The sequence below is a fragment of the Peromyscus californicus genome, unplaced genomic scaffold, assembly GCF_007827085.1.
Source record: "Peromyscus californicus insignis strain IS unplaced genomic scaffold, ASM782708v3 Scaffold_6__1_contigs__length_162567912, whole genome shotgun sequence".
NCBI classification, from domain to species: domain Eukaryota; kingdom Metazoa; phylum Chordata; class Mammalia; order Rodentia; family Cricetidae; genus Peromyscus; species Peromyscus californicus.
This window is the reverse complement of record NW_026294584.1, coordinates 84546477-84618565: the sequence shown is the minus strand read 5'-3', so window position 1 is coordinate 84618565 and position 72089 is coordinate 84546477. Positions and strand designations below refer to the sequence as shown.

The following is a 72089-nucleotide window of genomic DNA, read 5'->3' as shown; positions in this document are numbered from 1 at the left end:
TGTGTGTGTGTGTGTGTGTGTGTGTGTGTGTGTGTGTGTGTGTATACCTTACTGAGAATAATTCAATTCATAAGGAAATTTTATTATTGAAATTAGAGATGCTGAAATTAGTTTTACCTGAAGGTTTTACATTTTGGTCATAAAATTTTAAGTCTTTCTGTTACAGTCAATTTAGTTTACCCATGCCCACTTTGCTTAAATTTACATCTCTCAATCATTCTACTGCCTACTTTAATTTTTTCACTTTGTTCCCATCCACCATCTCCATTTTGGAGCAATCTTTACATTTCTATACAAAGTCCTTGCTTTTAACCTTTTAATTTATCAAAAATACATTTCATAATTGTAACTTTCATATTTTCTCCTTTGTTTCAGATTCCTTTTTTCTGAGTCTGCTTGCCTTATTAGAAAATTTAGTGAACACTCATATATATATATATATATATATATATATATATATATATATATATATATATATGTAATTTATTTTTACTTTATGCATATGGGTGTTTTGCCTGCATGTTTGTCTGAGCAGCACTTACATTCAATGGTCATGGTCAACAGAAAAGGGCATCAGATCCCCTGGAAATGTAGTAATGGATAGTGAGCCAACAAGCAGGTATTGAGGATTGAATCCTTGTCCTCAGGAAGAGCAAGCAGTGCTCTTAAATACTGATCCATCTCTCCAGCCCAAGCTAATAAGATTTTAAATGAAAATTCAGGAAGCTCTCTCAAAACGCAAGACACAAAGCAAACATATATGGTGTCTTAAATATCCAACTGTTATAATACAAGTGAAACATTAGCAACGTTTTTTTCACAAGAAAATTAAGTTTATTATTTATTAAAGATATGTTATTATAGTAGATATTTTGCAATTGATTTTTGTTTAAAAATTTAGTCTTTATTTGAGTTTATGGGGCATCCAAATCTGCATATAGTTTTTGTCTGTATTTCTTGTGATAGAAAAGTCTAGATGATAATAATTATCATTTAGAGGAAAAGATTGCATTCTACATTAGAACCCATTATCTTTTAAAACAGTTAATCCCCTAAACAATAGGAAGCTATTGGAAAATCTTTTATAATGAGGATTGAGAAGATCAAGGAAATAATACCTGGGCCATAAATTTCTAACTATTTAAATATCTTTTTTATTTATTATTTTTAAAAATTTTAGCATTTTAATTTAAAATGGATTCATCACTTTCCTCTTTCCTTTCTTCTCTCTAATTCCTTCAATGACCCACTGCCTCATTCTCAAATGAACAGCCTATTTTCACAGATTATTATTTTTGCATAATAATATATATGTGTATATATATATATTTATATATATATATGTGTGTGTGTGTGTGTGTGTGCACAAAATATAGAATTACACCTTGCTGAGTTCTCTTCTGTTATTTGTGCATCTATGGCTTCACACTAAGCATAAGGAATATAACATGTATAGTGAATGCAGGGTCATGCACTGAACAGCTGCCATGCATACCCACAGCATAGAATATGTGTAGAACTGGCTAAACACAGGGCTTTCCACCTCATCGTCTTTAGACTACCAGTGGTCTGACTAGGGTTGCAGCTTATGCATGGAAGTCAGCATGATTGTCTTGGGCTAGAACATTAATACACTTGGTTTCAACTGTCCTGAGAAGACCAGGTTTCAGGAGAACACACACCTGGGTCTCTCATGTCACTGAGCTGGAATAACCCAGAAGCATTTTAAATTACAATTAAATTACAATTCTAGCCATCATTTTTGGAAGCTTACATGATAAAGGATGTTAAATCCCAGTTTTTGTTTCTGTTCAATTTGCCCCTTGTCTTCTAGGAGTTTTATATCTTTTCACTATGCTGTTTTCAAAGAAAGCGTTATATTTGAAGGATTTAGTGTAATACAGCAGACAAAGCCTTACACTTCAAGGGTAGGTTTAGTACGAATTTTCACTACTTACCTCTTTGATAGGTGGAAACATTAACAACATTAATATTTTTTATGACAGAGGACATCTTCTATGAGATGAAACTCTAAAGGTATAATGCAATGTTTATCAAAAATTTATTCAGATGATTTACCAAAAGGTGTGCCATTTTTTATTTATAATTAAGTAGAAATCTTTTCTTCTGGCATATACAACCAAAGAACCCTCTTAACACATAGATTATGTACCATGATATATGCTTTTACCTTGTAATTAAGCAGTGACTTTTTTTTTAGATCTGGAACACAAAATCGAAGCATTTTCTAGTAAGTCACTGCACACACAGTAGTCTGCATTATACACAGCAGACACAGTGTTCCCCAGCTCTCATCCACATACCATAAAGTCTAGAGACTACATATCTTCCTGCTTTCCTGCTTTCTTGTCTCACTAAACAATCTCTTGAGCTTTCATTCTCTTTTATGTCAGAATAGATTAGCCACAATGATCAAAGTTGTTGACAGAAAAACAACTTCACCCTCAAAATCTGTATGCCTTTGGTCTTACATTAGGAATATCATGTGAAAAATGAACTTGACAAAATTAGTTGAGTCAAACTTTGTCATATATGGAGATGAGACTGAAAATTCATAGTGAGCAGAAAGTCCACATGAATCAGAGGGATGAAAACCATAATCAGGGAGGAGCTGAGGCAACAAAAGGGCACTTTGGAGTCCGAAGAATGGGGCATGGTCAGGGAATGCAAGACTATCTAGGAACTGGAAAGTTGTGAATCAATTATTTCGGCTGGAATTCAGTAGGAATTCAGCTAGTCTGACTGTGATTTTAGCTCAGTGAGAATTCTGATCCCAGGAACTGAGATGATTAATGTGGGTTATTGGAAGTTATGAGGTTATGGATTATAGTTGAAGCACTAAAATGTGGATCATACTAGCTAGGTCTCCAAAGAAATGGTGGTTCTCTTCTGTTCTCAGAAGAGTGCATCTTCTTATCATTTGTTGTATTGTAACAAAAACCACTGAATGATTTACTCTGAGAAAGCTCTAATAGCTGTGTTTACCTTAGGTGCGCATTCTCTAGGTACCCTGATGAGCTCCACATATCAGAGACAGTTCTTACAGAATCTTAGTAGTGGACAAGAGGTTTTCCTTTAGTTCAATCATTTCCTATTGGAAGACAGGTAAGGTTTACAAAACAGAATATGACAGGAAATGCTTGAGTTAGAGGGAAGAAAAGGACTAGAATGAAGCAAGGTTCAGCACTAACCACTGTCTGTAGTTTGAAACAAAGGGAGTCAGTGTAAGCTTGAGAAGCATGGGGGAGGGTGGACTTTTTATGAATAGGACTCTAGGACAGCATGCTCTGGGTGCAGAGGTAGTGGGAAAATGTGTCATTCACTTCTCTCTAGATCTGTCCATCTTCCTGTTTTGTATGCTGTGTGTGTTTCTCTTGGACTGGATTATCATATAAAAATGATATGTTTAAGGTCTGAAAGGTCTTCCTCAGCATCAGTGAACATTATATTCTTTGCAAATCAACTGTGTGTTCCAATGACCAGTACCTTCTCTATGATGTGGAGACTAAGGGTATCCGTGATCTACAATGACACAAGACTTTTGAAATTACAAATGATCACACATACAGTGTTCTGTTTTACATATCTTTTGATATTTTATTGTTAAGATACCACAGAATATATTACTAGCCATGATTATTTTCAAGGTCATAAGTATTCATTTTGTAATTACCATGTGTTCCATGTTTTCACTATTTAGTTTCACACACTTTTTCTATCATGTAAAAATGTTCTATTTCTTTACATTTAGCATTAGAAAGTTGAAAACAGATACAAAAGCAGATTTATATATAAAAAAGAGAGTTTGTCTTTCACCTGATCCCCAGTTTTATTTGTTTCCAAGGGCTGTTGTAGAAATTTCCAATAACTAGTGGTCTGACACAGGAAGTTCTAACATCTCACAATCTTAAATGTCAGAACTCTAGAATGAGCTTCAGTCAGTCATCTTCAGACTGTGTGGTGTTGTGGATCCTTCCAGAGGCTTTAGAGGAGACTCTACCCCTGACTTCGTTCTAGGTTTCATGAACTGAAGCTCTTGTTGTCTGTGACTATATCGGTGCACCGCTGTGCTCTGTGTTGACCCAGCCTCATCCCCTTGTGTCTGTGTTTAATCTCATAATGAGAACCCTTTTTATTTCATTTGAGGCCCCTGTAATCAATGTAGGGAAATCACTCCCCATAAATGTCTCTAGTTTACATCTTCAAAGCCCCCTAAGGTATTTTCATAGCTTCCAGGGAATATGATTATGATGCCAAAGGTTAATACTCAGGGTAATCAACCATAGAAGAAACCTTTCTCCTTTCCAACATCTCCACCCACAGTTACATGTATTACAAAGCTTTCTATGTTTATACTTTACAAATAATGTTGAACTGAGAGGAAATGTGTAGGAATTGTAAGGATTTACATAAAGACTTGCTCTGTCAGCATTCTCCTGCAGAGGGAATAACACAGCCAGCAGTGGCCCAAACCACCTGTAGAGAAGCTCAGTCTATAGAAGAGTCATGGCCTAGTCTCTGCAACTTTTCATTATCCAGTATACAGCAGTCCTCAAGATGGTTATTTTATTGTGTAATTTTATTATTTACTTGTCAAAGGAAAGTTAAATAGTTAATATATTACTTTATTTCATTTTTAAGGTTTGTTTTTATGCACATGGGTGATGTTCTGTCTAGAGACAGAGAGCTATGTGAGCTATGCACTCTAGAGAAGCTATATTTTCTATGATATAAAAGCATGCATTTTCATGAACATAAGGGCACAGTAATCAACTGATAGTTGCCATCTAGACTCTGATTTCCAGCATATATTTCCCCTATATAAATATCTCTACTAGTATATTTTCCATTATACATCACACCTGATTCTGAGACTCAGGTACCTAATACGTATTAGTGCTCTTCTTAAGGTATCGCAGAAAATGGCAATGTCTGCACAACTGGCACTGAGGAAGTAGACTTGAGGGAAAAGTCAGGGTTCTTTCCTTAAACCACCCAGTGACATTCAAAGTCTACCTGCATCTAAGAAATGCTATCAGCAAGTGGAGGCATGAGCAGGAAGAGCCACTGTGTCAGCCAGGCCTCAGTTTATGCTTTTTTGAGTGGTTGAATTGTATCAATGTGTTTAAATGGATGTTACCGGTACTAACTGCTCAGTTCCAAAAAACTGAATCAGAGGCTGAATTGAATTATAAATGCTTGGCCAATAGCTCAGGCTTGTTACTAGCTAACTTTTACCCTTAAATTAACCCTTATTTCCATTACCTCATTTTTTACATGCCCTGCTTGTTCAGTGGCTGGCTGGCATCGCTCTTGACTCCCCTATCTCCATCCTCCTTTCCCCCATCATTCTCAGTTTGGTTTTCCCACCTAACTTCCTGCCCAGCTATCAGCCTGTCAGCATTTTATTAACCAATGAGAGTGATGTATATTAATGGTGTAGAAAAGGATGGTTCCACAGCAACTGTGTAAGGAGTATTGCCAGTAGTAACCACTACATCCTCAGACTTCAGGCTGATGATGGTGAGGGAAACATCTATATCAGTTCCTTTGCTGCAGACCCTGGATGGAAGTCCTGATTGCAAATTGAATGTGTTGGGACCTTAGGAGTCTCCCCTTGTTTCTGCAGGTACCAGTATAATGTATTTCTAATCCCTTGACTTACCTGGCAATTGAGGATGACTTCATCTCCTAGAGATGCAGACAAGCAGGATAGAGACTGAGTCAACTAGGTATCCATGTGATACCTAAGATTACGAGATTAAAAACAAATATCCAAATGATTAATAATATGACAGGATGTTTCTTAAAGACCAAGCAGCCCTGACCACTTATTTCAGGAAATTCACAACATTGTCCTCCTTGCTGGGGATCCAGAACTTCAGCAGACCTATACATTGGGCATGTAACCTCATTCACATAATGCATCTATATTGGGACTTAACTCCTGCACAGCTTGAGAACAGCTTACTGAAGAAGCTGTCAGGGTAGAGGGCTCTGCTCTGGGCACATGTAAATCATCAGGGGTGGGGAGGAACTGAATAACTGCAAAAGTGGTTCGTCTCTTTACCCTGTAAAGGATCACTCTCTTCAGTTATCCTTATTCTTACCAGCACAGTGTAGATTTCACTGCTGAGAACATGTTTCTCTATGGTGGTAAACGTTGGCATATCTGGTTTGTAAGTGCAGCCAGCTGTTTTGATCTCTTCCAGGTTCAAGATATTTCCTTTTCCACATGCAAAATCTTACAATCTACAAATGAGTTTGCAAATCCATTATATTTTGTACAGTTTAATATTCCTAAGACTGTGGCAGGTTCCTCCTGGCTGCAGTTCACACATGTCTTTAATGTGAAGCTGAAATACAAAGCTAAGTCCTGGGAAGTGTGGTTTCTAAGGAAGGACAGAATCTGATGTTCCTAGTCCAACATTTATAAGTAATCCATTTTATCCACTTAAAGTTTCTTCCATGCCTTTTGTCTTAGTATGGGTCTTGTCCCTTTCTTCTTGAAACATGTGCTCTGTTGTGCAAGCTTTCACTTAATCACATGAATCCGTGTCAGGTGGCATCCAGGTATCACAGCTGCTATGAGTCCCTAAGTGCGGCAGCCATGTCTTCTCTAGAGGACAGCTTCTCACAGCTCTCCTCCTGCTGCCAGCCATCTGGCTCTTCCATTAATTCAGTCCCCTCCACTGTAATGAATAGATCGTATCCTGCAGATACTACCATCACTAGATCTCACTCAGTTCTCAAGCTCTCGATGATTGTCTTGAGGGGAGTATATAAATGAGTAGTTATTGTATGTGGTATGTTACCTACTAAGTAAAATTTCAATACACTTGCAAAAATTACATTTAAATGTTTTTATAAAATATTAGCAAAAGAAGTACTATGTGTCATATGTGTTATATGATAAAAGAAATGATCTTCACTTGTTATATAGTCCGTAATATCAAGTTATAAGTGTGTATATATGTTTTAAGTCAGCTCATAGTTCAGGACATTTTCCACCTCTATCCAGTTACAAAGCAGACACCCAGCAGAGGGAACAGGACTAGGAAAAGAGGGAAAACAGAAAGCTAAGCAGAGTCTGATATTCTCTGACATATTTAACCATAGAAATAATTTAAAAATTGTGGTTTTTTTGCTAATTTACATAAAGCTTACATTTTTATTTGAATGCTACATTTTCTCTGCATTCATTCCTTTGGACTTTTAGCGAAGTTTACCAAGTAAGCCAAATCTCAAGTTCCCTATGCATTTGCAGAAATTAAAACAATTGTTATTTATTTATATTGGTTTTTGTAACAGTTACTCATTTGTTCATATCTACCCACATGCCCTATAGTAATAAATAGGAAAATGTTTGAGCAACACTTTAAATTTTGTATTAGGTGGCACACATTTATTTGCAAACACATATATGCCATTCTCAATTTTCTTTGTGACAACCTACAGTTGCTCTACTGAATTTTTCTTTGTAATTTACACAAAGCCTGAATGCTCAATAGAAACCTTATCTCCAACTATAAATTTCCATCCTTGCTGCTGAGCAATGGCAGCAATCTGGAACTCAAAGCAACAGTATATTTACAGTGTACTGTATAGAATGAACCAGATTGGACGTTCAACAGTGTGTTACTAAATGGCTTTATATTAAGTGATTCTGTCCCACTTTACACCACTGTATGTTTCTGGGCATATTTGGTAGACGAGGTGTGTCAAGTGAACTTGAATTATGACATTTCTGATCACCATGCTTTTACTTGACCCAATATAATAAATAATATCTATAAATACAGGTAGAATAATATGTTTGTAAACACACTTTGTACACATTCCAAACTATGTTTAATGCCTTCTTATTAATATTTCCACATTTCTTGATAGCAAGAAATGGGGTGCATTTTTATGTGTTTATGCATGTGTATCTGACTGTATTTCCACAATTATTCATTTTTCTTCCATCAGTCATTTTGAGCAACTCTCCAGACTTTGGCTTTTCATGAGTTCCTCCTCTCCACCCATCCCTTTCCCAAGCATGCTAGGATTTGCACTGATTGTTGTCCTTGTAGTGTTTCCTCTAGGCTCTGAGATGGCCTATTTCTCATCTCTCCAACAGAGGGCAATAATTTACTTTATAGACAAGTTCACCAGCCTTAGTCCTGACACCCTGGTAACACTTTGAATTAATGAGGTTTCCATTAATTAGCCTCCACAAATGTCTCCAGGCCTTTGACCCCTTCTGTGAGACTGGCCCAAGAACATTTCATTGACACACTCTCTGAAGCTGGGGACCCTGGAAAGCTTGTCCCAGAATCTCAATCCTGTTTATAACAATCCTGGCTCAGGAGGATCAGAGGCTCAAGGTCCTCCTAAAAGCAGCCTGAGACAGAGTGGTGGATTCATGAAAGTTGCTGCAAAATCAATACATGCTTTCTTCTGTTTCATAAAAGAAGGTTTAATGAGCATGTAGCTTCTGTGCAAATATTGTCCAGTGTCAAATGGTCAGCTTTAAAGACATAAACATAAACTGGAAAGTTCAATTTTATGAATATATATATATGTATCTACAAATACATATATTCATGCAATAAAAATGAAAAATAAAAAAGCCCATGACTTTGAAAGAGAGGAGGGTGGAATATTTGGGAGGGTTTTTTGGGAGAAATAGGTAGAAATATTGTAATCAAAATACAGTCTAAAAAATAAGGGGTGAAAAAAAAAGAGAAGAAGCTGCATGATGTCTATAAAACCTGTACATACCTATGAAAGGAGCTATAAGCATATGTATGCTTTCTAGAACTGTACCATGTCTGACAAGCCCTGCCATGGCAGAAAACATAGCAAGGTAATTCTACATTTAACATGACAGAAATCAAATTAAGGTAGAACTCATAGACTAGTGGTGTTCTTTGCGGTCCAAAGAGGAGCATATTCCTACAGATAAACCTGTACTGCCTCTCTGAGACACAGGAAGCCCACAGGCCTGTATTGAGTCGCTTGGCCAGTCCTGTGACTGGGCCTAGACTTTGCTGATTTGCATGTGTCCAGAGCACAGCCCACTTCCCTGAGGACTTCTTCATAGTCAGGTCACACCCTGTGCTGGAGTCAGCCTCACACAGGTCACAGCACAGACATGAGGGCCCCCACTCACCTTCTGGGGTTGCTGCTGCTCTGGCTTACAGGTAAGGATGTCAGCATTGGAAATTTATTCAGCTGACTGTGGTCTGTGCTGCATGGTCTCCAAGAAAGTCTTGTTTTAACAGTATTAATTGTGTGGAAACTTGTTTTCGATTTTCTAATCTCAGGTGCCAGATGTGACATCCAGATGACCCAGTCTCCAACCTCCCTGTCTGCATCTCTGGGAGACAGTGTCACCATCACATGCCTGGCAAGTCAGAGCATTAGTAGTTGGTTAGCATGGTATCAGCAGAAACCTGGGAATCCTCCTAAGCTCCTGATCTATCGTGCAAAAAACTTGGCAAATGGTGTCCCATCAAGGTTTAGTGGCACTGGATCTGGCACACAGTTTTCTCTCAAGATCAGCAGCCTGCAGCCAGAAGATGTGGCTGATTATTACTGTCAACAGTATGACAATACCCCTCCCACAGTGATTCAAGTCATGACAAAAACCACCCAGGGAAGCAGAAGTGAGAAGAGCCTAGGCTGCCACAAATGCTCCTTCTGATGTCTGCAGATACTGAGAGTTTCTGTTTTCTCTCTGCCAAGATTTAAAGTCAATATTATAATTTTTTATAGAGACCACATAAACTTTTCTTTCCTGGAACTCTGTCCTTTCCCCCAATCTAGCATTAAAATCATGGAAATGGTTTTCATAACTTGCATGAAATTTTAACTTTCCTGTGCTGCAGCTTTGGCAATAACAGACATTTATGCAGCAGACATGTAAACACAACACCCCCCTAACTCACACCAGGTACACCAACGTATAGCAAGAAGGAGTTATTAAAAATCATTATCCAATTGAAATTAGAAAATTAGTATCTTAGTATAACGTTAAAATCCTGTGGGTACATACTCTAAACAAAGCAATAAGGTCATTATAACCCATGGCTTCATAGAATCCTCTACCGTATTCAGAGTACTTGTTAAGTGAACTGGTTTGTCTTCCAGAGGTCCCCAGGTTGTTTTCCAGGACTCACATGACTGATATCAACTCTCTGTAGTTCCATTTCCAGTAGAGCAGAGCTTATTTTCTGGGATCTGATGTCATTGCACTCATATGGTACATAAATACATATGCTGGCAAAACATGAATACACATAAAATAAATTAAGCAATTATTAAATATTTAAAAATCCTAAGGAACTAGTATTCTGACAAACTGATACTGAGAACAGATTATTTTTAGAATCTAGAGTCCATATTTTTCCTGATCATAGGGTCCTCAGATAGCTTGTCAACTGTCATATCATATGCATGGAGGAGAGGAAGCTTTCCACAAAATAAGTGTTTATTCATTTCACTCCTTACTAGGAGGGCAAGTGTCTTAGTTACTTTTATATTTCTGTGACAAAACACCACAACAAAGGCAATTTATGAAATAAAGCATTTAATTTAGGGGCTTACCATTCTAAAACGTTGGTCCATGACCAACATGTTTGGAAAGCAGGCAGCCTGCCAGCCGCAGGCATACAGAAATGGCCCTGGAGCAGTAGCTTAGAGCTTATATGTCTATTTTAAAGTAAGAGGCATAGAGAGGAAGAGAGCTAACTGGAAAAGGAACAACATCATCAGGCTGCAAGATCAACAGTCACCAAACATGCAATTAGGTCATTCCAATTAATGACTTCATGGAAAGCTCTAGCATGGCAAATTTCACACAGAGGGATAAAATTACATAGGGGTAGTCAAACAATTCAGCCTATTACTGACTTTGTGCAGCAAAGAGTCATTAAAATAACACTTTATAGAAGTCATTATGTTTATCTTATACATATGTGTAATCTACCTTGCATGTGATTGCAATCATATACATCATGGGAAAAGGATATGGGCATTCAACAAATCTTATCAATCAAAACAGAAAATAATTCACATTGGATCTCCTCAGTAACCAGCACCTCCTCCTTGAGGATGATAAACAGAAGCTCTTCGAATTATCTATGAAGAAAATTTCATGCAGGGACTTCTGGTCTATTGCATTATATCTGTCATGCAGTTCAGTTTAATTTGGAATAAAACAATTAATGCATTGCTACAACATGGATCATAGAGAGGCGTTCTACTATAAGAAGAAAATAGAACTGTATCCTCATTTTTCAATAATCAGTCCATTCATTAACTTCCCAAAAGACACCTGTATAGTTAATAAAATTGGTCAATTTGAATCTGCTCTGTGATGCTATGAAGTTTTTCTCTTTACTAATCTAAAATTTGTGAAGATACCTCAAAGAATGTACATGCACAATATAAATATGCCATCAAGCATCAACATTCTTATAATTCCATGACAGTCACCACAGTTGAAATTTTATTGCCAATACTTAGGAGTAATTACTAGGGTACCAGAGTTGGTATACTGACAGCATAGTTGGAGGCCTGTACCTTCAAGGCAGGGATATCTGAGAACAGAATAGCACCAGAGAATCCAATGTTTTAAGTAGAAATGTTCAAGGTACTAAGAGCTTGCTAGTAATTTCATAAGTATTACTCAGACTCCCATTGCATGTTCTGAAATGATCACGACATGTGTATGTGTGTGTATATACATATGTGTGTGTGTATTATACTTTTGTTTTCCTTTATATATCACATATCATGCTCATCCAGATGCTTCAGTTGTAAAAACTTCTCTTCTTAAAGAATCACAAGAGACATTATTATATTTGCTCATTGTGGCTGAAGTTTAGCTATGAAAAGTTAGGGGAAACCTCAGTATCCTGATGACCTCCCACCAAAACTCCCCAGTGATTTTAAAACGCTGGCTACATTGGAGAGATTTTCTCAGCAGGTAGGAAGAGCTGGAGCATTCAGCCTTACTCTTCTTGCCTAAGGGGTTAATGCTATAAGTTGAATCACTGTGGGAGGGTATCATAGCTTTTTTGACAATAATAATTTGCACCATCTTCAGACATCAGGCTCTGATGGTGAAGGTGAAATTTATTTCAGAATTATTGCCACTGAACCCTGATAGGAACCCAAGATGGCAAATGGAACACATCATAGTTTGGGATCTTTAGGATTGGAAAATTAAGTGTGAATATGCCAACAATTGTTGTTATCCTTCCTTAGGCCCAAGACTCCCTAGCACACTCTCAGTCTTGGGATCCAGGGAGAACAGAGGCTAGAGTGTCAGATGGCTGTGAGTACAGATAAAGAATTCCTGGGAAGTCTGAGTCTAGGGCAACTTTTTATTGAGGTAACAGGCTAGTTTATACATAGCTTGAAGACAAAGAAACATGCAAAATCAGGTTAGATCGAGGGCAGTCAGGAGTTATCGGTTCAAATACCAAAGAGTCCCTATGCAGGGGGAAGTGCAGGGAGGGAGCCAGAACACCTAAACAGTAGAGGTACACACCCCTTACATTATCAGCTGATAGACTATCAGCAAAATAACATATATTGATGCCAGCTTTCTGGCATGGAGAAAAAGATTTGCTGGCTTTTAAAATAAAGTGACCTCCTCTCCTTATGAAGTGGATCCAGGTTTTTCAACCTGAGGTAGGAATGAAGGCCATACTCCTACTTTAACTATTGAAATAATTCAGGGTACAAGCACGTTTTACCGACTTGTTTGGTTGTAGAAATGCTTACACAATAAACAATATTATCCTAGGATTTTCCTATGAAAGACCAACCAGAAATGATCACTATGATTGGATAATTCCTCAGAGTTACCCTTTCTCACCTAGACCACAGCATCAGCAGCCCCTGTAATTAAATTCAAAGCCATATACCCATGCTCTGCCTTGATTGTAACTGAAACCTGCACAGATTGTGTCCAGTTTATTCAATAATTACTCATGCACTGAGGTGTGCTCTGGACTCATGCAAATTAGCAGGGATTGAGATAATCTAGGCACAACAGTTATGAATATCTATTGCACAGCCATCATCAGCTTCATGATACACTAAGGGAATCAATGCTCTTTCTTCCTAAATTATAAACGTCTTCCATTTCATTTTACAGAACCCTGGGGATTGACCCAGTAGATTAAATCAGAGAAGCTTTCACCTATCTTGTTCTCTGAGTCAAATTTGTATTAGTTGTTCCAGGGACTCTCATAAGAAATCATCAACATCTATACTGTATATGAAGGGGGTATAATATCTCACAGTTCTAAAGAAAAGATTGTACCATCAGGGTCAATGAGTCAAATTCAGGATGTGAATGTTGAGGCTCCAGAGATGTTTTAAGGGAGACTTTACCCATTGAATCTTCCAGACTATAGCTCTCACTTCTCTGTGGCCATATCACCTTATTGTTCTCCAAGCTCACATGTACTTCCTTCGTGTTTTCATTAAATCTATTATACAATGTGTTTGGGATTCTATCCTGGGGCAACTGTTTAATCAGCCTCCCACAGATGAGAGCTAAAACTATGATACACCACTTAGGTAGTAACCCAGTAAAGCTTTCTGTAAGTATACTATAGTCTCCCTTTTCCTTCTCCACTTCATCTGTTTCCCCTTTCCAACCTCTCCTTCCTCCTGTTAATTTAGTCTCCCTAACCCACAATAGTATTAAAATCTCTTCACTTCTGGGAGAATGCACAGCAAGTGTGTGTGCTCAGAGGGTTCCTGTAGGAGGATAGTTATATAGTTTTACATGAAGACCTTCTTTGTCTCCATTGCTATGCAGGAAAAAGACCCAGACAGAGATGATTGTGAATAATTTGGTGAGTAGCATTGTCTATAAAGATTCTTCACAGCCCTTAAAACTTCTTAGTCTACCTTACAATGTGTTTTGAGAATTTCATACATACATATACTATGTTTTGACCAAAGTATAGAATGTATATGTATGAAAATTAATAATAAATCCCCCATTATTTTGTGTAATTTAAAAATATCTCTGGATCCTTTCAAAATCCTGCATTCACAAGTAGCTTCAGGGTAGAAACAGTTGCCACATAACTCAAGGAGAAACCATCTCTATCCCTGTTTTAAGAAATTTCTCTCACTTAAGAGAGATTAGTGAGGGATCAGTGAAGGAAATAAATTGTCTATAGCATGAAAATGACTGTATTTTGAAAAAAATCGCATAGTTAAGTGGCAATGTTTTAAAAAATGTTTTGAAGTGTTCACATGAGAACTGTTTTTCTGGTCATATCATAGCTCAATGATGGGAGAAATTCCTAAATGATGACTATGGCAATCACTTGGATTAATTATAAAACCCATAAAACCAAATATATAAATCTAACATGGATGTCTTATTAAAATGTAGAGCACATAAACTATTATAAACTATGTTATTATAAACTACTATTTCACTTTTCTAGCAATCTTACTCAGAAGCAGATGAGTGGTCTTTTGGCAAATTGGATCAACCAGACTTTCATGTATTAATGGAAACTAGTGTTATACTCGTATTTAGTAATTTTTAATTAGTCTGTTAATTAGCATTACAAAAATATTTCAGGTAAATTTCCTTTTTGTGTTTACTATATGACTTAAGTAAGATTTTTTTCTGTTGATTTTTTACTATGACCTTAAACTTACTGATAATACTTCAAAGAACACATTTACACATTATGAATCTATCCCTTGTCTGCATTATCTGAAAATTTAGTAATAATAACCACACTATATTTTCTGTTGTCAACACTAAATGACAGACTCAGATTTCCAAGCAGGTCAGGCACATCATAGTTAGACAGCCCAGACATTCTGAGTGGAGAGCTCTGTAGAAAACAGCTGAGAGGACTATTTTATATCTACTTCTGTAACTTCAAGAGCACCCAAGCCAGTTAATAGCTATTACTAATATTCTACCTTCCCATATTAAAATAATTGCTTCTTTGAATATTTAGGGTGACTTCTGTTTTCCTTTATGCATACCAATTGACACCTACATACATCAGGTATATAGACTTCTGTTATTAAGTATTTATGAGAAGCATTTGTGGTGACATGGTAGAAAGTTAGGTGCACAGCAACCTCCTTGTGCCATTCACAAAAGACTCTAAGTGACCCTCAGAGCCTAGTTGAATCTGAAAAATGCTGTCAGTAGGTAAAAGAACAAACAAGAATGTCTGGGGTGGTTTACACTCTCACTTCTGCTTCTACGGGTGGTTTTTGTCATGACTTGTATCACCGTGGTACAAGCTATAACCTTGCTGACAATAATATGTTGCAACATCTTCAGGCTCCAGCTGACTGATGGTAAAGGAAAAATCTGTCCCAGACCCACTTCCACTGAACCTCGTGGGAACTCCTGATTGCAAAGTGGATGCATAATAGATCAGTAGCTTAGGAACTCCCCCTGGTTTCTGTTGATACCAAGCCATACTGTTGCTAATACTCTGACTTGCTCTACAAGTGATGGTGATTCTTTCTCCCAGAGATGCAGACAGGGAGGATGGCAACTGGGTAACCTGGATGTCACATCTGGCACCTGATTTTGGAAAATTAAAAGCAAACATCAATGAAATTAATAATGTTATGTATGACAGGAATATCTTCAAAGATAAGCAATAATAATCACTATATTTTGAGAAATTATCCAAGAAACCCTCCTTACTTTGGAGCCAGAGCATCAGAAGCCCTAGGAATTGAGCAGAGATCCTCATGTCCATGCTGTGTTGTGATTTGGACTTACCATTCTGTAGAGTTTGACCAACTCTTTAAAAAGTACTCAGGTCAGTGGGTTGTCCTCTGGGCACATGCAAATTATTAGAAGCTGAGCAGAGCTGATCACAGGTGTAGAAGTAGCTCATCTCTGTAAAAGGCCCCAGTCTCTAAGTGTCCTCACTCCTACCACAGCAGCAAAGGGAACATTCTTCCTTCTGTCTGAAAAACAGGGTCTTTCCATTGTCTGTGAGCAGCAGTGATATCACTCCCATTCAATGTGTTTCCTTGTCTTCCTGTTACAATCCAGGAAACTGCAACCAAGTTTCCAAGCTCCTCCCATTTGACACAGTTTAGTATTTCTGAGATCACAGGGTCTTCCTCTTTGGTACAGTTCCTTCATATCCTCAATGTGACATTGAAGTGCAAAGCAGCCATGAGCAACATGCTTTATAAAGATGGGCATAAACTTTAAAGCCTAAGCTGTCATCTTTAAATATCTTTTCTTCTATTCATGATTATTTTCCCTTTCCTTCTACCATTAGGACCTAAAATTAAGAGTATTCTGCCTTCCCTTCTGAAGCAGGGAGCTGCTCTTCTTCCTCTAATTTTAGTTACTCATATCCATACATATCGTTCTCTGAATTCTCCGTGGCATTGGTTTCCTTCCACTCTCCCTTAACTCAAGCCATTGTGTTTCTATCCCCAGGTACTTGAGAAGTTGAGGCAATAGACCTCATTTACAAAGAGTTCAATATTACCCCCAACAACACAGAAATCCTTCTTTTTAAACAAAACACAATAAAAAATTAAACCATGCAAGTATTTAGTCTGATTATAATGAAATGAAAACAAAATTCAGCAAGAGTATAGATTTAAATCTACTATCTCTGACTAAGAACAAGTCACAATTTTTCAGTTTCAAATTTATGATGTTTTTCCCCCAAATTCCCAGTGCATGTAGACAATTCTGACTTGAATCTGTAAAAAAATTACAATAAGAAAAACAAACAAACAACTCTGAATTTGCTTGCTACATATGGCTAGTTTTCTATGTCAAATATTTGATAAGATCTGAACTACAAATTCTAGAGTGCTTTCCATGCTTCCAAGGAACCCATAACAGTTGACTTGTTTGGAGTTGTTGAAACTTGTGTCCAGAGCTTTGTCCTCCACCATGGACACATAATAACAGGCATATATTTCCATTGCTGCTGTCTATTTAAACCATTTTGTACTTCTGGAAATTGTCAGTGTGTTCAGCTTTTGTTTGTGTTACTGTAACAGTATGACAACATGATGGATGGATAATAGTGATAGTTTTAGAGATGTTACACAGTAAAGAAAGAATCCATACAAAAGATAGAAAGTGGGGGAAGACCTGGAAGAAGTTGAAACAACGAATGTGGGTAAATTTGATAAAGTCATATTGTGTGGCATTATCAAAGAATTAAGAGAATATTTTTTTAATTTATGTAATAATACAAATAGGAGAGGAAATAAAGACTCAGAGGCACCATTAAAAAGAACATTGAAGTACAGGAAGAGTTAGCCAAGAAGAGAATTCAGGAATGAGTAACCCTGTGATACCTGGTACCAAACCTTCATTCTTCTCTAAGTGAGAAAATTATTGTCTGATACTTAAGCTACCAATTCTGTGTAACTTCATTATGAAGTCTTGAAAGATAATACAGGGCCAGTGCTGATTCAGCTGAATCTAATCATTAGGAAAAAAAGAATTACAAAGAAAGGTCAATTTATAAAGGAACAGATGTTCATTGTTCAAAACTGATAAGAAGGTGAAATTCCACAAAAGAATTGTTATGACATGGATGAGATAAAAAAAAATCCATGACATTAACAACAGCCTGTACATAAGGACCATTTCATTACAGAAGAAAATGTAGGACACAATTATGAAAGCAAGCAATGTTCTTGAAAGAGGATAAACTAATGGTGATTTCCTGATTGCATGGCTTTATTGGAGTTATGTAGGATATATATATATATATATATATATATATATATATATACTATATATATATTTATGACTTTACTATATATGTATTATGACTATACATATATATATATATATATATATATATATGTATGTAGTGAAGTCATAAATAGTATGAACAGGGGCTGGGGAGATTAGTGGTTAAGAGTATTTCTTACTTTTTCAGAGGTCCAGTGTTCAAATCCCACCACCCTTATGATGTATGGTTCAGGGGGATCTGATGACCTGCTCTGACCTCTACAACACCAAGCACATATACTTTACACACATATACATTCAGGTAAAACACTCACACATAAAACAAAAATGAATAAATATTAAAATTTTAAATTAAATAAATATGATTATCTTATCTTCTTCACTAAGAAATAAAGCTAGATGTTGGTCATACATTTTCTTGTAAGTGAAATTCAATCATAATTCACAAAGAAAAAAACAATTCTAGAAAACATTACAAAAATGTTTTGTGTTATTGCTTTGTTTCATGTTTTTGGATGAAATACTATTGGCTCATCATTAAAACCATTTTGTCTATTTTCTTTTTTTTTTTTTTTTTTTTTTGGTTTTTCGAGACAGGGTTTCTCTGTGTAGTTTTGCGCCTTTCCTGGAACTCACTTGGTAGCCCAGGCTGGCCTCGAACTCACAGAGGTCCGCCTGGCTCTGCCTCCCAAGTGCTGGGATTAAAGGCATGTGCCACCACTGCCCGGCCATTTTGTCTATTTTCAATGGAGCTTTTCTCTAAAGTATCATGTGCCAGGGATTGATCTTCAGTATGTCTTTCATGAAGTGGGGCTGTGAGAAGGTAAATAGCCCTGTGAAACCATTTCCTTGCAGGGATTATTGTCATGAGGTTGGGTTTAGTCATCAATCTGTCTGTCCACCTCCAGGCTCCACTTTTCTCTCTCCCTCTTCTTATGACTAGTCTGTTTCATAAGCCTACTTATCATCTTTTATAGTTAGGTATATTGTAACATATCTAAAGAGACCTCAGCAGTAGATAACCAGATTTGAGGGCTTGTTGCTGTATTCTGTGACTCCCAAACATAGCCAAGTAAGACCTTTCCTTATAAAGCACCTTGTATGAGGTACTTTGATATAGCATCAAGAAACAGAAAATCATCTATATTCTTGAACCAAATAATTTTCTGCACGCACCAAAAGATGATAAATATTTCCTAAAATATGTTCCATGAACACACACCATTTTTCAAAAATCAAATGCAATAAATTTCTTTATATTCAGTTCCCTCACAGAGCAACAAAATTCTTGGTTGGGAACATACAGATTCAGTTCTCACTCACTTTCATCTGATTCTGTACACTACAGATCAACATGATGAAAGGTATGGATGACATATGATACCAGACGTATTGTCTTAGTTAGGGCCTATATTGATGTAAAGAGACACCAAGTCCATGGCAACTCTTAAAAAGGAAAAAATAAATAATTGAGGCTGGCTTACTGTTTCAGAGGTTTCATGCATTTTTTTCCATGATTTTAAAGCCTAGTGGCACACAGGCAGACATAGTGCTGGAGAGTTAGCTGAGAGTTAAATATCTGGATGCCCAGGCAGCAGCAAGAGACAGTAATACACTTGGCAGGCTTGAGTATCTGAGACCTCAAAGCCTGACCCCAGTGAGACACTTCTTCCAGCATTGCACACTCACTTCAACAAGGCCTCAACTCCTACTTAGTCACTCCCTACAGTTCAAGTATTAGAAACCATGAGTCTATTGGGGATATTCCTATTTAAACCACTACACTCACTTAATCTTGCTTATTTGGAAGTCATAAATTTGGAAGGCTATGGAAAGAACTTTGGTAGGAAAAAAAGTGGTTGCAATCCACTATGAAGAGAAAATAAGATGCAGAATGTGTGAGGTGTAGAGGGTGTAAAGTGTGACCATCCTAAAAACAGTTTAAATTTCATCCTTATAGGGAATTATGGCTTTATAACCATATGTTTGATGATTCTAGAGACTGGAACAACTAACAAGAATATGGCAGTCTACTCACTATGCATGGTACTTCATGAATAGACCCTGGCTGATCAGCCCTGAAACTACACCTTCTAGTGGCTATGTGCACAGCACAGAGGAAAAGGCAGAAACAAAATCCTGAGTGGACTCTGCTCTCTAGAGATAAGAGATGCACAGAGGTCACAAGAAGCAAACTACTTTCATGGCCACAAGATTGACCATCCCAGAGGATTAGAAACCTCTGGGAGCTGGAAAAAATGTCCTACTAGCTAAAATCCCTTAGATTCTTTGTTTGCATTACTATATGTTTATGATTGTGGGGAATGCCAGGATACTGTTTTACTTATATACCTGGTGAGAGCTGTAATTTTCTATACTAAGAGTAACCAAGCACTCAGAATTGAAGCTGTCTGTCTCTTTCACTATTATATTGTTAAACATTTCTGAATTTCTCCTCTACTTCATCCCTCATGCTACATTTGGACATTTTCTTCTGACACTCTCACCTCATCAGACGATACACCTCTACTTTATTTCTTTATTTTTTTAATTATTGCTTTATTTTTATTTTATCTGTGTTGGTGTTTTGCCTTTATATGTGTCTATGTACCACATGAGTGGACCATTTATGTTGATATCAGGGTAAACCAAGTATGCTTTGGTGTTTCTAATTTGTCATTTTCCCATTGAGTGCCCCTCACATAACCTAATTGATTGGTGGCTGTTTACTCTTTTGTTGTTTTGCTTTGACTTCTCTTCGTTGTAGAGAAAGCATATGGGGCTCCTTTCATCTGCCATTTGCAGGAAGTCTCTTGGAGTCGCTGAGCCTGATCTGCTATTTGAAGCTCTTGTCAACAATTTCTCTTCAGTTTGGTTGTGCCCCTTCAGAAGACTCACCTACACAAGGGAAGCTGACTCTGTCATTAAAGGAATAAAGTTTCTGTTCCACTTCTTTCTGATTTCTCTTCATAGACCCCTATCTCTGACCGAGTTCTGTTACATTATGTTAAAACTTTCAGTTTGTTCATTGTTGCTAATTAAAGTGAGCTATTGTATTAGGAAGCATAGTATCAATGTATAAAATCCCTGACATAATAAAATCATAAAAGTAAAGATTTGTTTTGGCTTGTGATCTCTCCCCTTTCATGCTGGGAAATGTGGACGGGGAAGCATGTAGAAGAACTATTCCTTCATGACCAGGAACAAAGGATATGTGGGAGAGGTTAAAAGGAAGATTTTAAGACATCAAAGTGCCTAAGCTTCTTTTCTTTGGATTACAGAGTGAAACATCCATAGATGCTCTCAAAAGTTTCACACACTGCATTAGTAGCATGACAGTCATTATTGTAACTTACTTGATGCATTTATCTAATTATTCCTTATCAATAAAAAATTGGGAGTCAGATATAGGAATAAGAACCTGAATGATCAGAGAAGCTATGGAAAAGCCACAAGTGACTTCCTATCTCTTCCATTTCTCCATCCTAAAGGTTTGCGACCCTCTCTAATTACTGCCTTCTTGTCTCACTATCTGTACTCGTCCTCCAAAACTTCTGTGGTTAATTTTGGTCAATTAGTGGCTAGCTCTGCTCTCTAATTCAAAGCAAGCTCTATTGTCAGAATGCAATAAACATATCACACAATATTTCCCAACTTTTGTCTAAATAAAAAGGAAAGGTTTTAACTCTAACATAGTAAAACTATACACAATAAGAAAATTATTGGGAAAGAATTACATGTGTAATGTCCAGTCCATTGTCACTTGTCAATTTAGAGAAAATACTTCAGTATCTATCCTATCTTGATGAGTCTAAAGTATTCTTTTTTTATCTAATTCACTTTCTATCCTAATTTTGATTGCTAACCCAAAACTATCCTTTTATATCTCTCAACATTATACACTTTGCACATCTTTTGTGAGCTACTTTTCTTAATTTGATAACAAGGAAAACTATAACTATAACTATCTAGTCTTCAACTCTATTGGGGACCTGAGAAGGGTATAATATTACCTTAGTAAGCAGAAAGTGAAGAACAAAAATCTTTCAAAACTATTGACAGAAACAGTTGGATGCCTGGACAGTCACCCAAATTTATTCTGTAATCTTGGGGCATTCATCTTTAGCCTACACGCCTAGAATATCTTATAGACTTTTCTGTGAACAAGAATTTTGAAGGACTGTCCCACCTTGTCTTGGTAGTTTGGCAGTCACTTTCTTTGGTGTCCTGCCTGTCCAATTTGGACAGCCTATTGTCACCACTCATGGAAAGGGCAGTTTCTTGCCCAGTGGCTAACTTTTGCCACAAAGAAAGCAAACTCCATATAAAGTTTCTTTGATGTTCACCACATTCTCTGAAGTAGATTGGTACTGCCAAGTGTAGACATGTCTCAATGTTATAAAAAGCCTTATACTATTAAAACATCTTAAATGCCATATTCTGTAGATCTCCGATGTATTTGAAGACCACCTGTCTATCTCAAATGTATCTCTGTTTGATCTTGAAAGTATGCCTAACATGACTACAAGTTCGATTGTAATAGGTGACTAACTACCAACCTACATTTCTATTTTATTTTAAATAGTTTATAATAATAACTTGAAAGGACTAGAAATTTACTTTACATTGTTAGATGAGCTCCATAGGCACAAAAAGTTAAACAGGAGTAGAAACGTATGACAGAATTTTACAACAAAAATAACATTAAATTTGTATTAATATACAGAAATCCATACCAATGTAAAATATTTAAGACTAGTAGTTGTTTTTTACTTTAAAAGTAGATTGAATAATCTACCCTTTTTCCTATCATTTTTATATCCCCCTTTTTCTTTTCAGAATGAGATCCCTGAATCTAATCTCCTTTGTTCAGCCTTTTTCCTGAACAATAACCAATAACAAACCTGCAACCAATGCCCCGAATGCTGACAAATATCCATAACTCACTGAATGATCAAAACCACTCACCCCACCTCCTGGGAATGTGGGCATTGTGTTCTCTAGATTGCTTCCCATTATCTGGGGGACCCTGAAATAATTAAGATAATAGGTAAGTCCTGCGAGAGCTAGCTGTATCATTTACTTCCAGTCTCTGTATAAAGTGAAAGTGTGGGGCTTATCTGAAGTTCTGGCTGGAGTAGTGCGTGAGGCTGGACCACTGAAGTTGTCCTGAGCATTTTGTCGTCTGTAGTCCAATGATAATCTTTGGGAGGGTGTTTGTCACCTTAGTGGTCTAACCACAATCCAGGTGGAACCAATGTGGTGCCACGTCATCCTTTCAGAGACTTAAAGGTTGCTGTTAGGAATGGTAATAGTTCAGTGCGGAAAACTTTAAACATTTGAAATGTCATATGTGGGAGATCTCAGTGAGGTTAAAGAATCACAATTTGTTAAGTATATCCAGGGTACACAAACTTCATTCCAAATGACCTGTTAGAGACTCACACTCAAAATCATGTTTAAGAAGGTAGATGAAGACTTTTTCTAGAATTATTTCTCTATATGACCATTAATATGACAGAAAGTTTAAAATATATAGATACAGGTATAGATTCGTCTTATAAATTTTGAGATAATATTCATGCCTTAAGAAAAAAGTTAAAGAGTCAAAATACAACTAAAGAATTCTGAGATTAGTAATAGAATAGTCCCTTAATTTTGGTTTTTCTTCTGTCCCATATCAAGTGGATCTTCTGACATTAGACAGAGATTTTAGATTTTTCTTTAAAAAGTATGCCTGGGTTTAGTGCAGGAGAGAGCCAGTTGACCATAGCCTCTCTGGCAAAAAATCAGACATATTGATAAGTGAAATCAAATTGAAGACTGTAGCACAAATCTTAAAAGGTCTTATTAATAAAAACAAACCCGGAGCCAGGTATCAGGGTGAATGCTGAAAGATTCGGAAAACAGAACAAGCCACATTCAACCTCACCTTGCCAATTTCTTGTAGCTGGAAGTTTTTCTGTCTCCTTTCTGACTCCTGCCGGCAGTCGGGACTAATCTTTCTCAACCACTGGTCCCATAGCCACTCGGACCCAAGCAAACACACAGAGGCTTATATTAATTAAAACTACTCAGCCATAAACTTAGGCTTACCACTGAGTAGCTCCTACACTTAAACTCAACCCATTTCTGTTAATCTATATGTCACCACTTGTTCAGGGCTTTACCTGTGGGCCATTACATGCTGCTCCCTGGATCAGGGCTGGCATCTCCTGACTCAGCCTTTTTCTTCCCAGAATTCTCTTTGTCTGTTTATCCCACCTATACTTCTTCCTGGCTAATGGCCAATCAGCATTTTATTAAACCAGTGTACAAAAGTATCCCACAGCACCCTCCACTTTTTTTTTAAATATAGAAACTTGTGCTATAAACTTGCCTCTTAGAACTGCCTTCATTATGTCCGATACGTTTGAGTATATTGTGTATTCATTATCATTGGATTGTAGGAAGTCTTTACTTTCTTTACTAATTTCTGCCTTGGTCCATTATTCATTCAGTAGTGGATAGTTCAGTTTTCACGAATTTGTAATATTTCTACTGTTTCTCTTCTTGATATCCAGTTCCTATCCAAAGTGGTCATACAGGATATAGGGTTTTACATTAATTTTGTTGAATCTCTTGAGACTTGTTTTGTGTCCAAGAATGTGGTAAATTTTTGAGAATGTTCCATGAGGTGCTGAGAAGAAGGTATATGCTTTTGTGTTTGGGTGAAATGGTCAGCAAATATCTGTTAAGTCTATTTGATTTATTACATCAGTTGGCTTTGTTTAATTGTGTCTTTATGACATTTCAACTGGCAAAAGTGTTATACTTAAGTCTCTGACTCTTAGTTTATGAGGGACAACTTGTGATTTGAGTTGTAGTAGTGCTCCTTTTATGAACTTTGGTGTCCTTGTGTTTGGTGAATAGATATTAAGAGTTGCAATATCTCTTGATGGCTTTTTCCCTTAATGAATATGTGGCATCCTTCCATATCTCTTCTCATTAGCTTTGCTTTGAAGTCTATTTCGTCAGATTTTAAAATGGCAACACCAGCTTGCTTCTTAGGTTCATTTGCTTGGAATATCTTTTTTCATTTTTTTGTTCTGAGATGTTAACTATCCTTGATGTTCACATATGTTTCTTTAATGCAGCAGAAGGATGGATCCTATTTTCACTTTCAATCTATTAGTCTGTGTCTTTTTATTGGGAGACTGATAGCATTCATATAGAGAGATACAAATGAACAGTTTTTGTTGATTACTATTACTTGGTTGTTGTGGTGCTCCGTGTGTGTGTGTGTGTGTGTGTGTGTGTGTGTGTGTGTGTGTCCCTTTGATTTGTTGATCTGACATTATTTAATCCGTGTGTTTTCTTGGGTGTAATTAAACTCTTTAAGTTTGAGTTTTTCTTCTAGCATTTTCTCTAGGGCTAGATTTATAGATAAATATTGCTTAAATTTGATTTTATCATGTAATGTCTTATTCTCTTCACCTACTGTGATTAAAAGTTATGTTGGCTATAATAGTCTGGACTAAGTCTGTATAATATTTGCAAGGCCTTTCCGGCATTTAGAGTCTACATTGAAATGTATTTTTTTTCTTTTTGGCTTTTTGAAACAAGGTTTCTCTGTATAGCCATGACTGTCCTGGAAAAACCTCTGTAGACCAGGCCAGGCTCAAACTCACAGAGATCTGCCTACCTCGACCTCTTAAGTGCTGGGAATAAGGTGTGCACCACCATCACCTGGCTTGTCACCCTTATTCAAATAGGTCTGTTTTTATATATTCCTTTTTTCCCTGGAAACTTTTAATATTTGTCCTAGTTAGGGTTTCTATTGCTATGAAGAGACACTCTGACCATGGCGGAACACTTATGAAGGAAAACATTTCACTGGGTCTGACTTACAGATCAGAAGTAGTCCATTATTATGGCAAGAGGCATGGCAGCATGCAAGCAAACACTTTACATGTTTCACATCTATGTTTAATGTCTTCTTATCAATATGTCCTTATTTCTTATTAGCAAGAAGCAGGGTGCATGTTTATGTGTTTATGCATGTGTATCTGACTGTATTTGCACAATTATTCATTTTTCTTCCATCAGTCATTGTGAGGAACTCTACAGACTTCGGCTTTTCATGAGTTCCTCCTCTCAACCCATCCCTTTCCCAAGCACACTAGGATTTATACTGATTATTGTCCTTGTAGTTTTTCCTCTAGGCTCTGAGATGGCCTATTTCTCATCTCTCCAACAGAGGGCAATAACACACTTTATAGACAAGTTCACCTTAGTGCTGACACCCTGGTAACACTTTCCATTAACTAGCCTCCACAAATGTCTCCAGGCCTTTGACCCCTTCTGTGAGATTGGTCCAAGCACATTTCATTGACACATTCTCTGAAGCTGGGGACCCTGAAAAGCTTGTCCCAGAATCCCACTCCTGTTTATAACAACCCTTCCTCAGGAGGATCAGAGGCTCAAGGTCCTCCTAAAAGCAGCAGGAGACGGAATTTTGGATTCATAACAGTTGCTATAAAAAAATCAATGAATGTTTTCTTCTGTTTCCTGAAGGAGGGTTTATCAGTATGTAGCTTCTGTGGAAATATCCCTGAAAATACATGAGTTCCAGATCACATGCTGGCACAAAGGTTTTCCCAGGGAATTGTGAGCTCAGGACCATTTGATTAGACTGTGATGGATGAGCAAAACCTTAGTTGAGCAGCACCAGAAGGAGGAGGAAGCAGATATGGAGCCTCAGATTTTCTAATGTACATTCCAGTCATTCTCAGTTGAGCTTTGTCTGAGAAAAAATCAATTCCAGACATTGAAGAACAGAACTTATCATATCAGATAGGTCAAACTAATCCTAGCTATGACAAAACATGTGAAGAATACTCTGGACCTGGGGTGTGGGACATTGTAAAAAAAAAAAATCCAAAACACTAAGAACTTTGGTCTTTACCAACTTAAATACTACCAATAAGTGAAAGGATTCATGTGTTTATGAACCAAGAACATCCCGGCTTACACCCTGCTGTTCACATATTTACTCCTCAGAAATCGCAGATGGCTCAGACTTGCTTTTACGAGAACTAACTTAGACAAGAGAAGTTTGTAGACAGAGACCAGACAACAAGATGGGTTTGCTGGTGAAAACTGTCAACTTGCTGCTACTCAGGGTAGTGGGTGAGAAAGAAGGGGATCTCCAACTCCAACATAACATCATTTCCACCATGGAGGTTTCAGTTTAAAAGGAAAAGTTTTCCTTCCTTCCTTCCTTCCTTCCTTCCTTCCTTTCTTCTTTACTTCCTTTTATCCTCTGCCTCCTCTACTTCCTCTTTGTTGTCATCTTTTTCTTCTTTGCATAGTGTGTAATAAGAAGGTATCCTGGAATCCTGTTTTCTACTAATTCTATCTATTTTCATCTTTCTCTCCATAGTATCAGATGGTGAAATTATTCTCACTCAGTCTCCAGCATCCATGGTCACACCACAAGAGGAGAAGGTCACTATCACCTGCAATACCAGCCCAAGCGTAAGCTCCAATTACTTCCACGGGTACCAGCAGAAGCCAGGAGCCTCCCCTATGCTCCTGGTTTATGGAACATCCAACATGGCTTCTGGAGTCCCAGCTCGCTTCAGTGGCAGTGGGTCTGGGACCTCTTACTCTCTCACAATCAGCAGTATTGAAACTGAAGATGCTGCCACTTACTACTGTTAGCAAAAGAACAGTGAACCATTCACACAGTTCTACAAAGCAGAACAAAAATCCCTTTGGCCTTCTCAGGACACAGCTGCTTCCCTCTTAGAAAATACTATATGGTCAAGATGTTGATTGATGTGTGACAAATCCTCCAAATATTTCTGCAATGTAAGCAGGGCTAAATTTCTCTCAAGAGCCTTAAGCTACTTCTCTTGTCAAAGAAGAGGAAAATATATAACAAGATAGTGGGATGAGACAACAAGAGGCCCCATCTTTTTGGCATTCTGTGCAGAGAAATATTTGAGAGCTGAGATTTAGATTTCCTGAACTGGGAATTGACTCTGGAGAGGATGTCATTGGACTTTTGGGAATATATACAGGGCTGTAGATGGCATATTTTCATAACTGTTTCCAATTTAGGGGGCAACGACAACTCTTTCCCAGAGTATTCCTTCATCAGAGAATGGCTTGGTCTCTAAGGGAAGCACTAAACACTGAATTCAGAGTTCTCTATCATCTCTTCATGAGGTGGGGAATACTGATGATAGTATCTTTCTGCAATTTGTAAAGTGTGCAGCACTGTGGAAATGGGTGTGACTAATAAACAAGGCCTAATTTAATAAAGCTGTAAAACTTTCAAATTATGACAAAGGGCCTTCAATCTACTACCTAAAGTGTAGCTTGAGAAAATTGTCTATAATCTAGGCTTTAAGTTTTAGAGGCTGTAGGTGCACACATACATACATATACTCACAGACAGAAGCCCCCTACATGTCCCTACATGCAATGATTCAATTGGATCTTTTTTAAAGTTTTTACTTTAAGGCATTGCATATTCAATATAATCCTTCTTTCAGATTTTAAATGTGTATCTTTTCTGCACTGTGGATTGTGGTGCCAGTATTTTTGTTTGACCCTGAGCTGTAGGAGTTGTAACTGCAGCAACACCCAGGAAGCCAGGTGACCACTGAGGAAACCCCTCAATGTATCTTATTTAATAACCTTCAATACATTGCCTACAGTTTGTTATAGAACTATGGAAGGGATTATAAATATATTTAGGATATTCCAAAGAATACCTATATTGACTGTATTCTTGGCTAATGGTATTTCCAATCTATATGTTTTGATCTGATGTAGCTTAAATGTGGATTGAATGTTCGTGTAGGAAATATTAAGCTTTCTACTTCATTAAGTTTTACAATTATGTTTACTCTTTTATCAGTGTTTTGGAGCTTGATTTAAAATTAGAGTTTTTTTTCCTGATAAATTCCTGTTCTCATCTAGCTGTGACTGGCCTCAAAGTGGAAGATGACCTTGAACTTCTGGCACCCCTGTTTTCCACTCCCATGAACTGGTACTACAGGAGTGCACCACCAGTCCCAGTTCATGCAATGCTGGGGCTCTAACCCAGTGGGTTTTTTGTTTGTTTGTTTGTTTTTCATAATAGACATGATCTCCATCAATTAAGCTACATCTCTGTAAAATTTTCTTACTTCTTAGTAGCAAGAATTGGACTGTGTAAGAATTTGCTCTGCACATAATTATGTCTGATAGCCTATACAAAATTCTTCCTAATGATTCTTTTCATCCTCAGGCAGAAACAATGCTATCTTTGGTTTAGTAGCTTTTTCTGAGTGCATTACAATTTGCTATCAATCATTGTACACTTTTTTAGGGCTGCAATTAAACAGATACCCAGTTCTGTCCTCATTTTAACAATTAATCTCTGCAGGAGAGGGAGGCAATAATACATGTCTATCCAGTCAATGTCACCCACCTTTGAACTGTCAATCACTGTAATACTAGGGACAAATGAGGTTTCTGATTTCTTATTCACTTGTCATCCAGCACTTTCTCCTAGTCCCTGTCCACTTCTGTGAGAGTGGTCTAGGGACATTTCCCACCAACAGTTAGTCAGTGGAGACTGGAGTTCCTGAGAATTTCTTGGGTTCCAGAGTTAGAAAAGCCTGTCCTAGGACTGTCGCCCTGAACAATGATCTTCCCAGTTAGTAAAATCAGTGTCGCTCCTGCTTCTTTTTCAATTGGTGCCCATTGTGGTCTGGCATAGAGCTGATGCAGCTGCTCAGGTTCTGAATTATATATCCTTACAACCTGAATGGAAGGTGCTGGTTAGTATCCTAAGACTTGCTAAAGTCAGCAACAAAAGAGACATAGGAAGAAATCATATTCCTATGCCTGAGAGAAAACATTTGACATTGACGGGCTGTGATGGCACATGCCTTTAATCCCAGTATTCTGGAGGAGGAGCCAGGCAGATCTCTGTGAGTTCAAAGCTAGCCTGGTCTAGAGAGCAAGAGCCAGAACTGGCACCAAAACTACACAGAGAAACCCTGTCTCAAAAAAAAAAAAGACATAATACAACTGACATCCAATATCTCCATCCTGATTCCAAAGGATCATCAGTGACAGTGAAAGACATGTAAGGAATGACTTTTCAGTGGCTACTGTGAAGTTTCCTTTGTCCATCTTTTTCTTTTTCTTTTTAAAGACTTTGATTGATTCTTTGTGGATTTCACATCATGCATCCCAATCCCACTTTTCTCCCTGTCCCCTCACATCCCCCATCTGTAGATGCAACCTCCCCTCTAAATCCAAACATTATTTAAATGAAAAAGCAAAACTAAAACCAAACCAAACTAAACAATAAAAACAAAACAAACAACAATATAAACAAGAGAAAGAAGAAGAATCTCATCGTGGAAGCTCTAGTGTGGACCATTGAGTCATGCAGTTTACCTTTTGGTCTATTCATCTCTTCTTGTATGTGTTCATTGCTGTGTGTCCTTGTTCTGGTTCGAGCCCTCTGGCTTCTGCTACATTATCGATAATTTGTTCTCTCTTGGGCTCCTCTTGGATATCCTGTTGTCCTGCTTTGCGGAAATGCCTCAGTTCGGGATCCGTAGGGTTTGTCCCCTTCATGTGCTTCACCAGTTCAGATGCAGTGGATGGTGGAGTGGACTGACTCCTAGCCCTGGTTCTGGGCCTGGCAGGTAGCTGAGCTGTCAGCTTCTAGCTTTCCCTTGTCATCAGTATTGGGACAAATTCTCCAGCACTGTCTCAGCTAGCTCACCCAGTGCAATTTGCAGCAAGGGGAGGGGCCAGTTCTCCTGTTCTTAGGTCCTTAGTTCCAGCTCACCAGCACTAGCACAACCAAGGCCACACCCTACTGCTTTACCCAGGAGAGCTGCAGGACCCTCTCTCCTCATTGCTTTAGCGGGCATACAAGGCAAGTGGGGTGGGCAGGGTCAGCTCTCCTGCTCTTATACCCTCAGGGCCAGCTTACCTTTGTCCCAGACAAGAGCATGCTGCCCAGATGGGTGCAGATCCCGATTTCTATCTTTAATATTGGTAGTGGTATGTATCTATGCAAATTAACTTTCTCCCTGTGTTTATTTTTTCCTCTTTGGGAGACTGACCAAAGCTTCTTAGAATTTAGACATTAGGCCATACCACCCCTATACTTGGAGCCATGAAGAAAATGGTTGTGAATGTATGTGAGTGTGAACTTCCTATCTCTAAAGTCTCTTGATACTGCTGGGTGAAGGCTCTGAGGGCAAGTACTTTTTCCACACTAAGTGAGTAACACTTTATTCTGTTCTTTCCTGGTGCCCTTCAGTTATCAATACATAGACAACACTGCAGGGAACTAGGCCATGATATCAGAATTGGGTGAGCCTTATTATTGACAATATGTTTTTCCTCCCAGTAATTTCATCATTTCACACACTTCTATAGATAATACATTATGGGTGTTATGGAAGTTTAACCAGCAGTCCAAGAAATAGATCATATATGGACCACAGTGTAAGACAGTGGAGTGTGCTGGAAAATGGCTTCCAGAGGAGTGTTTGTTAGACTTATTTATGGTGCTCAGGGACTGACCAAGTTCTCTCAATTTTATCGTATCTTGTGTCTAATAATACCTGTAGAATGTTATGAGAATGTAACTTTATGAAGAAGGTAAAAGTAGAGGTAGCTAGCTGATAGAGTCCAGACACTATGTTAATCCAACCATAAAACACATATTCATTGTAAAGTCTTCCCAGGCAAGACTGGGAAGATTGGCTTCTCTCTTGTTTCACAATCCCAGCTCAATGTAGAAAGGGAACTCTATGCACATATGATGGGGAGAAAACCCATGATATTATCTGGCCTTGATAGAAGTAGTTCTTGAATAACTGAGCTATGAAAAATAGAGTAAGACAAGATTGTTTACCTGAAAAGCTGCTTGGTTATATGAAATCTTGTCCCTCCTTAAAAGCCACATTTCTCAGTGTTATTCTGCTACTCTTCTGGGAATCATCATGAGCAAGAAGTTGCATAGTGAATTCTGGAGATCAGTCTTAATAGATACATGTACAAAATGCTTCCATAACTAAGGGTCAGGGAAAATTTTGGAAAAGGTAGTGGACAGATTGGGAGAGCCATAGGATCAGGGAATCTGATGTGAGATTGTATCTCCTAGTAACATCAGAAACTCTACTTGTAAAGGCTCATGAACGTTACCCCCAATATGTGAACTAAATAATGAGGACAACAAGAAATATATAAAGTAGTACAGAGGAAATCCCATAAAGGCTCAATTCTACACAAAGTACTATGGGTAATTAAGTAAAGCTGGGAGAGGTAAAGGTACTCAGGAAAGAGCACACTGATTGTCCAATGTCAAATGATCAGCCCTAAAGATATATATATATATACACAAGTAGCACATTATATGGACTCAACGACTTATATTTGCATCTACAAATACTTATATTTATGCAATAATGATGAAAAGGAGGCCAGGAATTTGAAGGAGAGTGAGGATAGATATTTGGGAGGGTATAGAGGGAGAAATATTATAATTAAAGTACAATCTAACAAATAAACAGGGGGAAAAAGAGAAGAAATTGCATGACCTCAATAACATGTGCACAAAAAGACAAAATGACAGCCTATAGAATGTGAGATCTTCACCAACCCCACATCTGACAGAGCGCTGATCTCTAAAATATAAAGAACTCAAGAAACTAGACAGCAAAATATTGAACAATCCAATTACAAAAATGGGCCACAGATCTAAACAGAGAATTCACAACAAAAGAATCTCAAATGGCAGAAAGACATTTATGGAATTGTTCAACATCCTTAGTCATCAGGAAAATGCAAATATAAAAATGACTCCAAGATACCATCTTACACCTATCAGAATGGCTAAGATAAAAAACACTGATGACAGCTTATGTTGGAGAGGATGTGGAACAAGGGGAACACTCCTCCACTGTTGGTGGGAGTGCAAACTTATACAGCCACTTTGGAAATCAGTGTGGTGGTTTTTCAGAAACTTGGTAATCAATCTACCTCAAGACCCAATGATACCACTCTTGGGCATATACCCAAGGGATGCTCAATCATATCATAAGGACACTTGCTCAACTATGTTCATAGCAGCATTTTCTGTAATAGCAAGAACCTGGAAACAACCTAGATGCCCCTCAACCAAAGAATGGATAAAGAAAATGTGGTACATATACACAATGGGGTATTACTCAGCTTTAAAAACAATGACATCATGAAATTTGCAGGAAAATGGATGGAACTAGAAAATATCACCCTGTGTAAGGTCACCCAGACTCATAAAGACAAATATGGTATATACTCACTCATAAGTGGATACTAGAGGTAAAGCAAAGGATAATCAGACTACAACCCACAGCTCTAGAGAAGCTAGGAACCAAGGAGGACCCTAAGAGGGATGTATGGGTCATCTTGGGAAGGGGAGATAGAGGAGATAACTATCAGTAAACTGGGGATGAGGGAAGGCAATAGAGGGTAGAGGATAGGGAATGAGAACATGAGGGAATGGGATGGTTGAGCTGGGGGAGGAAATGAGTGGGAGAGAAATGAAAGATGTCAAGAGAAATCTTGATAGAGGGAGACATTATGGGGTAAGGAAGAAACCTGGTGCTAGGGAAATTCTCAGGAACCCACAAGGACAACCCAAGATTAGACTACTAGCAATAGTGGTGATGGTGCCTGAACTGGCCTACTCTGGTAATCAGATAGGTGAATACCCTAACTGATGGAATCTACTGATCCAAGATCTCTGGATCTACAACCAAACGCCAGGCTGAGCTGTGGGAGTCCCATTGAAGAGAGGGAAGATGGATTATATGAGCAACGGGGGGTGGTCAAGATCATGATGGGGCAATCTAAAGAGACAACTGAACCAACCTCATAGGTACTCATGAACATTAGACTAACAGCTATGGAACCTGCATGGGGCAGGACTAGACCCTCTGCATACAGGAAAGAGATGTGAAGCTGGGTCTGTTTAAGGGGCTTTCTAGATCCCATTACCTGTGGTCAGACACTTTGATCAGCCTTGATGCAGGGGGAAAGGCTTGGCCCTGCCTCAACTAAATGTACCAAGCTTAGCTGTTCCCTCATGGGAGAAATTACCCTGTTGGAGGAGGTATAAGGAATGGGTGGGAATATAAGAATGGGAGGAGGTATAAGAAGTGGGGGGAAGGTGGGGGTGGGGGGAGCTGGAGGAAGGATGAGAGGATGATCCATGGTTGGTATGTAAAATGAATTTAAAAAAGTACAATCTAACAAATAAATGGGGAAAAAGTGAAGAAGTTGAGTGACCTCAATAACATCTGCACCCACCTATGACAGGACCTGTAACCATTTGTATGCTTTCTAGAATGGTACCATATCCGACAGGCCCTGCCATGGAGGAAAACACAATAAAGAGATTTTTACATTGAGCATGAGAGAAATCAAAATAAGGTGCACCTCATAGACAGGTGCTCTTCTTTGCTGTCCAATGAGGAACACACTCCTACAAATAAACATGTACTGCCTCTGTGTTCTGAGACTCAGGAGGACCTCAGGCCTATAATGTGTCATTTGGTCAGTTCTGTGGGTGAACTCAGCCATTACTGATTTGCATGTGCCTAAAGTCCAGCCCACTGCCCTGAGGACTTCTTCATAGTCAGGTCACACCTTGTGTTGGATTCATCCTCACACAGGTCACAGCACAGACATGAGGGCCCCCACTCAGCTCCTGGGGTTGCTGCTTCTCTGGCTTACAGGTAAGGAAGACAGCATTGGAAATTCATTCAGCTGAGTGTGGTCAGTGTTGCCTGGTCTCTGGGAAAGTCTTCATCTAACATGATTAATTGTGTGGAAAATTGTTTTCAATTTTCCAATCTCAGGTGCCAGTTGTGACATCCAGCTGACTCAGTCTCCAGCCTCCTTACGTGCATCTCTGAGAGACAGTGTCACCATCACATGCCAGGCAATTCAGGATATTGAGCGGAGTTTAGTATGGTATCAGCAGAAACCAGGGAAACCTCCTAAGCTTCTGATCTACAGTGCAAACAGCTTGGCAGATGGGGTCCCATCAAGGTTCAGTGGCAGTGGATCTAGACAACAGTTTTCTCTCAAGATCAGCAACCTGCAGTCTGAAGATGTTGCAACTTATTACTGTCAACATGGTTATAGTATTCCTCCCACAGTGATTCAAGTCATGACATGAATCACCCAGAGAAGCAGAAGTGAGAGACCAGGCTGATCAAATTGCTCCTTCTGGTGTCTCCAGCTGTTGAGAGTGTTTCTCTTTTCTCTTTGCCGGTATTTAAAGATCAATGTGATGTTTTTGTACAGGGGCCAGATAAGCTTTTCTATGTCTTCTTGTCTTCTTCCTGTGCACTAGCATTAAAATTAGGGAAGTGGTTCTCCTTCCTGACTCACATGAAGTATTAACTTTTCCTGGGTTGCAGCAATGGCAACAGCTGAGATTTACACAACAGAGAAGCAAAACACACACACACACACACACACACACACACACACACACACACACACACACACACACACAGCCTACTCATACCCCTACACAAACATAACCCCAAGCAGGAGTTATAAGAAAAATTATTATCCAATTAAAATCAGAAAATTAGTATCTGAGTATAACATTAAAATCCTGTGGTTACAGGCTCCAAACAATGCAATAAGGTCATCCAAAACCCATGGCCTCAGAGCAGCCTCTCCCATAGCCAGAGCCCTGTTTAAGAACCCTGGTTTGTCTTTCAGAGGATCTGGGTTTGATTCCCAGAGCCCACTAGACTGCTATCAACTCTCTATAACTCCATTTCCAGGATAGCTGAGACTTTCTTCTGGATTCTGAAGTCATTGCACTCATATGGCACACAAATATGTATGCAGACAAAACATGAATACACATATAATAAAATTAAGAATTACTTAAGTCTTAGATATTTAAAAACTCTTAGGAACTAGCATTCTTACTAACTGCTATTGGGAACAGACTGTTCTCAAAATCTAGAGTCCATTTTTTTTTTTTTTACTGAAAGTAAGGTTTCCTGTTCATAGGTTCCTCAGAAAGCTTGTTAACTCTCTATATGCATGGAGGAAAGGAGCCTTTTCTACATTAAATGTTTATTCATTTCTCTTTTTACTAGGAGGGCAAGTGTCTAAGTTACTTTTCTATTGCTCTGACAAAGCACCACAACCAAGGCAATTTATAAAAGAAAGCATTTATTTTGGGGGCTTAGCATTGTGGAAGGTTGGTCCATGAAAAATATGGTTAGAAGCAGGCATCAGGCAGACAGGGATGGCCCTGGAGGTGTAGCTAAGAGCTTATATATTTATCTGTAATAGAAATGATAGAGAGGAAGAGAGCTAACTGGGACAGGAATGACAACGTCATCAAGCTGAATGCACACCAGTTTCCAACCATACAATCAGGCCATTCCAATCTATGGCTTCATGGCAGTCAAATCCACCCAGAGGGATATAATCAAGTAGGGATAGACAAACAATTCAGCCTAAAACTGACTTTAAGCAGTAAACAGTGTCCTTAAAACAACATTTTATGGGAGCCCCCCTGTTTATTGTCTTTTGCATATGCATGATCTAACACTCATATGACTGCAATCAGTTGCATCATAGCAAAAGGACATGGGACTACTTCCCACTTTGTCCTGATCAGGTTCAGTGTAACTGGATTTATGTTGAGGTCTTTGATCCAATTATAGTTGAGTTTTGTACATGGCATTAGATATGGGTCTATTTGTATTCTTCTACATGTTGACATCCAGTTATGGAAGCACCATTTGCTGAAGATGCTTTCTTTTTTCCATTGTACAATTTTGGCTTCTTTACTAAAAATCAGTTGTTCATAGATGCATGGACCAATGTCAGGACCTTCAATTCGATTCCATTGGTCTACATGTTTGTTTTGATGCCAGTACCATGCTGTTTTGATTATTATAGCTCTGTAGTTGAGTTTGAAGTCAGGGATGTTGATGCCTCTTGAAGTTCCCGTATTGAACAGGATTGTTTTAGCTATCCCGTTTTTTGTTTTTTTTTTCCCCATATAAAGTTGAATATTGTTAATTTGAAGTCTGTGAAAAATTGTGCTGGGATTTTGATGAGGATTACACTGAATCTGTAAATTGCTTTTGATAATAGTGACATTTTCATTATGCTAATCCTACCTATCTATCCAAGAGCATGATAGATCTTTCCATTTCTTGATATCTTCTTCAATTTCTTTCTTAAAAGACTGAGAGTTCTTGTCATACAGGTCTTTCATTTGTTTTATTAGAGTTACCCCTAAGCATTTTTTTATTATTTATAGCTATTTTACAGGATGTTGTTTCTATATTTCTATCTCAGCATGTTTATCATTTGTATATTCGGAGGGCTATTGATTTTTTTGACTTAACCTTATACCCTGTCACATTAGTGAAGGTGTCTATCAGCTCTAGGAGTTCCCTGGTAGAAATTTTGGGGCCACTTATATACTCTGATATCATGTACAAATAGCGAAAGTTTGACTTATTCTTTTCCAATTTCTATCCCTTTGATCTTCTTTTGTTGTCTTATTGCTCTAGATAGAACTTTGAGTGCCATATTGAATAAATATGGAGAGAGTAAACAGCCTTGTCTTGTTCCTGATTTTAGTGAAATTGCTTTGAAATTCTCTCCACTTAATTTGATGTTGTCTGTGGGCTTGCTGTATATTTCTTTTATTATATTTGGGTATGTTCCTTGTATCCCTGCTATCATCTCAAAGACCTTTATGATGAAGGGGTGTAAAATTTTGTCAAAGGCTTTTCAGTATCTAATGAGATGATCATATGCTTTTTCTTCTTTCAGTTTGTTTATATGGTGAATTACATTGCCAGATTTTCATATGTTGTACCACCCCTTTATCTTTGGTGTAAAGCCTACTTGATCATGGTGGATGTTTTTTTTTTTTTTTTTTTTTTTTTTTTTTTTTTTTTTTTTTTTGTGTGTGTGTGTGTGTGTGTGTGTGTGTGTGTGTGTGTGTGTGTGTGTGTGTGTTCTTGGATTTGGTTTGCCAGTATTTTACTGGGTATATTTGTGTCGATGTTCATGAGGGAGATTGGTCTGTAATTTTCTTCTTCTGTTGTTGTTGCATCTTTGTGTGGGTTAAGTATCAGGGTAACTGTAGCCTAACAAAAAGATTTTGGCAATGTTCCTTCTGTTTCTCTTGTGCGGAATAATTTGAGGAGTATTTGGTATTAGATCTTCTTTGAAATTCTCATAGAATTCTGCACTGAAACCATCTGTCCATGTGCTTTTTTTATGCCTCTACGGTTATCCCCCTTCAGCACCACTGTCTTCCATGTTTCCATTAGGATGGCCCCACCTCAAGTGTTCAACTGATTTTTATTTCGAAATTTCCAAAGTCCACATTCCTACTAACAAATGCACAGTCAAGCCTATTACAGAGTTATTTCTATTCCTGCACTCAACTTCTGTCTTAGTTAGAGTCTCTGTTGCTGTGAAGAGATACCATGACCATGGCCACTCTTAATGAAGAAAACACTTAATTGGAGCTGAATTACAGTTTCAGAGGTTTATTCCATTATCATCGTGGTAGGAAGCATGGTGTCAAACAGACAGACATGGTGCTTGAGATGCAGATGAGAGTTTTACATCTGGATCCCCTGGTAACTGCAAGAGACAATGACACACTGGCCAAGCTTGAGCATCTGAGACCTCAAAACCAGCCCCTCAGTGAAACACTTCTTCCAGTAATGCCACACTTACTTCAACAAGGATTCAACTCCTAATTGTGTCACTCCCTATAGTCCAAGCATTAGAACACAAGAGCATATGGGGGTTATTCTTAGTCAAACCACCACACCCACCTAACCTTTCTTATTTGGAGTCATAAATTTGGAAGGCTACTGAAAGAGTTCTGGTAGAGAGAAAAGACGGTTGCAATTGATTATGAACAGAAGGTAAATCCAAAAATGTGACCATCCTAAAAAGTAGTTTAAATTGCATCCCCATAGGGCAGCATGGCTTTACAAATACATATTTATTGATGCCAGATTAGGAACAACTAACAGGAATATGACAGTCTGCTCAATATGCATGGCACTGAGAAGAGTTTACTGCATAGACACTGACTGATCAGACCTCCAACTACACCCTCTAGTGGCTATGTGCAGAGCACAGAGGAAAAGGAAGAAACAAAACCTTGGATGGACTTTGCTCTCTACAGGTGAGAGATGCACTGTGCAAGAGGTCACAGAAAGCAAACCACTCTCACAGCCACAAGATTGACCTTCCCAGAGGACTAGAAATCTAGGCCTGGAAATATGGCTTAGTAATTAAAAATCCTTAGGCTATGTATTTGTATGATTCAGAATTTATAATTGTGGGGATCCCAGCATAGGATAGTGTTTTACTTATATCTCTGCTGAGAATTATAATTTTTCCCTCCTAACCAAGCACTCAGAGTTGAAGCTGTCTGTCTCTTTCACTCTTATATTGTCATACATATCTGAATGTCTCCTAGTTTTCACACCCATGCACAATTCAGATACTTTCTTCTGAATCTCTCATCTCATCAGGCACATACACACCTCTAGTTTCTTTTTTGTTTTTTTCAAAAATATTGCTCTATTTTTATTTTATCAGTATTGGTATTTTGCCTATATGTATGTCTATGTACCATATGTGTGGACCCTTTATGTTATGTTGGTAAATAAAAAAGAAGGTAACTTCATAATTTGCCATATTCCCATTGAATGTCCATCACATAACCCAGTTATTGGTGACTGTTTATTGTTGTGTTGTTTTGCATTGAGTTGTCTTTGTGATAGAGAAAGCATATGGGGCTCCTTTTATCAGTCATTTGCTGGAAGTCCTTTGGAGCCTCTGAGCCTGATCTCTGCTATTTGAAGGTCTTGTGCAGAATGTCTCTACAGCTTCGTGTTCCCTTCTGGAGAGGCTGGTCCCAGGCAGACTCCTAGTTGTTGGTTTAGTTTCTGTGAGTCCCTGTGAGCCCAGGTTTGTTGGTTGTGTGGGTTTTCTTGTGGTGCCCTTGACACCACAGGGTCCTACCATACTTCCTCCCCCACTTCCTCAGGGTTCCCCAAGCTCCACCCAATGTTTGGCTGTGGGTCTCTGTATCCATTTCCATCAGTTGCTAGGCGAAGCCTCTCTAATGACAGTTGGGCTAGGCACCAATCTCTGAGTATAGCAGAATATCATTAGGAATTACCAAATGAACTTTTTACTTATGATATTTCAAATACACATAATATTACTCAGTGTATCCCCATTGTGAAACATATTTATGAATAGAGACAGAATATGTTTGTAGGAATTGATACACTTTCCACATTTTGCACCTTTGTTTAATGCCTTCTTATCAATGTTTATTTCTTTTTAGAATGAAGTGGGATGTGTGTTTGTGTTTACATGAGTATCTGACTGTATTTGCACAATTATACCTTTTTCTCTGATCAGGCAGAGTGATGAACACCCCTGGCTTTGGCTTTCCACACTTTTTTTTCCAAGTACACTAGCATTTACACTGATCATCATCCTTGTAGTTTTTCTTCTGGGCTCCACCTTGCCTATTACAGAATTCTACAGCAGGGGACAATACCAACATTGGCAACCACTGTAAAATACAAATCAGAGAAAGAGGGTCCCAGGTTCTTGATCAATTCAGCAATCCATAAATGTCTCCACAAATTTGGCCACTTCTTGGGTCTTGTCTGAGCACATTTCATTGAAACATCACATGAAGCTGGTGACCCTAAAAATGCACTCTCTCCAGAGATGAAAAAGGCTTCTTCCAGATGCTCACTCCTGTTTAAAACAACTATGACTCAGGAAGATCAGAAGACCAAGCTCCTCTTAAAATCAGGAGGAGGCAGAATGTTAGATTCATGACAGCTGCTACATAAACAGTATTTATGTTTCTTTATTTTTCATAAAAGAGGGTTTATCAGCATGTAACTTCTGTGGAAATATCCCTGAAAATACGAGTTCCAGACTACACATTGGTACACTGGTATTCCCAGGGCTTTATGGACTCAGGAAGAGTTGATGAGACTGGTATGGATGAGCAAAGTATTAGATGAGCACTGTCAGAGCAGCTATTATATCTAGGGCAGGCAAATAGGCAAATCTGGGGCATCAGGATTTCATATACATATATGTATATATACATATGTACATATATGTATATTACAGTCATCTTTGCTGAGCTTTATCATGGAAAAATTAAATTCCACATATTGCATATTGCAGGGTAGAACCTCTCATCCATGGAGATCAAATTAAGCCTCCCTGTGAGGAAGCATGTAAGTAATACTCTGGACCAGTAGAGTGCAACACCAAAGAGAGAAAGAAAACAAAACAAAAAACAATAAACAAACAAAAACCCCCAAACACTGCAACTTAATACTACAAGAGTGCTTGTGTTTGTAAGCTAAGCACATCCTTGTCTACACCCTGCTGTTTGCATATTTATTCCCCAGAAGCAATAGATGGCTCAGACTTGCTTTTAAGAAAAGGAAATTAGAAAATAGAAGCTTGTAGTCACAGGAAGAGCCCAGGCACCAAGATGGGTTTGCTGGTGCAAACTGTGAACTTACTGCTACTCGGTGTCCTTGGTGAGAAAGAGGGGAGGCTCCAAGCTCAAAATGAGCATCCTTTTACTCATGAAAGTTTTAGTTTAAAAGGTCGGGCAGCGATGGCTCGCCTTTAATCTCAGCACTCGGAAGGCAGAGCCAGGCAGATCTCTATGAGTTCAAAGCCAGCTTGGTCTACAAAGTGAGATCCAGGACAGGAATCAAAACTACATGGAGAAACCCTGTCTCGAAAAACAAACAAAAGCTACACCTTTCTTTTCTTCCTTCCTTCCTTCCTTCCTTCCTTCCTTCCTTCCTTCCTTCCTTCCTTCCTTCTGTCTTTTCTTCCTTCCTTATTTATTTCCTTACTTTTTTCCTTTTCCTCCTCCTCTACTTCTTTGTCATCATACATTTCTTTTTACATAGTGTGTAGTATAAAGATATACCAGAATCTTGCTTTCTACTAACTTCTGTTTCATTTTATCTTTCCCTTCTTTGTATCAAATGGAGAAATAGTTCTCTCCCAGTCTCAAGCATCCCTTTCTGTTTCACAGAGAGGGTCACTATCACCTGCTGGGCCAGCTCAATTGGCATCCCTGCTGACCTTCACTAGCACCAGAAGAAGCCAAGAGCCACTCTCAAGCTACTTATGTACGGCACAGACAACCAGGCTCCTAAGATCCCAACTTGCTTCAGTGACATGAGTCTTGGACCTCTTAATCTCTCACAATCAGCAGAATGGAACCTTAAAATGCCTCCACTTACTAATGACAACAGAAATGTAGTATCCCATTCACACAGTTCTACAAAACAGAATAAAACCCCTTTCAGCTTCTCAGGACACAGAGGCTTCCACCTTAGAAGATGAAATGCGGTCAAGAGTTTGACTGAACTGTAACAGATTCTCTCAATATTTCTGCAACAGAAGCAGGGAAGTTTTACTGATGGGTTTTAAGCTGTCCCTTCCTGCAAGGAAATAAAGGAAATGTACAGATGGAGATATTGGGATAAGACAACCAGATGCCCCATCTTTGTGGCATCCTATGTAAAGGACTGATTGAGAGCTGTGATTCAGATTTCTTAAACTGGGAATTGATTCTGGGGAGAACATCAATGGGCTTTTGAGAAAATATCAGCACTTTAAGAATTAATATTTTCATAAATGTTTCAAATTCAGTGAGGAACAACAGCTCTATGCAAGAGTAAGCTTTCATCAGTGATGATCTGTCTTCATCTGGAAGAAGTATACAATGAAAGCAGAGTTGTCTTGTCTTTCCTCTTGGGGTGGGGAATATTGATGATAGTATCTTTCTACATATTTGTAGACTGTGAAGCACTGTGGGAATGGGTGTGTCTAACACACAAGCACTAATGCTGTTGTAAAACTTTCAATTTACAGCAGAGTCTTCATTCTACTTCCTAAAATGTAAATTGAGAATTTGTATACTCTAGTCTTTAAATTTTAGATTTTGGAAGTACATACAAGCATACACAGTAACATAGAGAGGTCCTAAATTATATTCATACAAAGAACAATTCAACTTAATAATTTAAAAAAGATTAATTTCAAGTAATTACATATCAACACTTCTGTTAGATTTTAAATGTTCAACACTTCCTGCCTTCAAGTTTGTGGTGCCAATGTTTTGGCTTGACCCTTAGCTACAGCAGGAGTAACAGCATCACCGAGGCACCACATTAACCAAGCGACCTAAAATAGCCTAAAATTTGTTGTAGAACCGTGGAACAGCTTTATATTAGATAGCTTTGGCACAATATTTGGAAATGTAAGCTCTAATCATATATATGCTTAGGGTTTTCCAAAAACTATGCATATTAACTTTATCCTTGGCTAATACTATTTCCAATCTACATAGTTTTATTTGAAGTAACTCAAATGTGCCTTGAAAATTTGTGTAGGGAGTAATAACTTCTTTACTCCATTAACTAAGTTTAATATATTATAATCAATATTTCCTTACTGGTTTCAAAAAATCAGATTTTTTTCCTGATACAGTCAAGGTCTCACATAGATCTGCCTGAACACAAACTTGCAGTAGAAGTTGACCTTGAACTTCTGGCATTCCTGCTTCCTACTCTCAAGAGCTGGGACTAGAGGAGTGCACCAGTTCATGCAATGCTGGGCCTCTAACCAAGCGTAAAATTTTAATAGTAGGCAAGAAGTCCATAAATTAAGCTACTTTAAAAGAATAGTTTCTTACCTTTAGGAGCATATGTATGTTTTCTGCATGTATTTATGTCTTATAGCCTACACCTTATTCTCTCTAATGCTGCTGATCATTCACAGGAAGAAACAGTCCCAATTTCAGTTCATAAGTTTTGCTGAGCACATTACAATTTCCATTAATGATTGTTCATATTTTTTCTGGGCTCCACATGGACAAACACACAACCGTGTCCTCTTTCTAACAATTTCTCCAACAGGAGGAGCCAATAATACATGTTTATCCAATCAAGACATCAGCCTTTGGACTGCTATCCAGTAACAGTAACTGTAACCTTATCAACAAGATAAATTTCCAGTTTCTGATTCACTTGCCATCCAGGATTTTTTCCTAGTCCCTCTCCACTTCTGTGAGAGTGGTCTGGGCACATTTTGTATTCATAGTTAGCCAGTGGGAACGGGAGGTCCTGACAATTCCTCATTTTGCAGATGGAGAAAACCCTGCCCTTTGACACTAGCCCTGAACAATAACCTTCTTGGACAGGAGGATTAGTATCACACCTGTTTCCTTTTCCTTTCATCCATTGTAGTCCAGCGCAGAGCTGATGTAGCTGCTGGATTGAAGATTCTTGTCACCTGAATAGAGGTTGCTGGTTAGCATCTTAAAGAGTCTCCAAAGTTGAGAATATAAAAATCATAGGAAGAAATCTATCAGTACGCCTGTGAGAAAACATTTGACATAAAACAGCTGACATGTAATATCTCCACTTCGATTCCAAAGGATCATTATATGAAGGGGAAAGACAGGCAAGCCTGTATGAATTTTCATTGGCTATTGAGACATCTATTTTGGTATTTTTTCTATTTTGCATATTGCTAATGGTATGAATCTGTGGAAATGAATTCTTTTTATTTTTTCAAGGCAGTTACTTCCAACAGTGGAATAAATTACTATTTTGATGAATTCTGTATATTTATGGACATAATGTAATTGATTAATCAAAACATACATACATATTAACAGTTTCTTAAATATATTCATATTAATGGATATAATCAGGACATGAGGCACATATTTGTCTCTACTGCAGACTTTTTGATATATCCTTCAAAGCAAATACTATGACACCAGTCACCTTTTTCTTTGACTTTTTAGGTAAACCAGTTTCTTAATGTATCCACTTGCTCTTTTTGAGACCACTCCTGTGCTTATCATCCTTTCCAGGCCCTGTGTAGGTGACATTCTAACCCTGACAGATCTCTGTCTCCTGTGGAATAGTTGCCTGCACATGTTAAACTCTTTGCATTCAACCCTTCATGAAAACTCACACTAAGTCCACAATACCCTTACTCCCAGTGAAGACACAATCTGGACCCCAATATGACTATAACTCCCTGTGTGTAGTTTCCACTTCACTTTGTTACATGTTTCTCTCACCACATGATCTGTATCCCTCTTCCTTGAACCAAAAAAAGAGATATATCCTCTTATTATCTGGAAGAGTTATGGTGCCCATAGCATATGCAAGGGTATCAACCACTGTACATTCAAATACATGAATGATATTTCTAACAGAAAGCACCTGTTACTTAAAGACAATAATTTGTGTTAAGAGGAAATGGAAGTCAGATGCAATAATCTGAAGCCTCATGGGAAGATTTCGAATAGATATAATTCTAGCCTAATCCAGGAAGAGAGATCATATCCACAATTTGAAGAGGAGAAAACCTATGACTTTAGCTGGCTTTCATAGTAATTCTTTAGTAACTGAGCTGCCATAAACAGAGTAAAATAAGATTGTGTGAAAAAAATGAGTTAGTTACATGAGATCCTGACCTTTACAAACCATGTTTTCCAATATTATATTTTTATTCATATGGAAATCATCATGATCAAGAAGCTGCTTGGTGAGTTGTATAGATAAGCCCCAATGGATACTCTAGGTTCAGGGAACATTATGGAAAATGGGATAGAAAGATTTTAAGAGCCAGAAGATCAGGAAGTTTGCTCTGAGATTATATCTCCTAATAACATCCAAAGCTATGTATGTAAAATCTCACCAATATGTCTGCACAAATGTGAGCTGAACAAGGAGGATAACAATGAACCTGCCATACTGGTTGGAAAAATTTCATGAGGCCTCTGTTCTTCACAAGAAACCACAGACAACTGAACAAAGCTCATGGCAGAAGATGTGCTCCTTCCCAGGGAAGAGCACACCAATTGGTTGTCCATGGCCTAATGGACATGTAACATTATACAGATATAACAATGTTATTTAAGAATATATATATATATATATATATATATATATATATTATATATATGCAATAACAATTAATGAAAACAAAAAGAATTCGTGAATTTGAAGAGGGGAAGAACAGGTATTTGGGGGGTTTTAGAGGGAGGAAAGATAAAAAAGAAATGTTATAATTAAAATTCAATCTCACTTATAAACAGAAAACAAAAAAATGATAAAGTTGCACCACATCAATAACATCCATATACCTGTGAAATGACCCTGTAATAATTTGTCTACTGTTTAGAACTGTACCATATGTCACAGTCCCTGCCATTGAGGGAACTGGAACAAGAAATCCTATTTTGAAAAGACTAGAAAAGAAAGTAAGGTACAATTCATAGACTGGAACTCCTCTTTGGTCTCCCAAGAGGAGCACATTCCCTAAAAATGAACCTGTTCTGCCTCTTTTGCATGAGACATAAGAGGACCACAGGCATTTAAGGAATCACTAACCTGACCATCCCTGCAGCTGTGTCCAGCCTTTGCCGATTTGCATGTGCCCAGGACACAGCCCACTGCCCTGAGGACTTCTTCATAGTCAGGTCACACCCTGCTCAGGAGTCAGCCTCATACAGTCACAGCACAGACATGAGGGCCCCCACTCAGTTCCTATGGTTACTGCTTCTCTGGCTTACAGGTAAGGAAGACAGCATTGCAAATGTATACAGCTGAGTGTGGTCATTGCTAGCTGGTCTCTGGGAAAGTCCTCTTATAACAGAATTAATTTCATGAGAATTTGTTTTCAATTTTCCAATCTCAGGAGCCAAATGTGATGTTCAGATGACCCAGTCTCCAGCCTCCTTGTCTGCATCTGTGGGAGAAAGTGTCACCATGACATGCCAAGCAAGTCAGGACATTTATAGCAACTTAGCATGGTATCAGCAGAAACCAGGGAAATCTCCCAAGCTCCTGATCTATGGTGCAAAATACTTGGCAAATGGGGTCCCATCGAGATTCAGTGGCAGTGGATCTGGCACACAGTATTCTCTTAAGATTAGCAGCCTGCAGGCTGAAGACATTGCGACTTATTACTGTCAACACTATTACGGTACCTCTCCCACAGTGATTCATGCCATGACACAAACCATCAGGGAAGCAGAAGTGAGAATCCAGGCTGTCTTGATTTTACTTCTGCTGTTTCGAGTTACTGAAAGTGTTCCTCTTTGTCTGGAGTTAAAGGACAATGTCATGTTTCTATCTGCGGATCTGTATTTATTTAGATAAACTGTTCAGTGTCCTAAGTCTAAGTCCCCTTCCCCAGACCTAACGTTAAAAACAAGGGAATGCTTCTTATGAAAAAATAACTTTTCCAGAGTAACAGTTATGGCAACAGCTGAGATTCATACAACAGTGTTGTCAATACCCAACCATTCACAGCACACACACACACACACACACACACACACACACACACACACACACACACAAATTTGGAGTTGCCTTGGAAAAAAAATTTTGTCTAATTATTGCATTAAAATTCTCAGGAGGCAGTTTGGCAAGAGAGCTTAGTGATTAGGAACACTAGCTGCTCTTCTACAGGACCTAGGTTTGATTCTGAGCACACATACCACTGCTAGCAACTCTTTATAACTCCAGTCCCAGGGTATCTTAGACCTTCCCTTCTTCTAGCCTCTGATGCATTGTATTCATATGGCATACAAACAAATATGCAGCCAAAACACCAGTACACATAGAATAAAAATAATAAGTATTGCCAGGCAGTGGTGGAGCATTCCTTTAATCCCAGCACTCCTGAGGCAGAGGCAGGTGGATCTCTGTGAGTTTGAGGCCAGCCTGGTCTACAGAGCGAGATCCAGAAAAGGCACAAAGCTACACAGAGAAACTCTGTCTAGAAAACCCCCCCAAAAATGTATTAAATATTTTCAAAACCCTATGGGGCTAGTATTCAGAAAAACTGATACTGGGAAGAGATTATCTGCTGCAGGAGTAGGCTTCTGTGATGATGGCTAAATAAGACATCAATCAATGAGCAGAGCACACTATCATTAGGAGTCATTTTGTGATATATATAGATATAGATATAGATATAGATAAATAGATATAGATATAGATATAGATATAGATATTGCTTAGTAGTATTTGGTTTTACTTTAGGTTTCTGGGCCATCTACACTCTAGTTCTTGGCTACCAAACAGTGTCAAGTATGGGTTCCTTCTCATGGATTGAGCCTTAAGTCAAGTCAGACATCGATTTGTTACTCTCACAAGTTTTGTGCTACCATTTCCCTAGCATATTTTACACACATGCTAGCTATAGATCAAAGGTTTTATAGTTGGGTTGGTGTTCACTTGGTAGCCTGCAGAGAGCCTTTCCATGTCATAGACACTAGAAAATGGGGATGGAGTTTCTATGTAGGCACCAGCTTGACCTCTCCATATTCAATGACTTGTGTGGGTGTTGTCTTCATCAATGGAATCTTACTGTTAGTGTGTGGAGAGCAACCTATTTTCTTGTCAATAGCCTATGTTGTTTGGGGATTTTCATGGAAGCCATTTGGCCAACAAGTCACAGATGACAGTCAATCCCTGCACTGAGTTTCATTTGGTGACAAGTGATAGCCAGTGGGAGTTCTGTATTTAATATTTGGAGAATTCATCGGGGTCACTATTATATATTATAGGAAGTTTGCACTGCACAAGGGTTCCACACAGCCCTTCAAACGCTCCTCAAATGCTCTTCAATTCTAGCTCTTTCCTCCTTGTTCACACCTTCAGTTCCTTCCTTCAACTTCTTCCCATCTGATCCTCCTATTTTTGACCCCCCAGGTCCAGTACACTTGTAAAATATTTTCCATTTCTTCCATCCAAGGAGATTCACTTTCTCCCCCAGCTCTTCCTCTGTGCCTAACCTCTCTGGTTCTACAAATTGTACCTTGATTATAGTGTATTTAATGGCTTACCTTTCTTTTGCTGTGATAAGACACCATTACCAAGGCAATTTTTAGAAGAAAGAATTTAATTTGGGTGCTTGTATTTCCAAAGGGTTAGTTGGGGATCAACATAGTGGGAAGTATGTCAACAGGCAGACATTCATGGTGCTGGAGCAATATCTAAGAGCTTCAATCTTTATCTGCAAATAGTAGGCAGAGAGAAGCTAAAAGCTCACTGAGAGTGGATTGAGCTTTTGAAACCTCAAAGACAGTAGTCAGTGCTATACTTCCTCCAATAATTAATCTTTCCCAAACAGTTTCAACAACTTGGGTCCAAGCACTCAAATGTATTAACCTATGGGGACATTCTCATTCAAACCACCATAACAAGTGAGATTTCCAATATAGAACACTATAGGGAAAGATTTAGTCACAGTTGGACAGGTAAGTGTAGGCATTTCTCAGCAACTTTGGACCCACTAGGCTTGATCTAGGGACATATTCCTTTCTAATCAAAACATTTTAACTGGGAACCACAACTTCACAAAGGTGCATGAACACCACTCTCCAAAGAAAGCAATTAAGCCATTCTAACCAACGGCTTACCAGAATCCTCCATCATGGCCAAAAATGCCCATGAAGTTATAAAGGAGTAGAAGTAGTCAACCTATTCTGTCTACAACTGACAAAAGTTCTAAAACTATCATTTCATGAAAAATGTCCTATTTACTATCTTATACATGTTCATGATCTATCATGCATATGATTGCAATAAGATATATCACGGTAAAAGGATGTGTACATTGAAAAAGAGTATCAATGAAAACAGAAAATTATACACATTAGACCTCTCAGCAACTATATTCTCCTGTGGATGACAAGCAGAAGCTCCTAAAACTATCTGTTGAGGAAATTTCATGAAGGGACTGATACTCTATTGCAGTCTATCTGTCCTTTACTTCAGTTTGATTCTGAATAAAATCCTTTCGTGTTTCACTCTATGTTTGTGTCTCCAATTCTCTGAACAAGACCCCAAACCTTGAAGAGGCAGAAGTCCAGACCAGTAACTGACAAAATGAATGAGAGTAATGTAAAGAAATTAACAAGTATTGGGGCAAAAGGTATGAAACAAACTAAAATTCAGTTTGAAGCTGGGGAGAAGGCTAAATGATGGTATTTTACCAATGAAGTTGTACAAACAGATTGAACCAATGAAGAACAGAGAAGAGAAAGCATGGACCTACAAATCATGCCTTTTCAATCTATATGTGTATTTTTACCATGTTTGTGAGCTATTGGGATTTTCTTTGGGGTAAGTGTGTCTATATAGATACAGTTTCACTCCAATTATCCCCATGTCCTTGTGCCATATTCTCTTAAATTCTTGATGTCGTCTTCAGTTATTATTGCTACACACTCACTACCCCCCTCTCTCTCACACACACACACACACACACACACACACACACACACAGAAGAAGAGAGAAGAGTGAGTGAGTTAGAGAGAGACACAGAGAAAGATAATAGATAGAGATGTTTATATATAGCTCTTGCTGAGTCCATTTTACATTGCTCATATTCATAGTGTCTAGGGGTGACTTTGAAGAACTGGATACTTGTTAACTGATTACTCCCTGGAGATCACAGATTTTTCCTTTATTAATAGTCATTAATTGCCTTCATGTAGGAGATTTCCCTCATCTACAATGTCAGTTTTTGTTGTTATTGTACTGGTTTGTGTTAGCAAAGAGATAATGGAAAAAAATGGACGATGAGGAGGAATTTAACTGGTATCAGGGTAGAAAAATGAGTAAGTAGGAAGTGAAGAAAGTAAAGGGGGGGAGGGATGAATAATAGATAGCACTGCATGTTTGGAAAAGCCATAGGGAAACATGCTATTTTATGCTTATTTAAATATATAAATTATACACACACACACACACACACACACACACACACACACACACACACACATATATATATATATACCATGATATCTATATAAAATTTAGAAGAAGTTGTGCAACTTGGGGTCATAGTGCTTACCACAAAGAGTCATAGTTATATATTCTTCTACTAATTCATATGGGGTTGTATCTTTTCCTATGCCTTCTGTTGATGCATAAACTCGCCCATATCTCTTCTACAACCCTTCCTGCTTAGTAGGTCTTCTCAGAGACCTGAAAAACTGAGACACAGTCATGTGGCTTAGCCCTTGCCAAAATACTTTTGTCAGATCTTGCCACATCCTCTGAGAGCCCCTTCTCCATACCCAGGCCATATCTACACTATGGTTTTGATGTAACCTCTAAGATTGTTGTCATATATGGCTGAAAAAAGGTAAAACTGTACAAAAGGAGCTGTTTCACTGTATTCATTACTTATCATCATCATCATCACCATTATCATCAAATTGGACTTCAAACAAGACTGCTAAGGTAATTAAAATGTGTTTTCTGAAGAAGCCTCAATATCTTGTATCTCTGTTGGAATCAAGGTAGTTGTCCACCAACAGATGAGTGGATAATGAAAATTTGGTATATGTATTAATACTATCTAGCTTCAAAGAAAAAATGGAATTACAATATTTCAGGAAAATTGATCTACTTATAGTGTTTAATATTAATTGTATCCACATTATCTTAGAAAGAAAAATCTCACATTCTACCTCTTCTGAGGAATATAGGTAATGATAACTGTATATATGTAAGCAAGTGTACATGTGTGTATAGTGTCATATGTAGAAAAGAGAACAAGAAAGACTACAAATTAAGATACGGAATTGGATTGACTCTAGGTAATGGACATGAGCTACAAAAGAGTATATATAGCTAATTGTCTCATGCTAATTTCATTACAGAATTTTCATTTTAGGGAGGTAGAATAGTGCTTACAAATATATTTAAAAGTAGAAGTATAATGTCCTATGTAAGGCTCCACAGCTCCCATCCCAAATGGCTGCTCTAACTGTAGCTGTTAATTGAGATAGATAGATTCTGGGACTGGTTACATGCTGGTGTGTGATTTTTTTTGCAATCTTATTTATGATGAATTTTATTAAAAATGTTCATATGAAAATTGTTTTTCTGGAATATTTTAGGTGAACAACAGCAAATTTCCTAAATTGTGACTGTTATGATCACTGTAGATAATATAAATTATTTTGAAACAGAACTTCCTAATCTTCTGAGGATTCTTCATCTCTTGTTATAATGTGGATAACAGGAAGGCATTTTTGCATTAAGAGAAAAGAGTATCACATCCTCATATTTTTCTATAACCAATCTAGTCATTAAATTCCAGAAGATTCCCACATAGCTAGTGCAGTTCATCATTTTCCATCTGTTCTATGATATCTCACATTCTACTGACCTGAAAATTGCAGATGATACTTGAAATGTCTCACATACATGTTATAAATATGCCATGAAGAATCAAAATTCTGAAAATTTCATGACAGTTACCACAGTTGGCTTTTTATTGTGACTACTGAGGAATAATACTAGGGTGCCTGAGGAAGTCTAAACACAGCATGTTATGGAAGGTAGGATAGAAAGCTTTGAGTTCATAACAGCACAAGGGAATTCAAGGTTTTAAGTAGCAATGTTCACAAAATAGTGACCAAGGCAAATAATATTAAAAAGTCAATAGAAAAATCTCTATACAACAAGATCTGTGCATATATGTGTGTAGATATGCTGCACATCCATATATACATATATATATATATATATATATATATATATATATATATTCAAAACATGGGAATACAATCTAAATTCCAGATACTATTAAGTAAAACTTTCAGAGTCTTTGAAAATGTCATGGTCAGACTCTTACAGGATTTTTCAAATGTAGGAATGCTCACACTGTGATAATTAAAACGTAATTTAAAAAGTCTTCTCTGGCATTCTCAGATAATAATGTGTGTTAAAAGCCAACACTTCAGTGACAGAATACTGTTCGCTGCTCATTGTTCACAGTAGTTATGTAGTCTGTCCATCTTATTGTACCTCTTCATTCAGGGTTCTTTTCAAACCACCATTAAGCAGAATACTAGTTTAATGACTGTTGCCATAAGAGCAATAGTGTTGTCTCATTCCATTTCAAAGAAGAGGGCTAACTTTTTTCTTCTTTCTCTGGATGGTATCCGTGTTTGGTCTGAATATACCTAGAATTGACATACCGAAATGTTATGCATGTTTTCTCAGTGCTTTGATGGCTCAAAAATCATTTGGTTAGACTTAGATAAATGAGGAAGGTATTAACTGTAAAGACAAGGATAAAGTGACATTTAGGGTTTTCTTGGACATTGTCTTATTTGCTGCTCTATTTTGTGATAGTCTGCTATAATCATGATGTTGGTTCTCACAGACATTCCTATAGGCTAACTCATTTAGGCTTTCCCTGAAAATGAAACCCATACAGATGAAACTGGGCTGTGTGAAGCGGCCTTTGAAGATAACTGCATCATGGGGAATATATTCATGTTATACATGTGAGTTTTTAAAAACTATTATTAACAAATTTTAGATCAGAGTAAAAATTTGTTATATGTATATTAAATAGAAAGTGAAGAAATGAATTAATTATACATCTTTTGGAAGAGAGATGCCCTTCCTACAGATGCTCTCAACTTCTCTGCAGCATTAGAACTTAAAATTTAACACCTACTTTGAGGCTCTTTTTGGGTTCATCTTCCTTTCCAGATCCTCCTCATGGACTAGTGTCTCATATGCATCAACAAAAGGCATAGGAAAAGATACAACCCCACATGAATTAGTAGAAGAATATATATTCTCCTACAAATGAGAATGTAGCTGAAATTTAGAATTCTCTATTAGGAAATAAGTTTAGCTACCTAAACAAAATAAAGTCTGAATTTCTCTTCTTTCTAAATACAGCTCAACTCATGAAATCTGGTTAAATAAATTTTAAAAAATCATCAAAACCGCAGAGAAATGGAAGAGATCTACATGAACAACCTGGACATGAGTGGGGGTAGTGAAGGGCGAGGGTCGAGGTAAAGAGAGCTTGGGGGAGCGGAAGATCCCAGCTGGATCAACAACAGAGAGGGAGAACAAGGAATAGGAGACCATGGTAAATGAAGACCACATGAGAATAGGAAGAAACAAAGTGCTAGAGAGGCCCACAGAAATCCACAAAGATACCCACACAACAGACTGCCGGCAATGGTTGAGATACACCCCGAACTGACCTACTCTGGTGATGGGATGGCCAGACACCCTAATTGTCGTGCTAGAAACCCCATCCAACTACTGAGGGATCTGGATGCAGAGATCCATGGCTAGGCCCCGGGTGGATCTCTGGGAGTCCAATTAGTGAGAATGAGGAGGGTTTATATGAGCGAGAATTGTTGAGACCAAGGTTGGATAAAGCACAGGGACAAATAGCCAAACGAATGGAAACACATGAACTATGAACCAATGGCTGAGGGGTCACCAATTGGATCAGGCCCTCTGAATGGGTGAGACAGTTGATTGGCTTGATCTGTTTGGGAGGCATCCAGGCAGTGGGACCAGGTCCTGTGCTCATTGCATGAGTCAGCTGTTTGAAACCTGGGGCCTATGCAGGATCGCTTGGCTCGGCCTGGGAGGAGGGGACTGGACCTACCTGGACTGAGTCTACCAGGTTGATCTCAGTCCGCAGGGGAGGCTTTGCTCTGGAGGAGGTGGGAATGGGGGGTGAGCTGGGGGGAAGGTGAGGGGGCGGGAGGGGGGGAGAACAAGGGAATCCGTGGCTGATATGTAGAACTGAAATGTATTGCAAAATAAAAATAAAAAAATCATCAAAAAACAGTGCCCACATGACCTTCTCAATAAGTAGAAGCAGAAAAACACACAAGAAACTTTCAATATTACAAAAAAATAAAATTCTTAAGATTTTTGTCTACTGTGTTTCCTCCTTTTATGATCTGCCGAATGGTGTCTACCTGGTAGATGCTGAGGCCCTAGGAATATGCTTACATAACGTTTGAAAACTGGAATAATTTATTCACAGTATTCCTTTCCACCTAATTGACAACATGCATTCCTTTGGAGGACCTTGCCCTTTTACACTTAGTCTTGGATCTCCAATCATTTATCTTAATATCAGTAAATGAATAGACATATTTTCAAAAAAGCCGTGAGACTTGAACAGTGTGAGCGAGTGAGACTGATTCACACCACCGGCTATGCGTGACTGGGTTTCTATGTCCTGTTCTTATAACTTCTTTCTTAAGAACATGGAAGCAGATTTGTCACTTTGCCCTGGCAGCTATACTTCATTCAGCTCTAAATAATATGAATGTTTGGAAAGATCCTAATAAGTACGTTCCCCTGTCTTTTCCTGTTCTACTAAGGAGATGAGCGATAGGTCTTCTTGGGAAGATTTACTGGATACACTGGTTAATAGACTGTACCTCCTCTGTTTCAGATGCAGACAATATTGATGTAATTCCCTACACCTAAGGCTCAGGGAATATTGCAGAAGAGGGTCAGGAAGGACTGTAAGAGCCAAAGGACCAGGATATCTTCTGTGAGAGTGTATCTTATAAACATGATGGGAAATCTACACTCATAGAAGTTCAATAATATGGCTTCCTGAACAAGACCTGATTGATGACAGCACCACTGGATATACCAGTTTGGACAAGGCACTTCTCATAGAGCCCTACCACTAGGTGAAGAGCTACAGGTAATTGTTGACTGCCAAGAGGGAGAAAAACCAGTCTTTTCCAGAAATGAGACCCATAGTTGGTTCTCCAGTTCCAAGTAGTGAGTTGTAAAAGCATGCATATATAAGCAACACTAATGGACTCAGCAGGTATACTTATATACACACAATTAAAAAAAATCAGCAATGAGTAATACTGAGTAACACAAAGAAAATGAGCCCATGAACCTGCTTGTACTTCTAAAATTGTACCACACACCTATTTTTAGGTAATGCCAAAGAAAGCATGAAATAAATCTGGAGCTATTTAAAAAAAAAAGATAATGTCATCTCAGAACAAAATGTTATTTCCTTTTGGCCCCTAGAGACTCATATTCTTTGTAGAAAAATACCCACATCCTGGTTCAGGCAGGAGACACCTGGGGAACCCTGACCCTTGCTGAGTTTTTAGTGAAATGAGCCAGTTCAGTAGATGTGCCCAGCTTCTACAGATTTGCATGTATTTCTCCAGTCTTCTGCCTTAAGGTCTTCTACATAGGCTATCCACAACCTTACAGGTTATCAGGTAATGATTGTTTTAGGAATGCTTAATCATGTGGGCATTTGTTTTGTATTTTTAATGCCAAGTGTTACATGTAATGTGCAGACGACCCAGACCCCATCTCCCTCTTTGCATTTCTGGGAGGAATTGTTACCATCACTTGATAGTCTTGTAAGGAAATTGAATGCTCATTATCTCAGTATCAGCAGAAGCAAGAGAAAGTACCTGAGTTCCACTTGGCAGATGGAGTGTCATTTCAATGATCAGGGGCAGTGGATCTGAGGTAGAGTATTCTCTCACCATCAGTAGTCTGGAGTCTGAAGATGCTGGGAATTATTACTGTCAACACTTTTGGGGTACCCCCACAGTGATACAAGACATAACATGAACCACTCTGAGAAGCAAAAGTGCAACACAGCACTGCCCCTGCTGCTCCTATTGGTGTCTACATTGGCTGAGAGTACTTCTCAGATGTAGTACTCATTGCCTCACATTTTCTGAGATTTCAGTTCATCAGGAGGGAAGTATTTAATGCCTCTCAGTTACATCATAGTGAGCCTGGAAGCACAGAGCAAGGACAAAATGGCCATTGATAGTATGAAGTCAAGTACCTTCCCCCTGTGAATTGATTTCTACAGTTTGGACTCACCACTAATATTTCCAGAAACTACCAAGACTCGACTCGTCAGGGAAAAAGAAACACAGGAATGCACACATATACAGACAAATGGCTCAGAGAAACACATAATAGGAAACCATAGTTTGTAAGTAAAAGACCATTAAAGTAAAGAAAAAAAAACAAGACAAAAAACCCAAAGAAAGTGTTATGAGACAAAACTTCTCCAAAAGAAACACAGAGTTTGTTTGGTGTTGGCCATGTACTGCTGAGCAACTGACCTACCCTTAATTGTGGTTTTGTATACCAAGTAACACTCTACAAGAGAAAACATACTTTTCCTTTGTGAGCAGTTGTCAATTAAGATAGCTTCCGGATTAAGAATGGGACCTCCTGTTTAGTTCCCCTCTGTGGGAGGGATATTCTTGTGCAATATACTCAGACTTCAGGTTGTTGATAGTGGGAACAAAATCTGTCCCAGATGCACTGCCACTGAACCTGCCTGGGACACAAGGTTACAAATTGAATGCCTTATAGATTAGAAGCTTAGAAGAACTACTTAGTTTCTGTTGATTGGGCTAGGCCTGGCAAGTGATGAGGACTCAGTGTCCCAGAGTTCCAGAGAAGGAAGATGGAGTCTGGGTAATCTGGATATCACATCTCACATCTGACATATGAAATAAACAAGAAATACTCATAATTAACCTCTGAAAACCTAAGCAGTGTATGTGATACTTACATGTTAAAGTCTCCAGGCCATGCTATTGTACTTGAAAACCAGAGTAGTAGGAGTCCTGTGGCTGCCTGGGGTTACTTGTATGCATGTTGTGTTCTGGCTAGGACTGAGTCCTGAACACAGTATGATTAAGCAACTAAGAAATCTCCTGGGCACTGGACTGTGTCCTGGAAAAGTTAAAGTCAGTGAGGGCTGAGCAGGGGCTGGCCACAGCTGTGGGATAGCCTAGGCTCTTCTCCTTGGTTCAACACTGACCTAGTTATTCTAGAGGGCCAAAGAAAAGCAAGAAGACCACAGGTTTGTCTAGAAAGAACATGATCCATTCTGTGGCCCAAAAGAACACTTCTAGTTACTGTGCATGCCTTTTGGATATATTTCCATTAATGACAGCGACTGTCCTTCTAATACAATTCCCAAAATCTGATGATATCTTATTCACTTCTCTCATTGGTGAGCATGAATTTATTAAGCGCAGAATTAGGTCTTTTTCAGTGCTACATTGGGATGAACATGAAAATAGCTTTAAAAAGGAGGAATTATCAATAATGCTGAAGGGACAGATCTGTTATACAACTCAGCAAGATTCTGCATTTATCATGGCTCTGCCCAATTAGTTCTATCAAAGCCATCAAAGGTCAGGAAATTTTCCATTTCCCATCAAAATGGAGTGAACTGGCAGTTACAAATACCTAACCCAGGTGTTCCTTAGAACCCTCAGATTGCTGCTCTTGCCTCCTCTGTCCCTTCTCAACATAGACCTTGTCTTCAGAAATGGAGAGCCTCTCTAACAGGTACCCATTTAACTATTGGAATTCTTATGCTGCTTGCAATATTCTACCATCACAGAATCTGTTCCAGCTCCTAATGGAGCGCAGTTGTCAGTGGTAGGGGCTCTGTCAATTTCTTCCTGGAAGAACAGGATTAGAACTGGGTTCATTTTCATAATTGAGGAGAGAGATGGTCATACATAAGATCTTAAAGAATACCACCAGGTTCTGTTGGCTTGTGTCAGAAAGACAAAACTGATGTTATTCCATGGTATGTTTAAGGTGGCCCAAGGTGGTTCCATCATGGAAGAGTCATGAACTGAGAATGAATACCATGAGTCACAGATGACAGTGGTTTCAAGCACCTTCTGAGATTCAGGGTGAGGGCAGAGTTGCGTGGAAGAACTCAAATTCTTTTTCATTTCTCACATGGAAAGGGCTTTATTTTGTTTATGCACGTAAAATCTTTTAACTATGTAACAAAGTCCAAGATTGGTGGTTCCTTTTTTATAGTCTCTGAGATGCTGTACATAGAATAAATACACATAAAACTCTGTTCTCCATGGTGGTATTCTAGGCCCAGAAGAATCTTATTCTCCATAGATAACCAGTCTCTCTCTAATTATGTTATGTCATCTTTTTTTCTGAGATTTTTCAACATTGGATATACATTCAGGTATAAAGTCATTTTCTCCGTTGTATTAAGATGAGGTACAACACCATTGTTTTAAAAAAGTAAAAAGTAAATATTAGAAAGTGTTTCATCTCCTCTTACTCACAAATGTTTGTTTTCTTTTCTTTTCAGGACAGGGTTTTTCTGAGCATTCCTGGTTGTCCTGGACCCCTTTGTGTAGACCAGGCTGGCCTTGAATCTCTCACTTGCCTCTGTCTCCCAAGTGCTAGGATGAAAGCAAAGCACCATCACAGCCTGGCTAAGTGTTTCTTTACTTACAACGCTTCTGTAAGGAATTGTTCCATTTAAAATAAATATTACAATATGCTTATCAGGAACACAAAATTCAAATCATTTGTGATAACCTCTTAGCACTGTTATTTTGCAGCTACACTGAATATTTTGATGTCAATATACAAAAATATTGTTGTTTCTTTTAAAAATTATTTTATTAACAGGGGATGGAGACATGGCCCAGCAGTTAAGAGTACTTGTTGGATTCCCAGCACACACATGGTGGCCTGCCATCTGTAACTCCAGTTCATTTCAAACCATAACTTTCTTTGGGCCTCCAGATGCACCAGCCACACACATTGTGCATAGACATACAAGCTGGCAAAACACCCATACACATTGTGATTTAAAAAAATTGTTGTGTGTGTGCAAGTTGGGACAACATGAGGGAGGCACTTCTCTAGTTCTACCATATAAGTCACAGGGATTGAACCTAGGTGTTCGAACTTGGTGGTAAGTATCTTTACCAGGAGAGCCATTTCAATATCACCAGAGTGTTTCATAAGGGTGTGGCTTTAGTAGATCCTTCATGGAAAAAATCTTCAAAGTTCATTCTTACACAACCACTCAATAGGCTGCAATGATGTTCTGGTTTGGAGTTCTTATTTTCAATCAAACCATAATATAAAACCCTCTCTTCTGCTATTTACTAACAGTTCCTAGGCATGTAGGATGAATAGTGATGGTGGAGATTTTAACAAAATCTCTGATTCTGACTCTAGAAAGATGGCCAACAGTTTAGATCTGTGGCCATTCTTCCAGAAGTCCTGACTTGAGCTGCTAACATCCACAAGGCAGCTCACAACCATCTGCAGCTCCTAAATCAGGAGATCCAAAACCCTCTTCTGGACTCCTTGGCACTACATGAATGTGGTACATAGACATACATGCATGAAAACACTCAGAGACATACAATAAAATAATAAAAAATAAAATAATAAAGTATCTGCTTTATCCTCCAACTCTAAAAGAGGAATTATTATAACACAAAACTGAGAGTAACTCCAGGACTTCAAGGATCACTTGTCTCCAAAAAGAAAGATTGTGATACTCTCCCCTGGGTTCATCCTCCTCTTTCCTCCATGCTATATCATATTCCTTAGAGTTCAAGTGTAGTTTGTCTTGACCATGACTTTGTGGAAAGCAGGGATGTAGCAAAGCCATATAGAGTGCATACTTCAACAAACCTTCTCTTCTTTGCTGGAGAGATTCTACTTCATGTATGATGATGCTGTACACCATCAATACTGCACTCATCATTACATGTTTCGTGGTAAGGGGTACATCATGCTGATGAAGAGTCACCAGCTCTCTTTCTATCCCTCTGAAATTTCCCATTTGCTGTCAAGAAAATACAAATGTGGATGGAAAAAATATCCTGGACCTGTATTAAAAGGGATTCTGTTGCTCAAGTTTCTCTAGAGAAACAGAACTGACAGAATGAATGTACATGAATATGAGATTTAGGGCAGTTGAGATGGTTCAGTACACAAAGTGCTTAGTTCACACAAACTAAGGTTTGTATATGCAAGGAGGGTAAATCATAGTGTCTGAAGGAATGAAATTAAAGGGAGAAAATCATGTGACTATATTATAATTTCAAAAATAAAAAGTGATTATGGAAGAATCTTATTCACAATGAAACTGATGACAAAAATGACCAATAAGATAATAAGAGTGATCCAAATTTAGATTTCTGGGCACATTTGGTAGGCTATGTGTGTCAAATGAACATTTGAATTATGATATTTATGATCCATGCATTTTTACTTGGTCCAATACAATAAATATCTGTAAATAAGGAAAGAATGTATTTGTATAAATACTTTACATGTTTTTACATCTATGTTTAATGCCTTCTTACCAACATTTCCTTATTTCTTCTTAGCGAGAAGTGGGGTGCAAGTTTTATGTGTTTATGCCTGTGTATGTGACTGTATTTGCACCATTATTCATTTTTCTTCCATCAGTCATTGTGAGGAACTCTCCAGGGTTTGGCTTTTCATGAGTTCCTTCTCTCCACTCACCCCTTTCCCAAGCACACTAGGATTTGCACTGATTATTATCTTGGTAATTTTTCCTCTAAGCTCCGACTTGTCCTATTTCCCATCTCTCCAGCAGAGGGCAATAGTAACACATTATCTAGTCAACTACTCCAGCCTTAGTGCTGACAGCCATGGGGAAAATTTGAATTAAAGAGGTTTCCAGGCTCTTCATTCACTTATCATCCACAATGTCTCCAGGCTGTTGAGCCCTTGTGTGATATTGGTCCAAGTACATTTCATTGGCACATCCTCTGAAGCTGGGGACCCTGAAAAGCTTGTCCCAGAATCCCACTCCTATTTAAAACAACAACCCTGGTTCAGGAGGATCAGAGGCTCAAGGTCTTCTTAAAAGCAGCAGATAACATGACAAAACATGTGAAGGATAAAATTGACTAGGGGTATAGGACATTGAGGAGAAAAAAACAAAACAAAGCAAAGCAAAAACACATTAAAAAAAAAAAAAACCAAAACACTGAGACCTTTGGTATTTTCCAACTTAAATACTACAAGTAAGTAAAAGGACTCCTGTGTTTATGAGCCAAGACTGTCCTAGCCTACACCCTACTGTTTGCATATCTACTCCTCAGAAACCACAGATGGCTCAGACTTGCTTTTAAGAGAACTAACTTAGATAAGAGAAGTTTGTAGACAGAGACCAGACAACAAGATGGGTTTATTGATGAAAACTGTCAACTTGCTGCTACTCAGTGTAGTGGGTGAGAAAGAAGGGGATCTCCAACTCCAACATAACATCATTTCCATCATGGAAGTTTCAGTTTAAAAGGAAATATTTTCCTTCCTTCCTTCCTTCCTTCCTTCCTTCCTTCCTTCCTTCCTTCCTTCCTCCTTTACCTCCTTTTATCCTCTGCCTCCTTTACTTCTTCTTTGTTGTCATCTTTCTCTTTTTTGCATACTGTGTAAAGTGAAGATATTCTGGAATCCTGTTTTCTACTAATGTCTGTCTATTTTCATCTTTCTCTCCATAGTATCAGATGGTGAAATTATCCTCACTCAGTCTCCAGGATCCATGACCACATCACCAGGGGAGAAGGTCACTATCACCTGCAGTGCCAGCTCAAGTGTAAGCTCCAATTACTTCCACTGGTACCAGCAGAAGCCAGGAGCCTCCCCTACGCTCCTGGTTTATGGAACATCTAACCTGGCTTCTGGAGTCCCAGCTCGCTTCAGTGGCAGTGGGTCTGGGACCTCCTACTCTCTCACAATCAGCAGCATGGAGGCTGAAGATGCTGCCACTTACTACTGTCAACAGAAGATCAGTGAACCATTCACACAGTTCTACAAAGCAGAACAAAAACCGCTTTGGTCTTCTCAGACACCACTGCTTCCCTCTTATAAGATATCACATGGTCAAGATTTTGACTGAGTTGTGACAATAATCTTCAAATATTTCTGCAATGGAAGCAGGGTCAAATTTCACTCAGGAGTCTTAAGCCACTTCTCCTGGCAAAGAAGAGGAAACTATATAAATGGAGATAGTGGGATGAGACAACCAGAGAACCCATCTTTTTGGTATTCTGTGCAGAGAACTATTTTAGAGCTGTGGTTTAGATTTCCTGAACTGGGAATTGACTCTGGAGAGGATGTCACTGGGCTTTTGAAAATATTTGCAGGGTTGTAGGAGTCATATTTTTATAACTGTTTCCAATGTAGGGGTACCAACTGCTGTCCCCCAGAGTATTCCTTCATTAGAGAATGGCTTATGGCTTGGTCTCAAGTGGGAAGAACTAACACTGAACTCATAGTTCTCTATCATCTCTCATGATGTAGGAAACTCCGATGATAGTGTCTTTCTGACTATTTGTAGAGTGTGCAGCACTGTGGAAATGGGTGCGACTAACAAATAAGGCCTAATATAAGAAACTTGTAAAAATTTCAAATGATGGCAATGGGTCTTCATTCATTCTACTACCTAAAATATAGCTTGAGAACTTTGTATATTATGTAGACTTTAAATTTTAGAGATTGTAGGTACACACATACAAACATATGCTCACAGAGAGAAGTCCCCAATTATGTCCCTAGATACAATGATTCAACTGGATCATTTTTAATTTTTTCCTTAAGGCATTGCATACTCAATACAAGCCTTCTTTCAGATTTAAATTGCTTACTTCTTCTGCACTGTGGATTGTGACGCCAGTGTTGATGCTTGACCCTGAGCTATAGAAGCTGTAACAGCAGCAACACCCAGCTAGCCATGGGATGAATGAGGAATCCCCTCATTGTATCTTATTTAATAAGCTTCAATACACTGTCTACAATTTATTATAGAATTATGGAAGTGCTTAAATTGGCTGGCCTCTCCCCAATATTGCCAAATATAAATACACTTAGGATATTCCAAAGAATATTTATGTTGAATGTATTCATTGGTGATACTATTTCCAATCTATATGATATGATCTGATGCAACTTAAATGTATATTGAATGTTTGCATAGGAAATACTATGCTTTTTACTCCATTAACTTTTACAACTATGTTTAATCATTTATCAATATTTTGGAGCTGATTTTAAAATTAGAGTTTTTTCATGATAAATTCCTATTCTCATCTAGCTGTGACTGACCTCAAAATTGTGAAGGAAGATGGCTTTGAACTTCTAGCAGCCCTGTTTCCCACTCCTTTTCATCCTCAGGAGAAACAATACCACCTTTGGTTTACTACCCTTTCCTGAGTCCATTACAATTTGTCATCAATCCTTGTCCACATTTTTCTAGGCTGCACTTAAACAAAGACCTATTTCTAGCCTCATTTTAACAATCTCTGCAGGAGAGGAAGGCAATAATAAATATCTATCTGGTCAAAATCACCCACCTTTGGACTGGCAATCACTGTAACACTAGGGACAAATGAGGATTCTAATTTCTTACTCACTTGTCATCCAGCATTTTCTTCTAGTCCCTGTACACTTCTGTGAGAGTGGTTTAGGTACATTTCACACTAACAGTTAGCCAGTGGAGACTGGAGATCCTAAGAATTCCTTGTGTTCCAGAGTTACAAAAGCCTGTCCCAGGACTCTAGCCCTGAACAATGATCTTCCTGATGAGTAATATCAGTGTTTGCCAAAGTCTCTTGATACTGTTCTTGGAAGGATCTGAGGGCGTGTACTTTCTCAACACTAAATGAGTAACACCTTCATGTGTGGTTTCCTGGTGCCCTTCAGTTGTCAATACATAGACCACACTGCAGGGAACTAGCCCATAATATCAGAACTAGGCAAGCCCTATTATTGACAATATGTTTTTCTTCTGAGCAATCTCATCATTTCACACACTTCTATAGATAATACATTATGGGTGCTATGGTGGATTAACCAGCAGTCCAAGAAATAGATCCTACATGGACCACAGTGATACAAGACAATGGATTGTGCTGGGAAATGGACTTCCAGAGGAGTGTTAATTAGACTGATTTATAATGATCAGGGACTGACCAAGTTCTCTCCATTGTATTATCTTATGTCCAATATACCTGTAGAATTTTCTGAGAATGCAGCTTCATGGAGGAGGTGAAAGTAGAGGAAGCCAGCTGATAGAGGCCCAATACTGTGTCAATCCAACCACAAAACACTTGTTCCTTGGAAATTCTTCTAAGCTAGTAAGACAGAAGCTGGGCTTCTGTTTGATTCAGGTGTGGGGCAGGTGCAGCACACACAGACTGTCTTCCATCATCTGGTTTCCTCATCTGGAACCTGAGTAACAATGTCTGTAGAGATCAAATACACTCCATATAATCACTGTGTGTGGATGTTCTGTGTCATGATTTTATGAAATGCATCAGAGAATATGACAAATAGTTTGTGGTTTGAGAGGGATATAAGGACAGATAATGTAGAGGGGAGAAATCATAACTGGGAGTATATGTTTTAAAAGAGGTCATAAGTCAACTGAAATGATAATTTTCAGGGACTATTTGAAATGATGACTCAGCAGTTAAGAGCACATCTTGTTCTCACAGATGACCCTGGTTCAATTCCCAGTGCCTAAAGGCATGGTGCCTTGAAACCTGAGCAGTTCCATCAGGTCTGACACCCTTTTCTGTCTAGTTTCAGAACACATATGTTATACATGCAGGGAAATCTGTCATGTACATTAAAAAAATTTTAAATTTTAGTAATGTCTAGTTCAGTATTCATATGAAAAGCATTTCATATCAACTGTATTTTTAAAGACAGTTGCTGTCAATTGTGAAATAAATTCCCATTTTGTTGGACTCTGTGCAAATATTTTTAGTGTTTAATCAAAACATATGTATATGGTGTCAGTACATGAGACATACTCATGTAAATGCATAGAATTATGTCAGGGAACATAATTTTTTCTGTGTTGAAGATACTTTGTTATGTCCCTCAACACAAACTCTATGATCACAAATGTCTAAGCCACTTTTGTCATTGATTTGCAGATCAGCCATTTTCTTAGCAAATCAACCTACCCATTCAATCTGGCACTGTTCCTGTGACCACCATCATTCTCATTCCCTGAGTGGGTGTCTTTCTCACCCTTCCCTATCACTATTTCCTACAGAGTGTTTGCCTGAACCTGTAAAATTCTTCCCATTAAACCCCTCACGGAAACTCATACTGTGTTCACCACATCTTTGCTCTCAATGAGCGCAGGCTCTAGACCCTACTGTGCATGTAACTCCCCATGTTTAGCTTCTGTTTTAACTTTTCTTCTTACTTCTCTCACCACACACCTTGCGCCCCTCTTATCCAAACTAAACTCATAGCATATGAAAGTTTAGGAAACACTGTATTAAAGGACATGATTACTTCAGAGAGAAAACTCATATTCCTTAAAGATAATAACATGTGCTTTAAAGTGGATCTTGAGCTATAATATGAAGACTTAAAGGAACATAGGGCACAGATACAATCCCAGCATAATTTAAAAGGACACTCATATCTCCCTATGGAAGGGGAGAAAACCCAAGAATTCATTTGTGCTTGGTGGGAGTATGTGTTGAATAACTGAGCTATGGAAAATAGAATAAGACAAGATTGTTTATCTGAAAAGCTGGGTTAGTTATGTGAGATCCTGTCATTCCCTAAAAGTCATGTGTCTCAGTATTATTCTATTATTCTTCTGTGACTCAACATGAGCAAGAAGCTACATAGTGAGGTTTGGAGCCCAGTCCTAATGGAAACATGTACAAAATGCTCCCATAACTAAGACTAGGGAACATTTTGGAAAGGTAGTAGAAAGATTGTGAGAGCCAAAAGTTCAGGGAGTTTACTGTGAAATTGTGTCTCCTAGTAACATCAGAAGCTCTACCTGTAAAGGCTCACCAACATTACTGAACAAATGGTAACTGACTAATGTTGACACAAACAAACATGTGAACAGGTCAGGGGAAAGGCCACAAGCCTCAGTTCTACACAAAGTACTGTAGACAACTAAGTGAAGCTGGGAATGGTAGAGGTACTCAGAAGAACACACTGATTGTACAGTGTCAAATGGTCATCCCTAAAGACATACATACAAGTAACACATTATATGGACTTAACAGTTTATGTTTAGAAATATATAGGTATCTCCAAATACATATATTCATGCACTAAGAGTGGAAGAAGAAGCCAGAAATTTGAAGACGAGTGGGGAGCAATATTTTGGAAGGTGAAGAAAGAGAAACTGAGAGAAACATTGTAATGAAATTTCAATCTAACAAATAAATGGGGGTGGGGGAAGGGAAGAACTGCATGACTTCAATAATATCTGCACCTACCTACAAAATTCATATAACCATTTGTGTGCTTTCTAGAATGGTACCACATCTGACAGGGCCTGCCATGGAGGAAAACATAATATGAGGATTCTACATTGAAAATGACAGAAATCAAAATAAGGTGGAACTAATAGACAGGTGCTGTCCTTGTTGTTCAAGAGGAGCACATTCCTGCAAATAAACCTGTACTGCCTCTCTGATCTGAGACAGAGGAGGACCACAGGCATACAATGTGTCACTTGACTGGTCCTGTGGCTGTGCTCAGCCACTGTTGATTTGCATGTGTCCAGACCCACTGCCCTGAGGTCTTCATAGTCAGGTCACACCCTGTGCTGGAGTCAGCCTCACTCTGATCCCAGCACAGACATGAGTGCCCCCACTCAGCTCCTGGGGTTGCTGCTGATCTGGCTTACAGGTAAGGAAGTCAGCATTGGAAATGTGTTCAGCTGAAGGTGGTCAGTGCTTCCTAGTCTATGGAAAAGTCCTCTTCTAAAAGAATTAATTTGTTTTCAATTTTCCAATCTCAGGTGCCAGATGTGACATCCAGATTACCCAGTCTCCAACCTCTCTATCTCCATTTCTGGGAGACAGTGTCACCATCACATGCCTGGCAAGTCAGGATATTGGCTGGGGTTTAGCATGATATCAGCAGAAACCAGAGAAACCTCCTAGGCTACTGATCTATACTGGAGATAGTTTGGCAAGTGGGGTCCCATCGAGGTTCAGTGGCAGTAGAACTGGCACACAGTTTTCTCTCAAGATCAGCAGCCTGCAGCCTGACGATGTGGCAACTTATTACTGTCTAAAGTATGGTAGTACCCCTCCCACAGTGATTCAAGCCATAACATAAACCACCCAAGGAAGCAGAAGTGAGAGCCCAGGCTGCCCAAATTGTTCATTCTGGTGTCTTCAGCTTCTGAGTGAGTTTCTCTTTTCTCTTCACCAGTATTTAAGTTCAATGTGATGTTTTTGTGTAGGGACTAGATATTTTTTTTTTATTTTGCTAAATGTCTGTCCTCTTTCTGAGCACTAGCATTAAAGTCAGGGAAGTAGGTCTCTTGACTCACAGGAAATACTAACTTTTCTTGGGTTGCAGATAAGACAACAGTTGAGATTTATACATCAGAGAAGTAAACACACAGATACACACATCCACACATACAAATATCATGTGCATTTATACTCCTACACAAAGGTATACCCAGCAGAAATTATTAGAATAGTTATTAATCAATTAAAATTAAAATATTATTATCTTATTATAATATTAAAATCCTGTGTGTACAATCTCCAAACAAAGAAATAAATTCATTCAAACACATGGCTTCCCGGAATCCCAAACTTGTTTACAACAACTCTGGCTAGGGAGGATCAAAGGCTAAAGGTCTTCTTAAAAGCAGCAGGAAACAGAGTTTTTGATTCATGATAGCTGCTACAAAAATCAATTCATGCTTTCTTCTGTGGAAATACTCCTGAAAATACATGATTTCCTGAACACACAGTGGCACAGTGGCCTTACCAGGGAATAGGGATCTCAGGCCATTGGATTAGACTAGGATAGATGAGCAAAGCCTTAGTTGAGCAGCTGCCAGTCAAAGCAGGAGGCAGAAGCAGATTCAGGCCCTCAGATGTTCCAATGTACATTGGAGTCATCTTCAGTTGAGCTTTATCGTGAAAAAAAATAAATCCCACACATTGGAGATCATCACTTATCATTCTAGATAGTTCAAACTAACCCTAGCTATGACAAAACATGTAAAGAATATTATGGACTAGGGATATAAGACAATGTAGAGAAACAAAAGAAAACATAAAAAATCAAAATGCTGAGAGTTTTTGTCTTTACCAACTTAAATGCTAAAAGTAAGTGAAAGGCCACATGTGTATGAGCCAAGACTATCCTAGCCTACACCCTGTTGTTTGCATATCTACTCCTCAGAAACAACAAAAGGGTTAGACTTGCTTTTAAGAGAACTAACTTAGACAAGAGAAGTTTGTAGACAGAGACCAGACAACACAATGGGTTTGCTGGTAAAAACAGTCAACTTGCTTCTACTCAGTGTAGTGGATGAGAAAGAATGGCATATCCAACTTGAACATAATATCATTTCCATCATGGAAGTTTTTGTTAAAAGGAAATATTTTCCTTCCTTCCTCCTTCCTTCCTTCCTTCCTTCCTTCCTTCCTTCCTTCCTTCCTTCCTTCCTTGTCTCGTTCTTTACTTTCTTTTATCCTCTGTCTCCTCTACCTCTTCTTTGTTGTCATCTTTCTCTTTTTTGCATACTGTGTAAATTGAAAGTTTCTGGACTCCTCTTCTCTACTAATGTCTGTCTATTTTCATCTTTCTCTCCATAGAGTCAGATAGTGAAATTATCCTCACTCAGTCTCCAGCATCCATGACCACATCACCAGGGGAGAAGGTCACTATCACCTGCAGTGCCAGCTCAAGTGTAAGCTCCAATTACTTCCACTGGTGTCAGCAGAAGCCAGGAGCCTCCCCTAAGCTCCTGGTTTATGGAACCTCCACCCTGGCTTCTGGAGTCCCAGCTTGCTTTAGTGGCAGTGGGTCTGGGACCTCCTACTCTCTCACAATCAGCAGCATGGAGGCTGAAGTTGCTGCCACTTACTACTGTCAACAGAAGATCAGTGAACCACTCACACAGTTCTACAAACCAGAACAAAAACCGCTTTGGTCTTCTCAGACACCACTGCTTCCCTCTTATAAGATATCACATGGTCAAGATTTTGACTGAGTTATGACAATAATCTCCAAATATTTCTGCAATGGAAGCAGGGTCAAATTTCACTCAGGAGTCTTAAGCCACTTTTCCTGGCAAAGAAGAGGAAACTATATAAATGGAGATAGTGGGATGAGACAACCAGAGACCCCATCTTTTTGGCATTCTGTGCAGAGAACTTTTTTAGAGCTGTGGTTTAGATTTCCTGAACTGGGAAATGACTCTGGAGAGGATGTCACTAGGCTTTTGAGAATATTTGCATATTGAGAATATTTATATAACTGTTTCCAATGTAGGGGTAACCAACAGCTGTCCCCCAGAGTATTCCTTCATTAGAGAATGGCTTATGGCTTGGTTTCAAGTGGGAAGAACTAACACTGAACTCATAGTTCTCTATCATCTCTCATGATGTAGGAAACTCCGATGATAGTATCTTTCTGACTATTTGTAGAGTGTGCAGCACTGTGGAAATGGGTGCGACTAACAAATAAGGCCTAATATAAGAAACTTGTAAAAATTTCAAATGATGGCAATGGGTCTTCATTCATTCTACTACCTAAAATATAGCTTGAGAACTTTGTATATTATGTAGACTTTAAATTTTAGAGATTGTAGGTACACACATACAAACATATGCTCACAGACAGAAATCCCCAATAATGTCCCTACATACAATGATTCAACTGGATCATTTTTAAATTTTTCCTTAAGGCATTGCATACTCAATACAAGCCTTCTTTCAGATTTAAATTGTTCACCTCTTCTGCACTGTGGATTGTGATGCCAGTGTTTATGCTTGACCCTGTGCTGTAGAAGCTTTAACAGCAGCAACACCCAGCTAGCCATGTGATGAATGAGGAATCCCCTCATTGTATCTTATTTAATAAGCTTCAATACACTGCCTACAATTTATTATAGAATTATGAATGTGCTTATATTTCCTGGCCTCTCCACAATATTGCCAAATAATAATACACTTAGGATATTCCAAAGAATATTTATGTTGAATGTATTCATTGGTGATACTATTTCCAATCTATATGATATGATCTGATGTAACTTAAATGTACATTGAATGTTTGCATAGGAAATACTACGCTTTTTACTCCATTAACATTTACAACTGTATTTAATCATTTATCAATATTTTGGAGCTGATTTTAAAATTAGAATTTTTTTCCTGATAAATTTCTATTCTCATCTAGCTGTGACAGACCTCAAAATTGTGAAGGAAGATGGCTTTGAACTTCTAGTAGCCCTGTTTCCCACTCCCATGAGCTGGGGCTACAGGAGTATACCAGGAGACACTGTTCATGCAATGCTGGGGCTATAACCCAGTGGGTTGTTGTTGTTTTTGCTTTTGTTTTCATACTAGGCAAGATCTCCACCAATTAAGCTACATCCTAGCATAATATTTTCTTACTTCCTAGTAGCAAGAATTGGAATGTGTAAGAATGTGCTCTGCACATAATTATGTGATAGCCTACACAAAATTCTTCCTAATGCTTCTTTTTATCCTCAGGCAGAAATATTACTACCTTTGGTATACTACCTTTTTCTGAGTCCATTACAATTTGTCATCATTCCTTGTCCACTTTTTTCTAGGCTGCACTTAAACAAATACCTACTTCTAGCCTCATTTTAACAATCTCTGCAGGAGAGGAAGGCAATAATACATGTCTATCCGGTCAAAATCACCCACGCTTAGACTGCCAATCAGTGTAACACTAGGGACAAATGTGGTTTCTAATTTCTTACTCACTTGTCATCCAGCATTTTCTTCTAGTTCCTGTCCACTTAGTGAGAGTGGTTTAGGTACATTTCACACTAACTGTTAGTCAGTGGAGACTGGAGATCCTGAGAATTCCTTGTGGTCCAGAGTTACAAAAGCCTGTCCCAGGATTATAGCCCTGAATAATGATCTTCCTGATGAGTAATATCAGTGTTCTCCAAAGTCTCTTGATACTGTTCTTGGAAGGATCTTAGGGAATGTACTTTCTCAACACTAAATGAGTAACACCTTAATGTGTGGTTTCCTGATGCCCTTCAGTTGTCAATACATAGACCACACTGCAGGGAACTAGCCCATAATATCAGAACTAGGCAAGCCCTATTATTGACAATATGTTTTTCTTCTGAGCAATCTCATCATTTCACACACTTCTATAGGTAATACATTATGGGTGCTATGGTGGATTGACCAGCAGTACAAGAAATAGATCCTACATGGACCACAGTGATACAAGACAATGGATTGTGCTGGGAAATGGACTTCCAGAGGAGTGTTAATTAGACTGATTTATGATGATCAGGGACTGACCAAGTTCTCTCCATTGTATTATCTTATGTCCAATATACCTGTAGAATTTTCTGAGAATGCAGCACCATGGAGGAGGTAAAAGTAGAGGAAGCCAGCTGATAGAGGCCCAATACTGTGTCAATTCAACCACAAAACACTTG

The 72089-nt window shown here is 38.4% G+C and overlaps 5 gene segments (V, D, J or C); all 5 read left to right on the top strand.

Annotated features, from left to right (window-relative positions):
- The first annotated feature begins 9137 nt into the window (after window positions 1-9137).
- LOC128099629 (immunoglobulin kappa variable 1D-33-like) lies at window positions 9138-9712 on the top strand. The segment is given in 2 exon segments: window positions 9138-9209; window positions 9333-9712. Coding segments are annotated over 2 exon segments (429 nt in total).
- Window positions 9713-26898: 17186 nt separating this feature from the next.
- Window positions 26899-27481, top strand: LOC128099946 (Ig kappa chain V-IV region S107B-like). The segment is given in 2 exon segments: window positions 26899-26947; window positions 27201-27481. Coding segments are annotated over 2 exon segments (330 nt in total).
- A 7039-nt stretch (window positions 27482-34520) lies between these two features.
- LOC128099628 (immunoglobulin kappa variable 1-39-like) lies at window positions 34521-35015 on the top strand. The segment is given in 2 exon segments: window positions 34521-34569; window positions 34693-35015. Coding segments are annotated over 2 exon segments (372 nt in total).
- Window positions 35016-46488: 11473 nt separating this feature from the next.
- On the top strand, window positions 46489-47124 carry LOC128099626 (immunoglobulin kappa chain variable 12-41-like). The segment is given in 2 exon segments: window positions 46489-46537; window positions 46661-47124. Coding segments are annotated over 2 exon segments (513 nt in total).
- Window positions 47125-61808: 14684 nt separating this feature from the next.
- Window positions 61809-62525, top strand: LOC128099625 (Ig kappa chain V-VI region NQ2-48.2.2-like). The segment is given in 2 exon segments: window positions 61809-61857; window positions 62128-62525. Coding segments are annotated over 2 exon segments (447 nt in total).
- Window positions 62526-72089: the final 9564 nt, after the last annotated feature.